This window comes from Protopterus annectens, chromosome 8.part0 (assembly GCF_019279795.1).
Source record: "Protopterus annectens isolate FY-2018-M chromosome 8.part0, PAN1.0, whole genome shotgun sequence".
Lineage (NCBI taxonomy): Eukaryota > Metazoa > Chordata > Ceratodontiformes > Protopteridae > Protopterus > Protopterus annectens.
This window is the reverse complement of record NC_056741.1, coordinates 348,518,989-348,591,077: the sequence shown is the minus strand read 5'-3', so window position 1 is coordinate 348,591,077 and position 72,089 is coordinate 348,518,989.

Genomic DNA, 72,089 nt, shown 5'->3' with positions numbered 1-72,089 from the left:
TCTCAGCACTCATACATATAATTTATGTCAGCTCCACTATCTCAAGTGTTATTTATTTATTTATTTTTTACATTTGTTGACCGGGATAGTTCGACTGTATGCATGTCCATTTTCAACAGAGGCCCGGGGAGAAAAGCTCCAGACATACATACAAAGACTATTACATATAAATGTAAAAAACATTTGTAAAGCTTAACATATAAGATGTAAGTTACATATTAGATGAAAAACATTTGTCAGGCTCAAAGCAGTATATGATAAAAACATTTATAGATTCATACTCCATCAATTTAACAATATAATACATTGTTATTAGGTAATAGACATAAAGTTGGGATGTAGTCAAAGTAGAGGAAGACGACCTGTTTTAGCACATGAGCATTTGGTATTAGTTATTCCGGATTAGTGCATAGGCAAAGCCAGTGCAGTTTGAAGTACTGTATTAGATTTTTCCTGAATTGCATTGGGGAGAGTTCAGAAATAAGGTCAACAGTAACAGAGTTCCAGGTTTTGCCCACGGAGTTGACAAACAGTGATTCTCCAGCTAAATTATTAGCTTTGAAAATTTGAACTAAGAGTTTGTCAGATGAGCGTAGTACCCTAAGGTTACTATAGGGAGTGATAAGGTTAATGAGTGCGAGTGTATTTTCAGGATGATAGAAAATCTTGTTATCTACTATAAGTTGGCTGACCAGAAGTAGATTAGGTAATTCAAGCCACCCTAGAGAGTTTAGGTTGAGACAGTGGTGGGTTCTGAAAGCTATGCCAGTGGCAAATCTGTCAATGTTATTATCACAACTGGGTCTATATTATATTGTTGACAGCTCACAATGTCGACTGAATCGTTCAACACCAAAATGACGAACTACTAAAATAGTGAACGGTCATATAATTGATTTCTTTCCAACGGAAAGAAACTGTTTGGCCAAACACCAATGGCACACATAGATAAATGTGCCCCCCACACCCCCCTAACTAAATATTTTAACTCCGAGATCGCACTACACTCAGGGAAAGGGCAGGTGTCAGAGAACGGCCATTCACTATTTTTGTAGTTCGACATTTTGATGTCTAACAATTCAGAGTCGACATTGTGAGCTGTTGACAATATGATACAGACCCTAGCAACTAGGTAGTTTGTTAAGGTTAGTCTTACTCAAGTTTGTAAATAAATGGGAAGTATAAAGGAGGGTGGAGAGAAGATGTATTCGGGCAATGACAGTTCTAGCTAATGGAGTTAGGTAGGGCTTAATCCTATAGAGTGATCCAAGTTTTTTATTGACAGTTTTGATAGTTTGACTAATGTGTGCATTGAACTTGAGGTTATTGTCAACTATTACTCCTAAGAGTTTGGAAGAGGGGTCTGGAGAAATGATGGTCCCATTATTAGATCTTATAGTAAAGGCTGGTAAGGGGTGTCTGCTGTTGGGGGAGTAAAGTAATAGTTTAATTTTGTTCGGATTTAATAAGACCCGGCTGTAAGGAGCCAGTCTTCTACTGTGTTAAAAGTGGCTTGGGAAACTATCTGAAGGTCACTGGGTGAGGTGGCTGAGCATATTAAAGTTGAATCATCTGCATATTGGACATGGATTGCATCTGGGATAACCTTGTGCAAGTCATTAATAAAGATAGAAAATAGGAGAGGTCCTAATATAGATCCCTGGGGAACTCCCAGGGTGATGAGTAGTAGGGTAGATAATTTGTCCGTCCATAAGACAGCTTGGTGTCTACCATTCAGATATGATTGGAATCACTTGAGAGACTGGTTGTCAAGGGAGATGATTTTTAGTGTTAGTATGAGGAGTTGATGGTTAACCATGTCGAAGTCCTTTGAAAGATCCAGAAAGAGGGCAGAGGAGAGTTTGTTATTGTTCCGGTTTTGATTAATGACATTAGTAAAGGAGAGGAGGGCTGAGGTAGTGCTATGGAATGGTCTAAAACCATGATGAGTGTTAGGAGATTATTCTTGATAAGGTAGCTCATGAGTTGTTTATGGATACATTTTCCCATTATTTTTGCTAGGGGTGACAGGATAGCTATGGGTCTATACTTATATAATTCAGTGGAGGTGGCCCTTTATGGAGAGGGATTACATGGGATGTCTTCCAGATGGAAGGGATGGTAGCCTCAGATATAGTTTTGTTAATCAGGATCGTGACTGGTAAGCTATTACGTCTGCTGCTTTTTGAAGGTACTCAGCAGGGAGGAGATCTGCGGATAGGGTGGTTGGTTTTAATTTCTTGAGTAGAGTAGTGATAAGTGAGGTAGGAACTGGTTGGAAGTTAAAGGAGATTTGGGAACAAGGTAAGGCATCAGTAGGGTTTGGGCAACTGGGAGATAGTTGGCTAGTTAGCCATTGGATGGTTTATGTAAAGAAGCTATTAAAGGTGTTGGCTACTAATTCTGGAGATTTTTGTTTCATGGCTCAGGGGGAAGGAGTGGAGGACTGACCTGGATGTAGGAGTTTGTTTACACCTGCCCAAATTTTTTGAGGATGGTTTTAGTGCTTCTGTTGTAGATGACAGTAGTAGTTTTTTTATCTATTATTATGGATTTTTTTGCATTATTCCTTAGCTGTCTATATCTAAGTTGGTCTGCGGGAGCTTTTGTGGTATGTCATGTTATTCAGGCTTTGTTTCTAAGTGACATTTTTTGTCTGGTTTCTTTAAAGAGCCATGGGCCGACTTTTGTTTTCATTCTAATCAAGTGTGCTGGTGCATGTATGTCAAGGATGGATAAGAATTTGGTATTAAAGTAGGTTACAGCCTCTTCCAGTGGAAGATGCTTTAGAACTGACCAATTGCATGCATTGAGTTCATTTTAAAACTAGCAAGGTTGAATTTCTTGCTGTCCCTTATTATTTTGTAAGTGGGTTGGTTAGGGACATCAGCTTTGTGCCTAATTATATAGGTAAGAAAGTGATCACTTATGTCATCAGGCAGGGCCCCAGCCTTATACATGTAGTGATCACTATTAATGAGAATCCAATCTAGGGTGCTTGTTTTATTGTTGAGTTTCCTGATTCTAGTGGGGGAGGATATGACCTGCTTAAATCCGTAAAGGTTTACATGAAGAGTAGGAGAATCTGCAGAGCAAGAGTACCAATCTATGTTAAAATCACAGAGAACAATATTTTCTTGGGGGTAGTTATCTGACAGCCAGCAAAGAAAATCTTCAAGGGAGCTTGTGTTATTGCCTGGAGGAATATAAACACAGACTATATTTATGCATTTGTCCTTATTAATTTGTAGCTTAGTAATAAGGATTTCAGCATTATCTACTCGAGTTGTATGTGGAGTGACGGATTTCATTTCCAGTGTACATTTATATAGGACAGCTACCCCATCACATTTCCTAGTGGTGCGGTCAAGCCTTAGTATGTTGTAACCTGGAGGGATTATGTCATTTTCTCTTGTTGAGGGTTTTAGCCAGGTTTCAGTAAGACATAGTATATCTGGGGAGAGAGTTTCCAAGAGGGCATGAAGGTGATGGATCTTGTTATTTAGACTTCTAATGTTTAGGTGACTAATCAGGAGAGAGTTAGTGGGCTTGTTTATCGTTAGTAGGTTAGTGGAAAAAGTGGTATTGGTTGTAATACTGTTGCAAGGAGATGGACTAGGGTTGGGTGGATGTCTCCATCCATGGTTAAGTTGCACTGTAGTCTAATTATGAGTTTTAGATATTTAAGTATTAGACAATGGTATCTTTTAGTTTAGGGGATGGCATGACTGGGTCTAACAGGATAAAGTTATTTAGTATGTAAGGGTTAGGTGTGTAGGAATGTATTAAATAATCTAAGTTATTGGATACTGTCATGATAGTAGTTTGGTATCCTTGTACCTGCCCTGGCTGCTGTGTGTCTCTGGCCCCAGAAGATTGGCTCTATTTTCTTTTCCTCCTATTCTGCATGAAAGGACTTGCCTGGTCATTAAGGACCCTTTAATTTTCTGCCTTCAGCCATCTCAACGACTGGCCAACAAATTCTGCTGTTATGGCATATAATTCCCTGTTTTAAACAGATCAAGAAAAAACTCTTTTCCACCTATCCTGCACGAAATGACCTGCCTGGTCATTAAGGACCCTTTATTTTCTACCTTCAGCCATCCCAATGACTGGCCAACAAATTCTGCTGTTGTGGTGTATAATTCCCTGTTTTAAACAGATCAAGAAACTCTTTTCCTCCTATTCTGCACGAAAGGACCTGCCTGGTCATTAAGGACCCTTTAATTTTCTACCTTCAGCCATCCCAATGACTGGCCAACAAATTCTGCTGTTGTGGCGTATAATTCCCTGTTTTAAACAGATCAAGAAAGTACGTTCCCCCCTGGTCCTAAACATTAAAGTTGATCTGTTATATTCATACTGCACCTGTTATTAATCTTAGGCTGATCTTTTCTAAGTACAATGTACCTAGCTTAGAATGAATTTTAGCCACTGAGTCAGGAAACCAGCAGCCAGACTCTTCTCTGTCCTAGCACCATCTGCTTTTCCCCCTCCCTGACTCCTCTTTCTGAGCCACCTCTAACTGCTATCTCTACTACAGACACTGTATTCTACTCTCTGCCCACTAGGTGGCACTCTAATCCAGCCTTGTGCGAAAGCTCTTCCTCTACTTTACCTAGTTTCATTTTCTAGATTTCCTTATCAGTCTCATTTTCTACTTTCCTTATCAGTTTTTTGCCCCTTGACTAGTTGCTAATCTTCCTGTGTTATCTCACTGCCCCTAGCATCTCTTTTCCCTCCTCCTAGCTGTTTTTCTATTTCTTTTATTGTTCCCACTCCATTATCCTATTTTAACTTTTAACTGCTTCACCACATTCTACTTACCTGTGACCACTTTCTCTGCCTCAGGAATCTCCTCCTCTCTGATTGTCTCTGGAAAATCTTTCATATAGCTGCTCTAACCCACTCAGTTCGCCCTGCAGGCTCACTCCGCTCCCCTACCCTACCCCCCAATTCCCACCCACCCCCAGTGGTCCTAGCTATATACTTCTATTGCCACAACCCCTCCCATTATCACCCTATCACATACTACTTCCACTTAACAACCACACCCCGTACCTCAACAATTTCTTAAGCTACTTTACCTTTTAAGGTCAACTCCCTAACCTTTCCACACCTTACCCTATATTGCTATAGTTTACAGCTTCACTCTTACAACTACCTTTTATTTAGTTTATTGTTCACTTCTTTCCTCAAGCTACCTCATCTCATATAACACTTTCTCCTTCTCCCACCTTTATTCCTACACACCTCTATCCTTCTCTCAACATACTCTAACTCCTTTTCTACACATCCTAATGGACCCAACTTACAAATCTTTATTCACAAACCTACTACTCTTAACTACAACTCTTGCTTCTCTTACAATTCCATACACACTAACCTTCTTTGAACATTCTTCTCTTCCTGAGTAACACCACCCCTACCAACAAACTCTACATGTTTCTCACATAAACTCCTTTAAACATAGTAACATAACGGCCACCTCTATCTATATACTTCCAAAGTACCATAGATCTAACCATGTTACTTATTTCCTTGTCAAAAAAACTCTAACCAATTACTACAAAATCCTTAAGTTTGTACAATATCCTCTACAACACCCCCTATTAGATTGTGGTATTCATCCAAACCCTTGCCCCAATACTAATATTCCCAATAACCCGCACAATCTAACATCTCCTACTATCACTACCCCTAATAGACCATCTAACTCCCTCCTGATAGCTCTCTTTAACATCTGCAGCATTAACAATAAAATTACCCACCTACATGCACTCTTAGAGGTGCACTCATTTGACATTCTCTGCATTACAGAAACATGGCTAAAACCCTCAACTCTAGACCAGGAGATTACCCCTCCTGGATATAATATCCTAAGATATGACCGCAAAATCAAAAAGGGTGGAGGTGTAGCCATTTTGTATAAATCTGAACTCCAAGTTTCACCCTTCAATGTGCTCCTACCCTCACATACCAATGCAGAAACCCTTACTGCCAAGCTACAAATCAACAACTCCAAATCTATCTATCTAATTTGCACATATCTCCATCCTGGAAATAATATTAATACATTTGAAAACATGCTTAGTTACCTGTCTACCCACCTACCTCAGGAAACCATTGTGTTAGGAGACTTTAATATAGACTGGGCAACCTGTAGTTCCCCTAATCCTACCAATCACATAAATCTTCACAGTTTCTCACAGATAATAACCACTCCTACTAGAATCCATAAGCCAAGCAACAAGGAAATCACCCTAGACTGGATCCTTCACAACAGCCATCTTGATACTTATAAACCAGGAACCCTTCCCGACGATATCAGTGACCATATGCTAACCTATATCATTAAACAAAAAATTCACAGCCCTAATACTAATAATTTTAAATCCTCCTGCTCCAAAAAATTCTTTAATCCAGAGAGCTTCCAAAACAAACTGAAAGCATGTGACTGGTCACCTATGTATCATCTTCAACTTGATGAAGCAATGACCTACTTTAATACTAGATTCCTTCAAATCCTAGATTACCATGCCCCCATTCACTCTTCCCGAATAAGAACCAAAATTGCCCCCTGGCTTACAAAACATACTAGGCAAAAGATCTTTCTCAGAAATAAAATTTGGGCCAAATGGAGAGCCTCCAAAAGTCCATCAGATCACCTTTACTTTAAACAGTTAAGAAATGCCACCAAGAAAGACATTCTGAGAGACAAAAAAAGACTATTACCTTCACCTCCAACAAACCCACCAACAAAAACCACAAAAATTCTGGTCAGGCATTAACAAACTTCTTCAGTCAGGGCACTCTAAAATTCCTGCCCCTTCAGGATTCAACCATAATAACTCTAACCAGATTCCTGATGCCTTTAATAACTATTTTACAGAAGCCATTCTAACCCTAGCTAATACTTTACCACCTATTACCACTCCACCATTAAATACAAATAATACTCCAACTCCAACCTTTCATATACAACCTGTACCCACATCCCTCATCTGCAACCTCCTTCAAAAACTTAAACCATGCACCCCTTCTGCTGACTGTCTTCCAGCACAATACCTGCAAATTGCAGCTGAAGCCATTGCCTATTCCATCTCCATCCTTATAAATAGAACAATTTTAGAAAGCAAAATCCCTTCCATATGGAAAGTATCCCACATCATCCCTCTACACAAAGGTGGGTCATCTACCGAGCTCTCCAACTTTCGGCCTATCGCCTTACTCTCTCCAATAGCTAAAATAATGGAAAAAGGCATACACAAACAACTACTTGACCACCTTCTCCATAACAATTTACTTGCCGACTGCCAGCATGGTTTTAGGCCATTCCATAGCACAACAACTGCCCTGCTATCCTTTTCTGACTCCATAAACAAAAATCGTAACAATAATACTTTCTCCTCTGCACTATTCATTGACCTTTCAAAAGCCTTTGATATGGTGAACCATAACATGCTTATTGACACAATAAAAGCCCAATCACTTGACACACAAGCACTACAATGGTTTAAATCCTATCTTGAAAACAGACAGCAAGCAGTACTTTGGGATAATAATCTTTCTACTTCCTTCCCTGTAAACATTGGAGTACCACAAAGCTCTGTATTAGGGCCACTTCTCTTTTCATTATTTATTAATGATCTACATACCAAAATTCCTCAAGCCACCTGCATACAATATGCCGATGACTCAACTATAATTTGTTCAGCCAAGTCCATAACCTCTCTCCAGTCCCTCACTCAAACAGTATTTAACAGTGTTGAAAATTGGTTCATGCAACACTGTCTCCTTCTGAACCCCAAAAAAACAAAATTATTGCTCTTTGCTCCTACTCATGTCACCTCAACTACACTTCACAGTAACTTCGAACAATGGAACTAACATATCCCCTGACACTACAACCCGTCTACTGGGAGTAACAATTGATAACAACCTTAGCTATGATGACCATATTAATTCTACAATAAAGTCTATCAGCAAAAAACTAGGCACCCTTTACAGAATCAAACCCTTCCTTACCTCTTCAGCCAGAATCACTATTGCCCAGAGCCATCTACCAATTTTGACCCTAAGTTGCAGCAGTTAACCAAGTTTTTTGCACAAGAGGGAGTTAGGGTAATGAAGCCTGACAAGGGAGGGGGGTGGTCTTAATGTATAATTGCACTTACGACACTTGCCTCCATAACATGCTACAGGACCCTGAGCAATATGAATTGGTTTCTAAGAATGAGCTTAATTTAGCTTATTCCAAAATCAATTTTATGCTATCAGACCATCTATTACAGGGAGCTATTAATGAAAGGTTATACAACTATTTGCATGTTATCAAACCTAGGATCCCAATAATTTTTGGGATACCTAAAATTCATAAAGGTTTAGATCCCTTGAAATTTAGACCTATTGTTTCAGGGGCAGGTAGCATCACAGAACCAATGGGTAAGTTCATTTATCACATTACAAAGAAATTTTCTTCCTCACTACAATATATATGCAAGGATTCTTGGGACTTTCTTAAAGGCCTTGAACAAAGGCTATTCAATCCTGACTTACTCATGATAACTATTGATATTGTAGAACTATTCCCCAGTATCACTCATTCCATTGGATTAGAGTGGTTTAACGACATTTTGGCCTCTGAATCAGGCCTTAGTTCTAACATTATTAGTTTAATTGTAGAACTTATGGAAGTTTTCCTTGAAAACAACTTCCTTTATTTCAATGGTGAATTAGTCAAACAGAAAAAGGGCATGGCGATGGACGCTGCCTACGCCTCATTATACGCCAATATAGTTTTATACTACTGGGAGAAAAATGTTATATTTTCCACACACTGGACACAACACATAGTTCACTATCAACGTTATCTTGATGATATTTGTTTATTATGGAATGGAACTTTGGCTGGTTTTCTGGAGTTTATGAGTTACATAAATTCCACTACATATTTTTTATCCTTTACCCACAATGTTAGCAAAGATAAGCTCAACTATCTGGATGTATGAATACTGAAGGACTATTGTAATCATACTTTCCAGTCCAAATTATATAGGAAAGCCACTTTTTCTAATTCATTTTTACATTTAATAGCGGCCATCCCTTCCAGCAGAAGAAGGGTTTAGTGAAGGGTCATTTATTCGTGCATCCAAGATGTGCAGTACCGACCAACATTTTTTAGAAGAAATAGATTTTCTAAAAAAACTTTTTTATGAAAGGGGTTACCCAACCCATTTAGTTAATAACCTGGCTCAGGAAGTGATTGATAATAGACCATCCAAATATTTTCCGTTGCTAGGTATTGGTCTTCAAAGGGTCGAACAGACTGAACAAATTGAACAATTCAACCCGCACAATAGTTTTATTCACACATTTTCAGAAGACACACAACAAGTGGAGCACATAGTGTCTAAATATTGGCCAGTACTGACATTACATGATGATTTTAAGGATATAGTGCAGGGACACCCTAATTTTGTGAAAAGAAGGGATGTTAATTTAAAAGGCTTATTTGAAAGAAGACAGTTTTTAGACTCGGAGCATTGTCTATCAAAACTTGGCACCTACAAATGTGGGGCATGTAAGCAGTGTACCTTTGTTATAAATGATAGCTCCTTTTATCTTCCATCCCGGAAATTCAGATTTGATGCTGACCATTATTATAACTGTGGGGCAAAAGGGGTTGTATATATAGGATTATGCACACAATGTCTCAGTTTTTATATAGGAAAAACCTAGAGAACACTTAGGAAAAGAATTTACGAGCACCAATACGATATTTTTAAAAAGAAAGACAAAAATGCTTTTTTCAAACACTTAGCTTTTTGTCCCAATATGCAACTTAAGTTCATGGTTCTCGAGCAGGTAACACAGGATGCTAGGGGAGGTGACTGGGAAACACGCCTTGAATACAGAGAGCTTTTATGGCAACTTAGACTTAATGCTGCAAGACCCCCGGGTCTTAATGAAAATATTAGTATATCCAGCATGCTTAAACTAAGAAAAGCTAGGTTATGAATTTTATAATCAGAATTTATAATTGTTTTGTATTATATTTATACGTTCGTATTTTTATTCACATATATTTTTTGTAAATTTATTATCCCAGTGGTTTTTAGTAATATTTAAAAGTTTTTTAATGATTCTAAGATTTATTACAAGCACTATTTATGCTCAGATAGGAGATTTATGCATCAAGTGAGGGCATTTTAATTTAATTTAATTCAACGGAATGTTTAACACATCAATTAGAAATCATGTGATCAATTACACAAGTATTTAAACATTTCAGTTGCATTATGTTTTATCTTGAGAAAGCCAGGTATTTACCTGGCGAAAGTGCTTGATTTATTTTACTTTGTTGCTTAATAAAGCTGTTCTCTAGTTCATCCAATTTGGCCTCCTTCGTTCGTGGAGTTTATTTTACTTGGATTGCCCAGAGCCACCTGATCTCGACCATGTTCTATGCTTCTGCGATATATACCAATCTATCTAGAAACAACCTCACCAAACTTTCCACCAGTTACAATAACATAGCCAGATTTGGCACCCCCTTTAGAACTCACCACTGTCACAACCTCAAAAAACTGGGATGGTTAGAACTGCAGAACCTACTACTTTGTCAACAACTTGTTATCACCCAAAAGATCCTATATCACCCTAATAATACCCCAATCCTTACTAATTTGATTTCCCCCTACAAAAATCTTGCAACACTATGCTCAGCTGACTAGATTCTAGTCTCCACTATTAAATCTAACAACAAACCTGGGGACTCACTTTTCACCAACACAGTAGGAAAAAGCTGGAACCAACTTTGTAGTGAACTTTCCTCTTTTGCTTCCACTCATATTTTTAAAAAGAATCTTAAAGAATATCTTAAAACTCACTGGCTTTGTCCCTGCTCTAACCCTGACTGATATCTCATTCCCCTTCCTGCTCTCTCTACACTTCTCTACGCCACTGTTCTATGTCACATACCTGTAATATTGATGACCTTCATACTACTAACAAAAAAAAAAAAAAAAAAAATTGATAATTTTTTTATAATTCAATTTTTTTTCTCTTTTTTGATTGCTCTCTCTCAAATGATTGCTCTCTGTATTTGATCTTAGCTTTAACCTACTAAAGGACTCTGTATAAGTTATCTGAACCTCAACGTAACAATGTGCTGTAATTCATTTGACTATTACTGTATATTGTAATCTTTGTCACTGCTAATGCTTGGAGCTTTTCTCCCCGGGCCTCTACTGAAAATGGACATATATCCAGTTAGACTAGCCTGGTCAACAAATGTAAAATAAAATAAATAAAATAATAAATAAGTTTGGGCTCGAGGATGATCCACAAAACCTAGGTAGCTTTGATGTTCATAGGCAGTGAGAATATAAGGGATAATTAACAGTGGGATTAGGGTGTAGATAATTCTTAATTTGAGTTTTAACATTAATAGTGACTGTGCCGTTGTATAGTTATTAACTTATGCACAGGTTGTGGAGAAGGAAAGTAAAGAGGGCTAGAAGAGGGGTGGTCTGTTTTATGAGTTTTGGCTGGTTAAAGAGGGAGGGTGTGGCTTCTGTCTTATAAATTTAACACATCTAGGAGTGGGTGGAATTTGGGGGCAGAGTGGGGTGCGAGTCTGAGTGCAGCGAGGGGGAGTGGAGTGGGGCTAAAACCAGATCACGAGTTTCACAAGGTCTGTGAGAGCTAGGTGAGTAGAAAAAGATAAAGTTCTTAGGTCCGCTTTTCTTTATTTTTTATCCTGTACTTTATCTAGTCCTTCTATATTCTGTTACCTTTATGACTTAGAATGTACAGTTTGGTAGCCCTATAAAGGAAATGCTAGGCATTTGTGAGCTGATTTGTTGGCTAAGTTAGATGCTTTTGGGTCCAGCAGAGGTGAAATTAAAGCTAAAAAGCAAGTACTTACTCTAAAGTTAGATAAGAGGAAAATGCCAAATTCAAGGTGATAGTAGGGTTCAGGGCCTTTTAACAGGGGATCTGATTGGTGCTTTAGACCCAGACAATGGCAGAACAGTAACTTAACTAATAATGATGGACCTATTAACCTTGTCCAGTTTCTTTCAGGAGGATGCAGAAATAGTAGTCAGCTAATATCTCCGCTTGGAGGTATCCATCTATCTGCCTATGCCATTCAGGATGCAAGCAGTTAGAGGGGATTAGTACCTGAGTAATGGACACAAGCATTAGTGCATGTGCTAACTAGGGGATACATCCATTTACAGAATGCAAAGTTTTAAAAGTGCATAATTGTATAGTCATCCCCAGAGCATTACAAATCACAAAACTGGCACATTTGTTTAAAGAAGTCCTTGAGTTAAAACAGCAGCTAAATCATAGGTCGTACAGCAACAATCAAGCAAAGCCATGAGTTACTATATTTTAAGTCAACAAACAGTTTCCTAGATACTCTACTATGCTACACAACAGTTACTTGGTTTAGTGGTAAAGCAGCAGTTGCATCAGTATTATCCTGACCAGATAGTGTGAACTGATAACATTTAGTCTACAGTGATTACCAAATAACAGTGTCAGAATGCTAGAAGTTCTGTATTCAACAAGCTAATTAGTAATATAGTCACAGTAACACAAATAAGAACAGAACGCTGTAAGTTCTGTATTCAGCAAGCTTATTACAGTATTATAGTCATGATGGGAATTGGACCAACAGTAAAAATGTATGGAATATCTTGCACTTGAAGCCAGGACCATGTGTATGGCAGTCCTACACTTACTAAACCAATGGTGCAGTGCGAATACAAAATGAACTAAGAAACAAAATAAAAAAACGCACCAACATAGGCTTTAAAAACGGACTCTATTCTCATAAAATTAACACAATAGACATTGAGCTCTTTCGTTTCTCACTCAGGAGACTTTTTCAGAATAAGAAACATAAGTTAGATTAAGTATTTAAATAGCAGCATATACAATTCAATTGGTGATGCCTGAACTAATAATCATAAAGAAAAATCTTACATGCTAAAAGTATACCCTACTTAGTATGCCATATAGGATAAAATAAGCTCTGTGCATAAAAATACAATATAAATTCATGCTTCTTAAATGATTCACTTTCAAAACACAATACAAAATAAACTCACAATCATGTATAAAAAATACATGTTCAACTAAGATGCAAGTGTTCATAATTTCATGGACTTTTCTTTCAAAGCTGGAACTATAAACAAAAAATCATTAATTCCTGGTGGAAAATTGGAAGCTAATCTTAATTGCCATTGTATTTCTTTCTTACACAGAAGATTCTTCCAATTTCCCCCTCTCAAATTTATGTCCACTGTTTTTAAAATATCAAATCTAAAACTCACAAAACTTTGACAAACAAGAGAATGCCTATACAATGCATTTGTATCCTTTTTATTCTTAATTTCATACAAGTGTTCATAGATTCTATTTTTTAATGCCCTTTCTGTTTTTCCAATATAGAATGAACAGCAAGTATTACATTTTGCAAGGTATACCACCCTATAGGTGAAACAATTCCCTTTCTTAAATTTTATTCTTGTTTCCATCTTATTTGCTAAGGATATGTGGGGTGACTTAATAATGTACATGCATTGAGAACATCTACCACAAGGTTTGGTACCCTTTTCGGTTTCTTTACCCTTATCTACTTTATTTTCCTTAAGCTTTTTAACATTGTCCCAACTTTGTTAATAAATACTTCTCACCTAATACAGTTAATGCATCATTATTTACCCTAAATATACTCCAGTCCTTTTTTAAAATATTTTTTACTTCACAAGAAATAGGACTATGCTGTACAATACAAGCATGCTCATAATTTTTTGATTCACCAAGGAAAGTTGATTGCCCATCACCTAAACAACCACCACCTGGGGTTTGTACTTTTCTCCCCATTTTTGAAAATATCCTCTATTATTGCTTCAACCATATGTTTTGGGTATCCCCTTTCTAAAAACATATCTCTTAGTTTAAAAAACTAATTTCTTACATCATCAAACTCGGATGTCACACATGCAGTCCTGATCGTCTGTCCTTTATCCAAACTGTTTTCTGTGCTAATGGATGATTGCTTGAAAAGTGAAGGTAAGAATTACAAAAAGTATTTTTATGATATATAGTAGATTTAAAAACTGTTGGAGTATGAGAAATAGCAGTGTCTAAATAGTGAATGCCACTAGTATTCTACTCATAAGTAAATTTCAGAAAGGAGTGGTATTGCTCAAATATTCTGTAAACGAAGGGATGGCATCCATCTTCCCCTGCCATAAAATAAATATATCATCCAAGAATCTACTATATAACTGTATATTGCTCCAAAATTCCTTATAGAAGACGTGTTTTAATTCCTAACCTAAAAGCATTATGTTTGCATATGCCGGAGCACATGCTGCCCCCATGGCAACTCCTCTAAAATTAATGCCATCATTTCACATATTAAATTCACCTGCTCATGATGTAATGTAGAACATGAAAAGAGAATTTATTTGAACAACTCCAAACCTTCCTGTTTGGGAATAATTGAAAATAGGTCCTTAACATCAATGGTGAAAAATATTAAATCTACAGACCCATATTTCTTGTTTAAGCTGCCTTAAAAACTTCCAAGAGTCCTTGACTAAATGTATAGCTCTTTCTACATGTTTGGTCGTTTTTTCAACAAATATTACCAAATTATGGGTTTTGGAACCACTTATTGCCTCAATTGGCCTGAAAGGTGGTTCAATAATACTTTTATGTATTTGGGGAATACCAAACATAATAGGTACTATTGGATGAGTATTGATGATAAACTCAAAGGTATCATGGTTAATACATTGGTCTAAAACATATTCTTCTAGATAACTCTCAATATACTTATAAGCAATATTGATTTGAATTTTGGAGACTTGGACGTAATTGTCCTCAGTAAACAGAATGTTTTGCATGACACTGGATTAATCCTCTGAATTGAATAAAACTATACCCCTCCTTTGTCAGGGGTCTAATATGTAGTCCTTGTCTTTCCTTAATTGGCCCATAAGCTCCCATTCTTTGCTACTCAGATTAGTATAGAATTTTCTATTTTGAGCCCATAGTTTATAAATATCCTCTTTTACTGCCTTTTCAAAAATGTTAACTAGGGGATGCAAGGGCGAGTTAAACACATTTCTTTTCTTTAATATTCCTTGGTTTTGTGTTCCTCTAGATGTAGATCCTTCACTGTTCTGAGAAAATAATATTTTAAAATTAAGCTTTCTAGTATGCACTTGAACATCTGATAACCTATCAGCTACATCAGGAATTTTTGAGGGAAAATTAGTCAAAGACAGAAAAGGAGAAAAAGAAAAAAAGGGGCAAGTAGCTGAAATGAAGAAAATCGATGTATGACATACACAGAAGAAAATAATCACTGACATCAGGTATGTCTACATAGATCTGGATTTTAACTCTCATTCCAATGCATCTTGGGCACACAGAAAGGGTGCCTTATTCCTCTTTGCTACAGAAACAGAATTGCAGTGAAGAAGTGAAATCAATTTGAACACAACCAACTACAGTGATATCAAACCATAAAAGTGTTATTTGTAAAAAAAAAACTGTTTAGTGTGGTGGGTTAATGCAGTGTACTATAATTGAAAGGGGCCCATGTTTCAACACTTACAATGTGTTTATTAACAAAACCTGCTGGAGAGACAGGTTTGTCTTCCAGAGGCTGCTCCGTCTCTGGAATAGACTTCCCATACATGTCAAACAGAGTACTTCGCTGACCCTCTTCAAGTGTAACCTTGATGAGTGGATGGGAAACCACTAATTTTTCTCAGGGGTTCCACATGTGTCCCTCATTGACAGGGGTGACAGGTGCTGACTGAGGGTTGTTTTTTGGGGATAAACTCTTAGCTAGGCTTGTAAGGGCCCCAGAGCCATTAGCCTAGTAACCTCCTATGATACTATGTATATTTATTATTTTTGGATGTAGGTCACCTAGTGATCACACAACCTGTCATGATTACTGCTTGAAAATATACAGCTCTGTATTACATTTCTGTGTTTGTTGCCCATTCATTTATCTGACCAGTAATCTAAGACATGCAGTGTGTAAGCCATTATATATCATTGGCCTTAAAATGTGTGGGGATATTAAGTGAAAATAATATCATTTGCAGTTGCCAACAAATGAAGGGCAGGTTGGATGTTAAGGAACACAACCTGTGAATTGTGTGCAGCTTACTTACATTTCTAGTCTTATATCTACCACTTTGTAGATCTATCCTGACACACCCAGTGGAAGTAAGTCAGCCTGCAGTGTTATTGTGTTTACCTTCTCCCAACCACTAATCATTCACAGTTGCAATCCATTAAAACCAAACACTGAGGGAGTGCCTGCACTATGTTTACGTCTCCTGCACAGATCCAAGTATTTGGGATTCAGCAGTTCTAATGAGTTCACACCTCATTTGCATCTTCACCATGCTAACAGCCTTGAATCTACACCATATAAAAAGGCAACCATGTAGCTAGGCAAACTGAATGCACGGAGACTTGTTTATGTTTGGAAGACTACACATAAGCTATTTCTACAGGATATATCTGTACAGAGGGGTACTGAACTTCAGAAGGCTTTTACACTTTTGTCTGTATGCATTACTTAGAAGTGTACTGATGGCATGGGCATGTTTGTCAAGCCATTTCAGAGGAGTATATGATTGCCAATACATGAAAATGTGATACATATGTATAAATGTTTCAGGGACAGTTCCTTTGATAGCACTTTTAGCATTACAAAGATGGTTTGCTAGCAAGATGTGTTATTTTCCTGTTCAATTGGGAGGGGGTTGGAGCAAAGGTGAGTTAATGTTATGGCACAAACAATCAAACAATGGTCCACTGTTCTTTTGGTGGAAGCAAAGGTAAGTTACTGCTATGTCACAAACAAGGATAGACTGTTCTTTTTGTGGGGGGGGAACAAAGGTGAGTTACTGTTATGGCACAAACAAGGATGTGTTGCTGTTGTTACTCTCCTTGTTTTGCATCCTGCCTGTTGTTCGTATTTCATATCTGTAGACTGTTGTATGTTTCTCCAGGGGTAATACTGAGTGGCTACCTTTTCTGTTTTATCTGGAAACAATTATTTTGTAGTTATGTGATACATATGTGTATTATCCTTCTGTTGTCTTTTAGGACACCTAAGAATATGCCATCCAGGTGTGTCAGTCCTCAGAGACCCTTCTTCACTGATGCTGAGACCCAGGTTGTAGTGGATACCTTTAGGCAAGTGGTGCTTTTCTGCTGGAAAAGGGATGGGGAGACATGGTACTTAGGATGCAAATTTGGCAACAGGTAGTTGATGATCTGAATGTGGTGGGTGGGCATGGCAGGACATATGAGCAGGTGCACCAAAGGGCCACTGACATGATTACATCTGCACAGAGGAGAGCAGCTGCAATGGGCCATGGCCAGATGGTTACCATGTAGAGCCTGCTAGGGAACCACCACTAGCACCCAATGAAGAGTTCCCGCCCAGTATCAGGGATCCAGACAGGTCCAAGGAGAGGGCAGTACTAGCATGTGCTGGATGTCGGAGCAACAGTTTCAGAGACATCAAGCACGTCACAGGAGGAGCTTCCAGGTAGGCTTTGATATCTCAACAGTTGAATACTATTGTATAGTAAAACAACTGAAATCAATAAATTACTTCTGTGTCACATGTCTTTTTTGTGGTGGGGTGGATTGAAGATTGCTACACTTATTAGCTTAGGTTGGAGTTTTCAGCCACGTTCTTGTTGAAAGTATATTTAATGGACATATAAAGGGGTAAAATTATTACCCCCTGTGTTACTGTTAATTGTGATGATGTTGCCCTTACCTCTTCCTTAACGTCTTCCAGAACTATCTGGATGGCAGAGGAGTATCTCATCTGCAGATGGTAAGCAAAACATTTTTATGTCAATACTGTTGAGCAATTTAAAGAAATATTTCAGTGTGTGCTGTTGATGTCAGGTCTGTTGTGTGTATTGCTGTACTGTCTGTAATAGTGGCAGCACTATTACTTTGTTAGCATATATTGGACTACAGTAGTGTAGGTATTCATTTTTTTCCTACTTTTGTTGCTTTTTAGCACAGGTGATCCTAACAGTGGGAGTGTGGGCCCTATGTCACCTGATGTCAGTGTACCAGCAGACTATGATGATGATGATGGTGGCCAAACTGAGGCACAGTCTGAGGGTGCAGAGGTGAAATCTGACACTGAGGCTGAATATACAGCCGTCTGCTGCAATTCCATCGGGAACAGCCAGTAGGCCTACACCTACCCATTCCAGTGAGCCCTCAGATATTGGACAGGTGGATAATGAAGCCATTGATCAGGGAAGTGTGGCTACTGTGGCTTCAGTGCCTATTGACTCTGGCCATCACCAAACTATGGGTGAGGTGTTACTCAGGAGGGTTGATAGGGGTGCTCGGAGGGGGCCTGCCATCCCTCCCCCACCTGGTGCAGGTGTCTTTTCCAGTGCCACTCAATATTAGGGCCATCATGGAGGTACAGGCATGTTCCCATAGGTGCTCAGACAAATGCTCAGGGTTGTAGACATGGCACAGTCTGATATGCGTGACTGCCTCCACCATGTTGCCGATTCAATGGATCGGATAAATGACATGTTGGAATAAGGGTTGTTTGTGATGGACCAAGGGGTGTCTGTCATGGAACTAGTGTTGTCTTTAACTGAACATCTGCTGGGGGGGGGCGACATCTTTGTGAGCATAGTTCAGCCACATCATCTGCTGTCAGCCAATGTGGCCATGACTGATCATGTTCCCATAGTGACAGTACTTCAAGTGCTCCATCAGTGAATGCTCTGTTCAAACCCAGACATGGCAGGCCATGGGGTCATGGTAATGGGCATCCCCATGATGGGAGCTCATCCAGCAGACATCACTCACATTCAGGTAGCAGCACTGCATCTGACCATGGGTGTACGTGCCAGTGCAACTCCGGGCAGAGTCACTTCTTGTGGTTGGGGATGACAACAATGAACTGCCACCTCAACCATGCATAGCTCACACCTGTACAACATACGAAGACACAGAGCCAGCACAGAGCTTGACTGGGTTCATGGAGACACTCACACACCAATTTCACCTGGAGGACTCCTACAGACACACACACACACACACACACACACACACACACACACACACACACACACACACACACACACACAAAACAGTTACTTATTTTGTCTCACTGGCCATTTGTTGGTTTATCCAAATGTCTACCTGCTTCTCTTTCTTACACACATCCACTGACCTTTTCTGTCACCCTAGGTTTCCTGGCCCCACACACAACACCCTGTGCAAGTGATGATAACTGTGCCATATCCCTGTTTTCTGTCTTTTGGATTTAGGGATACATAAACTTTGCATCTGATACTCCTTGTGCATAGCTGACTTAGTGATTAGTATATCTGCATTTGTGGTGTTGGACTAGTAATTGTAGCTTTGACGTATATTGGCCTTGGAAAATTAGATAGTTGATAACTTCAGAATTTCCCTACTTTATAGTGAATGATCTTGTGAGGGCTTTGAAGTCAGAAACTGCAATGTGTATCATTACTTTCTAACTTCTCTCCTTAATGATTTTCCAGTAAAATATGTATGGTGCTAAACTGAGGGCATGCAGTGATCATCAGTACTTTTGAGAGGTATGACTGTGTGTGAATCTTTGATGTCTGAGGCCTACTACTTAGTAATGGACATATTTAAGTCAAGTAAGTCTCTGCTGCCACATGTTCAGGTAATTTATGTACAAATCTCCCACCTTTTACTTGCTTACTGGATCAAGTAAAGAAATACAAGGATATATCACACATTCATATTATCATACCTCGCCACATGTTAGTGCAAGAAATCTGGACAAAGGCTGACAAAATTATGGGACAAAGGTCCAAAAATAGAGACAGATTTTAAATATTGCTCTTACAAACTTAGAAAGTTACTAGAGTAATGGGGTTTTTATTAATATACATTTTCTGAATGATTTGAAGTCTGAAACTCAAATGTATGTCATTATCTGGTGACTTCAGTCCTCAGATTATCCCAGAAATTTGCCAGAAAACCAGAAATTTTATGAGGAACACACCAAAAATACGAGGAAAAAATCTGGACATTCTACGAAAATCTGTACAGTTGAGAGGTATGTTAAACAATACACTCCCGGTACGGGACTTACCTTGTAAATGCAACAGTTGCCATAGTTTTAGTTCAAAGCAGACTCTGTATGATGTAAGCAGTACACAGCCAATACATGGGGAGGTAAAGGCTGTGTGAGTTGCCTGGCATCAATGTTACTATATGTCTGTGAGTAGGAGGAAAGTTTTAGGCCTCTGGGTGGTGAGTGAGTGTGCTATGTGTTGTCTCTTAGCCAAATCAAGGACATATTGAGCATGCCTACATCTCCCTAATCCCACAGCAGCTGGTGGTTTCCCTCTGGCTCCTCATCTGCCTGTGTCTGCGGTGACCTTTGCATTGGTGGTGGGATGTGTGCTCCTTCCCCTTGGTGATCCTGCTGAAGCTGTTTCCTCAGGATGATGTTGTGTAGCATGGCACATACTGTGAATAGTTATGTACATGTCCATGGATTGTACTGCAGGGCTTCCCCAGATGCATCTAGGCACCGGAACTGTGACATCAGCAGCCCGAACACATGCTTGATAACATTTCTCGTTTGAGTGTGCACCTTATTATGGCATTCTTCCGTGGGTGTGTATATATTTCTGATGGGTGTTATCAGCCATGGTTCCAGTAAATAGTCTGCATCCCCCAGTAAATGACCCTGTGGGATATCTCCCCTAGAAAACATCTGGTACAGTTGGGAGGAGTGCCAGATATGTGAGTTGTGGTAAATGCCAGGGTTGCCAGCACACATGTTCAAGATGATTCTCCTGGCATTACACACAACTTGGCAGCTGATAGAGTGGTAGCCCTTTCTGTTAATGTAAAGCTTACCCTGTTCCCTGGGAGGTATCTTCATCTCTATATGTGTGCAATCTGTGGTACCCAGTACTTCAGGGTAGTGTGCTACACGGTTGAACTCCTGCATAATTCTGTCCCTTTTCTCAGAACTATGGAGAAAATATAATAGTGGTCACTGGCTTGCTGGAGCATAGCATTCAGTAATTGGTGGAGGATCCTGGATGCTGATGCCTGTGACACCCTCAGCATGTCCCCTGTTGGTCTCTGAAAGGTACCTGTAGCTTAGATTCTAAGGGCTACGCATACCTTTGTCTCCACTGGGATGGGTTTCCCTCGGTTAGCTCTGTCTCTGAGTTGAGGATAGCAGAGGTTGCAGAGTCCTGTAGTGTATCCCTGTTCACCCTGTAGCACGCTACAATTTCCACATCATGTAGGTTGTGAAAAGTTAAATGGGGCCTGAAAACTCTTCTCTTTCTCAGCCTAGGCCTATTAGCAGTAGTAACAGTATTGGCCTCAGCCTGTAGCACATACAAATGAATTAAAGCAGCAGCAGCCCCTAACATTTTGTCTGTGTAGACCTTCTGTGTCTGTACTCCAAAAGTTTTGAAATCCACAGGATAAACCAGCAAGGAGTCTACATGGATGCTTTATAGCTTGTTGAACAGCTCCACCATGTTAGATTGGTTGATTATCATGCAATTTAGCTGCTTATGCTGTAATTAGCATGCCACATGCTTTGGTGTTTACCTTGTTTGCACAGGGGGAGCGTTCCTCCACCTGGCACTTACTGAATTTAAATTTTGTTGCTACTGTGTGTGCTCTATGGACCATCTAGGGTTTATTGAATCCCCCCCAATATGTCTTATGGTTCCTTCCATAATAAATGTCTGATTGGCTGAGTCACAGATACGTCTGAAAACATTTGGTAAAGGTGATTGGTTCTTTCTTCAAGTCTTGCATTTGGTACTTGTAATTTTCAAGGAATGTAATAATAGTGTTGTAGCTAAACACAATTTGAAAACTTAATTGCTGATGAGATCAGTCTTATAAGCTAGCATGACATGCTTAATAGTCCAGTGGTACTGGATTGTTCCATTTTTATTATTTTGATCAGTTGTTTTCAACAAATTTTGTTCTAGTTCATGTAAGCAGCTGTATGTATTTATGAGTTATGCAAATTCCCTGTTGCTGAAACTGTTGAGAGCAATCAAGTTCTGTGAGCATAAAGTATTATTCATTTGCTAAATAAAATATGCAGTTAACTCACCACTAGTTTTATGAACTAGTTGTCTTGACCTTTAGGTGCAGATGTACACAATATGTAGTAAAACAAAAGTCTTGTTTCCCAAAAGTATTTGTTTAGATTTAAGTACTTGCATAGAAAACAACTATGTTTCATGGCAGTACTTTTCATTTGCTGTACATTTTGTTATGGTAGAATACTGTTTCAGATGTAGACATGGATGCTTCTATGTTTTAGAAAACTGAGAGCCACATTGTATTATAAGTAAGGAGCAAACCTTTTGTTGTCGCAACACTCCATTTTTTTTTCATTTTATTTAATTTTGATCCCCGTATCACTCTGACCCTATCCAGCTGGGCCAGAGTGATCAGCTTTTCTTCAGACTCAGGGTGTTTGTAGAGGGGAAGTACTTAAGCAGAGACCTCTAACCAACAGTTGGTGAGGTGTGAAAACAAGGCTTTCTCTGATGCAGAAGCATCCATGGAATTTACTGTGATTTTTGTTATATGTACATAGCCCCTCCCTACTGGCCAGAAGGTGCAGTGCTTACAATGTGCCCTAGTGTGAGCTCGTGCATCTGTATACCAGCAGTTTATAGCTGGTCTGCCTTGCACTCCTTGGTGAAGTTGTATCCCAGAAGTGTCAAATGCTGTGGCTTAACTACTGGGCCTTTCATTATATGGTGCTCTTACAGTGGGAGTCTTTCATGCCCCTCCATCCAGATGGGCAAGCTAGCACTAGCTGCTTACTTCCATCTCTTCCTAACCAGCTTATCCAGTACCTCGACTGCATCTGGGATGAAGTAAGGGCCAAAACCTATACACCAGCATTTTAAAGCATCAGTTATATATAATAAACAAGCATTGACTAAAATGTTTTCATTCTTATAAGACCTTTGCACATAGTTAGGAGTAAGGGACTTCATGTGGGGCATCTTGGACCAGAACAAGTATCACTGAGAAGAGAAAGAGAAAGGCAAACACTTACAACCTACCTCAACCTACAGAAAATCTCCTCCAGCAGGAACAGTTGGCTACATTACTTGCTCTCATGTGACTAGTCAATCCAGGCAAGTCTATAGAAGGCCTCCTTGTTCTCTGTCTGCACAGGGCTGTTTTGAGGTTGGAGACCACTGCACAAGTTAGTGAGATGTCAATGTGACTTTTGAAAAATTTCTAGTGCATAATTAGTTTTTCCCTATGATCTCTAAAGTCCCCAGGTGCACCTTCTGAGCTGCAGTGCAGTTCACTCAATGGTGAGGGAAGGCTACACCCTCCTCAATGGGCCACTACTCATTGGAGAGCTGCACGTTTCACTCATGTCTGAACTCCATCTAGTATTATTACTGAGAATGATGTCCCTTTGGAACCTAGTCTTCTTTTCTGTCTCTGTTGGAGGAGCAAAGTAAGCATAGTGTTTCAGTCTTTACTGAATGATTTAAATGGAAATGAATTATATCAATGATATTTCTCCTCTACAATGGGTTCTGCAGTGCCCATGTTGATATTTGAACCGGATCATAACAGTTCAGGTGGATACTCTGATCCTGAGATAATAAACTTGCAATTTTTAGTGCATATTGCTTAGAAAAATTATAATGCATATTTGTTTAAACTGAAAACCTTTCAGTTATTTATTTATTTTAAATTTGTTTACTGGGAATGTCTGACTGGGATAAGACCCATTTTCCGCTGAGGTCCGGGAAGAAAAGATCCACATACAGAGATTATAAAAAACTTATACAAGAAATTATACAAAAAATATGCAAGACATACAGTACACCAGAAATTGCATTCTATGCTGTTATAGCTATTTGTATTATACAATCATCTGATATAATTCTTTATTGTAGTGTAGACACTGTAGTTATGCATCCTCTGACCATGACAATGTTTTAGTATGTCACAAGAAGCGATCTACTGACACTTCTCTTAAAGCAGATTCAGACATGGATATGTCTGTAGAGAGACTTTACCTGGAACCTATATTTATGAGGCAAACTGCCAATTAACGTTTTTGTCTTAAATTACACACTGATTATGAAGGATGGGATGATTATTGCTACTTACATTGCATGACATTGCTGTGTCTTTCCATTCTAGTTTTAAGTTTCTGTGTTGTCCTGTTAGGCTCAAGTAAAGCATGGAAATATTAAATTGTTAATACACTTATCTGACAGAGTAAGGAATAAATTTCAATTGTCCGGTGTCATGTTGACTAAAAGCAGTATTAATGTACACAAAATGAATGAGAAATATTTTCCTAGACTGTTGAGTGCCAGGGAAATTAGAAAGCTTTCATCTGAAAAGCAAAACAGTATGAAACCTGTTCTTACTATTATGGACAGTAATAATGCTGTAGAAAAGCAGAAATCATTATGCAGCAGATGGCTGGGTCATTTTTTCAGTGAAATATTTGGTGGAATCAGAGCTATAAGGTCTTATCTAGCAACACTTCCTAGTTTGTAGAATGTCCCTGATTTTACCAGATATTGGTCTCTGTTCCTCATAAAATTTTGCAGTTTTTTGAAAAAAATTATTGAGGGTTGCAGTCAATGGCAAATGTATGAATTTCAGACTTCATATACTATAAAAAATGTTAAAAACCTGCAAGTCTATCAACTTTCTTATAGTATAAAAACAATATGTAAAATCTTTGATTCTATGTTTTTATCTCCCTCTCTATTCCTTTTGGCTTTGGCCTTGATTATTGCTACTAGTTTTACAGGACAGAAATAGCTAGATTGTGTGGTTTCTCTGCACCTAAGCTCTAAAACCAGCATTTTTACATTGAGGGTTTTCTGATTAAACTGCTGTGGAAAGCTAGATGTAAAACTAATATTTCACATTTGGTTCACTCATCAGTATATGCATCAACTAGATTCTGGTAGGATGAGACAGTCTGAACGTATTTTTTTCCTCTGTAGCTCCCTTCATCTTTACAGCTAAGGAAAACAGAAATTTTATTTAAAAATGCAAGTAAAATGAAGTTAGACAGTTACATCTAAGTAAGTGTGACATCCAATTTTGCCTTTGCGATATAAATTTCTTCCGTTATTCAGAGGAAATGAAAATAAATTAGCTGTTGTTTTTCTTTTAGAAGAAATTATAGATTTATTTTATTCATTTATTTGATCTTTTGGTTGTCTTCAACCTAGAAAGAAAACAATAACATTTCCTTTAAAGTATCATTGTAGACTGACCAAGAAAATTTCATTGTGTATTATAAATGCTTTTGACCAAGTATCAAGAAAGTCTGCTGCTAACAAAGTGTAGAGGACTGCTTTTAACAGAATGAAAAAGACTGATATTACAGCATGTTCATTTTGATTAACTGAGCAAAACATAACAAATAATCAGAATCTAAACCCATCCACTGCTAAAAGAATAAAAACTAGTATCATTTTGCACTTATGCTGATTATTTTTACTGCATTTCATAAGAATCCTGTATTGTTATATTTTAAACACTTTAGTAGAGTTTCAAAGCTGAACTATTTTCACTGCTGCTGTAGTACTTAATTACACTGTGTCTGCTAGTTTTATAGGACTGTAGCATTGTGTGGTTTCCCTGCATCTGACCTCTAAAACCAGCATTTTTAGACTAAGAGAGTTTTATGATTGTTCTCTTGTTGAAGAAGTGGGCAGTAGTAAACCTATATGAGTTGGAGGTCATTGGCTGAAAGTTTATTGTTTCCCTGATTTCTCTGTAGACCTTACTGTAGTAAAACTTGTTTTTCTTATTCTGTATAAGCCCAGTGTTTATGTGGGTTTATGCCCAATTCCTCAGAGCTGATCTTGGTCTGGCTATTTCACCTGAGAGTTACAGAGAATCTGCTGCATCCAAAGCCATCCACTGCTAAAAGAATGAAAATAAGTATAATTTTGTACTTTTGATAATTATTTTTACTGTATTTCATAAGAATCCTATATTATGTTTTACATTTCTTGCAATTTAGTATAGTTTCGAAGGTGAACTGTTTACACTGCTGCTATAGTACTTAATTACATTGTGTCTGCTAGTTTTCAGAACTGTATTTTCTAAATTTTGTGGTTTCCTGCACTTCAGCTCTAAAACCAGCATTTTTACATTAAGAGGGCTTTCTGACTGCACTCTTGTGGTAGACTTGTGCTGTAGCAAACCTATCTGAGTTGTGGGCTGCTGGCTAAAAGCTTATTGTGTGTTTTTATGATTGGTCTGTAGGCCTTGCTGTCGTAAAACTTCTTTTTCTGATTTTATGTAAGCCCATTGTTTGCACTAGGCTGACTTCCATGCAGCAGAGATTAGCAGTATCCTGTATACATGCAGATGTTGATATTTCCCTTAGAATAACTATCTGTACAACCTTTCCCAGTCCCCCTGCTGATCTAGGAGCATCTGATTTGCATGCAGAGCAGCATCACCTTGTTGGACAGCTGCAGTTCACACTGAGTATAGCACCCATTCTTCATCTGAGTGCTTTTACCCCAGTCAATCCTGTTAAATCTGTATAAAAAGAGAAATAGCTTCAATTAAAACCAGGTGCACAAAACCAGAACTATATATAACCAAAAATACACTGAGGTACCACACAATAGCGTCTTTATTACACAAAAAATAAGAACAGTGGTGAGCACTTTCACAAAACTAATTGCTTCATCAGACAAGAAAATAAATAAAACACTCCATTGCTTATATACAGATTAGTTTTGCGAAAGCGCTCACCACTGTTCTTATTTTTTGTGTAATAAAGACGCTATTATGTGGTACCTTGGCGTATTTTTGGTTATATATAATCCTGTTAAATCTACCCACTCTTCTCCCTGGTTGAACCCATAATAATAATAAACCTGAAACTATGGATGGGCACTGTCCTGCTGTATCTGTGACCAGCCTGTTGGACATGGGCATCCTGAGGCACTGTAGCAATTGTCTCATGTATACTGACAACCACTTAATCCTGAAACAAACGGTATGTGAGAGATGTAGTTACACTATTAAAATTGAGACACGACTCTCACATACTGACAAATGAAATGACAAAAAGGTTGTCAGCGCACACACACATCATTTCTCTCACATATGCAGAGGATCTTACAAGTAACTTACCAAAGCCTCAGTGGCCTCCCATATGCTGCCCTCAGAAACCACATGAAAACAGAATTAAGTCCACATCAACCACTACACTTAAACATACACATCACAGTGTCTCTACAAGCAAGTCCCTAAGGCAAAACACCACACAGTCAAACACCTTGGTTATAGGAGACTTCATTATGAAACACATGGACACCCACCTCACCAGATAAAGAGAGGGTTATGGTCAGTTGCCTGTCAGGGATCAGAATTCACTAGATTATAGGATATCAGGTCACTCAACCACAAGTACCAGTGTGACTCAATCATAGTCTGTGTGGGTGGGAATGACCTGAGATGTACCTCCCTGGACTATATGAAGAGAGACATGATGGACCTCTCTGAATGCATGTCGCAGGAGAGTATGAGCCTCACATTGAGCAGCATTCTACCCTCACCAAGAATGATACCACAATACAAACAGAAAATAATTGACTTGGCTACTGATGTAATTTAAGGGGATCCAGTATTTGTCAGCCTGGGATGACATGATCGACATACCACACTGCTTTGCCAGAGATGGTCTGCACCTGTCACCACTATGCTTTCAAATATCGGCCAAGGTATTAATCACCCCCATAGTGCCTCTTTTAGGCAGTGCCAAACCAACAGACCTATCAATGTAGCAAATTCCTCTAATGCCAAGCTGAAGGTTCTACTGCTGATTACTAGGAGTTTTAACAAGAAATTGCACTCCCTGGAAGCTCTACTCACCCTGAAGCATGATGCCATCTGTGCAGTTACAGAGACATGGTTCGAGGCTGCAGAAAATATCCTGACAGTACAAGGCTACAATGCCTATCACACATTCAGACCAACCTCTGAAAAGGAAAAAATGAAAAGAGGAGGTGTTTCCATTTATGTAAAAGCAATCACACCTAAGCATTGATCAAGCTGGATGACTTGCTTGAGCTACTCTATGTCCAGCTGACCATAGGCAAAATCCCCCACCATATCATTGCTAGCTACAGATCTCCAACCATAAACCATGAAATCCATTCCACATACATGAAGTTACTAAAATCGCTTACTATTCAGCCCAACACACTACTCATGGGTGATTTTAACTTCCCCTTCATAAACTGGGAAAAATACATGACCACTAACATGCAGGTTCAGAGATCCCTGGACTTTGTCAATGCAAATGCTGTGTAACAGATGGTCTACACTCCCACTAGGGTCTTAAATATCCTTGACATAGTACTTGCAAACATGGGGGAGCATTGCACCTTCCTCTCCCCAGTGTAATTACCTCATTGGGAAGATCAGATCATAAACTGGTCACCTTTGAAATAAATATAAGCCATCCTACAAGATAAAAAAAACTTTTATATTAAGCTTCAACATTCATCCCGTCACCAACCAAAAAAATTTTGGTCCGCTATTAACATGCTACTATCCCCTGGCAAAGTCACCACACCAAATCCTCTAGGCTCCAACCCTGACCTCCCACTACAAACTGCTAATGCCTTCAATACCTTCTTTACCTCAGCCATATTAAAGCTAGCTAACCACAAAGCCCTGATACCTCCAAACTACTAACCCTAGCCCCCCCCCTCCATTTCACCTAAAACCTATACCAACCTCTTATATATCATCCTTACTTCAAAAACTAAAGCCCACAACCCCCTCAGCTGACAAATTACCAGCCGAATACCTATAACTAGGTGCTAAAGCAGTAGCGTACCCTATCTCTATACTGATTAACAGGACCTTAAAAGAAAGTACTATTCCATCACTCTGGAAAATCTCTTATATTATCCCTCTATTCAAAGGAGGTGACTCTACTGAGTATTCCAACTTCCGCCCCATAGCACTACTATCTCCTCTTGCAAAAATAATGGAGAAATGCATCCACAAACAGCTACTTAACCACCTACTAAGCCACAACCTCCTGGCTGATTGCCAACATGGGTTTCGACCATTCCATAGTACTAGCACTGCCTTACTATCCTTTATTGACTCTATTAACAAAAACCGCAATAATAACATTCCTTCTTCAGCTTTCTTCGTAGACCTGTCTAAAGCCTTTGACATGGTTAATCACCAACTTCTCCTCCATCGTTTAAAGTCCCTCTCTCTAGACAGTCTTGCCTTAAGCTGGTTCATATCCTACCTGGATAACCGTAAACAGGCAGTTCTCTGGGATAACCATCTCTCTGATCTCCTTCCCACCTCTATAGGGGTCCCTCAAGGCTCTATCTTAGGTCCACTACTATTCTCCATTTTTATAAATAACCTACATCTAGCCACTCCTCAATCAACTTGTATTCAATATGCAGATGACACTACCATTATTTGCTCAGCCTCAACAAAGACTGAGCTCCACACTCGCACACAAAATACCTTCACAATGATAGAGCAATGGTTCTCTAATCATTGTCTCCTCCTTAACCCCAAGAAAACCAAACTCCTACTCTTTGCACCCACTCACATGTCCCCCTCCATTAACTTCACACTTACATCCAGTAATGGTACCCGCATCTCCCCTGACCAAACCACTAAACTCTTAGGAATTACTATTGACAATCAACTAAAATTTGACACTCATATCAACTCTACAATAAAAACTACTAACAGAAAGCTTGGTTCTCTCTATAGAATCAAATCTTTCCTAACTCCCGAACTAAGAACTACCATAGCTAGAACCCACTTAATCTCTACACTACTATATGCTTCCCCCATTTTCACTAATGTTTCTAAGTATAATCTCAACAAACTAACATCATCATATAACAACATTGCCAGATTTGCTACAGCTTCTCCTTATAGGACTCATCATTGTCTTCATCTTAAAAAACTAAACTGGCTAGAATTACCCTACCTAATACAATTCTACCAACTTACTATTGCCCACAAAGCCCTTTATCACCCTAACAACACTCCTATGCTCTCCTCCCTCATACAACCCTACAAAAATCTGAAAAACCTATGCTCTGCTAACAAAATACTGATTCTAACTTCCCTATCAAATAACTCAGCAGGTCACTCCATATTCTCCAACTCAGTTGGCAAAATATGGAACCAACTTCCACAAGACCTCACTTCCCTGACTTCACTCCCACTATTTAAAGCTAAACTAAAACTCTTCCTCTCCAACCACTGGCTATGCTCTTGCAACAACCCTGGCTAATCATCCTTCCTTCCTACCATCTGTTCCATTCATCCCCTTAGTTCATTTTCTCAATTCTTGCTCTCTGGAATATCCTCTTCATTAGTGTCTCTGTGACATCTTCTTTAAATTGACATATATCTAAATTTTTTATCAATTCCTTTCAAACATGCAATAGCGTATACTAGCTCTTTACTTGAATTTTTTTTTGTTCCTGCTAAGCCTCATATTCTTAGCCTCATATTGTACTCTAATGCATTTACAACTTGCAGTTGGTCAATCCATGTATTCATTGAAATGTATATTTTTTGTATTTCTGCATTTTTACATATTTTTATCTTGTTTTAGTAGTTGTAGTGGAGCTTTTCTCCCCGGGCCGCCACTGAAAATGGACATGTATCCAGTTGGACTAGCCCGGTTAACAAATGTAAAATAAAAAAAAAATAAATAAAAATAAATAAATAATGGTAGAACCCCCATCATAGCCTAAAACCCTAACAAATGTTTCCAAGGCAAATTATCTTCTATTAAGTGATAGCATAGGTAATTTTAAAGCTTCCCCTAACCTCAAAAACATGGAGGTCTGTGCATACGTATACATGCATGCCCTGTACAACCACTTCAACAACTGCATAGGAATGGCAGTACCTGACCAAATTAAACCCAGCTCTAGCCAGAAAAAACAAGTCACCCTGGCATAAATAGGTTATACAACAGAAGGAAGAAATTCCTGTCTAGAAGTAAGTGGGAGGTTGCTCAACAGAGAAAAAAAAGCCCTCATTAATCTCTACATACAAATCATGGAATTAGTCAAGTCTTCAAAAGCTAAATACAAGACTAAACTGGCCTCCCAAGCAAAGTATAGCCACAAAGAATTTTTTAGTTATGTGCTGAGTAGATGGCACTATCTGTACTCAGCCAGAAGAAATAACAAACCTGCTGGCCAATAAATTCAGCTCAGATTTCACCCTCTCATCACCACCTGTTACTCCCCATGAACCCCCCCCCCCACCACTCCTTTGCTGTTATCACAAAAGAGCAGGTCATCACTGTACTTGCTAAAGCTAGAAACACAGCATCAATGGGCCCTGATGGAATCCCAGGATGCCTATTAAATAGCTTGAAAAATGACCTAGCAGACCCACTCAGATTTCTGTTTAACCACAGTCTCCAGTAGAGTGGAGAACAACAGTCATCCCTCTGCACAAAGGGGGGCCATGAATGGACCCAGGAAACTACAGACCCATAAGTCTGACTAGCCTCATATGCAAGGCTATGGAAAGGATAATCATGGACCCGATTAACAAAAACATAGGAAAATATCCAGACTCTAGACCCAACCTGATTCAGCTTTGCCAAGGGCAGGTTCTGCCTGCTTAATCTGGTAGACTTCTTTAAGAAGGTCACTGTGGCCATAGATGAGGATAAGACAGTGCATATCTCCTATCTTGACTTGGCCAAGGCATTTGACATAATACCCCACTCGGGTATTATAGAAAAACTCACATAATCGGGCATAAACCTCTACGTTACCAGTTGGATAGCCAAATGGCTCACAGATAGGACACATGTTATTAGAGTAGGGGAATCCACATAAAGCATGGGGCCAGTCACAAGTGGAGTACCACAGGGCTCAGTGCTGGATCCCCTCCTGTTTGGGATATACTTCTCAGATGTCAGGGCAAATGAAGATGGCCTTTGGCTGTCCATGTTTGCTGATGACTGCAAGTTGGGGGCAATCATTGACTCCCCAAGCGATGTTGATATCCTACAGAAAGGACTGATGCAGACTAATGATTGCTGTCAGAGCCATGGTCTCAAACTAGATGTAAAGAAGTGCATAATAGTACCCTTTAGGAAATCAAATACCCCTGCAAATTACAACATTGATAGCACCGCCCTAAGAGTGGACCCAGTGGTGAGAGACCTGGGTACTCAGATAGTAATCTGTAATTTGACCTGCATGTATCCACAGTGGTAAGGAAATCCTTCTATGTGGCTCAGCTCATAAGTAAGGGCATGGCATCCAGATCTAAGGATGTTAGAGTACCACTGTATTCGTCCCTCATCAAACCAATAATTGAGTATGATGCGCTCTTTGGCATGTACCTCGCCAGGCACCTGCGACAGTTGGAGTGCCCTCAGAGGTTTCTCACCAGAAAGATACATGGTATAACCAATATACCATATGCAGACTGATTAAAAGTCCTATCACTGTATTCAGTTTCCTATTAATTTCTGAGGGGTGATCTATCCCTGTCGAGGCAAGGCAAGACACCCAGTGGTGAAAACCTTGGCACTAGACAATTGTCATTATTAAAATTACACAATGACCCCATGTGCAAAAATAGGAAAAAGAGGTTGTGGATGGATGGATGGATGGATGGAAGGAAGCAAGGAAGGAAGGAAGGATCTATGCCTGACCTACAAAGCAGCCTCTGACCCAGCCCTGATGGAAATGTTGCATATTTGCAAAACTAACTACACAAGGTTTACCCACTCCAAGGATCTAAACATGATCAGTGACATAAATAGATCATGCTGGGGAGACAGATATGTCATCCCTCCTCTGGAATAGGTTTCCTGTTCATGTGAAGCAGAGTCCTTCCTGAACAACTTCTCGTGCAATATGGACCAATGGATGGGAAATTGCAAAGGGGTGGCACCCATGTCTCTTATGGACAGAGGCAGTCTGTAGAAATTGTCAAAACCCTGCTTGCTGACCCTTGTTATCTTTCCCCTATGGATAGAAAATTGGGTAAAATTTGGGGTAAAACTGGCTAGGCTTGTAAGGGTTCTTGAGCCATTAGCCTAGTAATCTCCTATGAACCTATGAACAGTGTGGTGTCCCAGCAAACAGATATGATGCATGCAGCATCAGTATCAGTCAATGATGGTCAGTGTATGGTCTGGCCATACTTTTTATCAGATATTCCCACATACACCACACAGAGGGGAGGAGGATGTGAATCAAAGTCATCATCATATACACAGGTAACTAGAGCTATCATGACACATGGCTGTTGTTATGCACGTTGAGTGTGGGAGCATATCACAAGAGGTATACCTGAGGTCCTAAAGTGCTAAGTACTCTGGGTCATACAGTATGTCCTCAAGCATGGCTGGGCCAAGACCCACCTGGAGGCTGCTGCCAGTGGTGGATGCATGTCATAGCCATATATGAAGTAGGGTAGCAAAATGTCATATACCTTTAGATACAAGTGAGTACTGTGTACTCTGCAACATTCCCCTAGATGGCCATGCTGCATCTGTACCCTGTCTTTACACTGGATGACATTGTCAGCTAGAGCAGTCATAGTAACAATGGTAATCCACTAGATGGAGGTTGACATGGAAACAGTATGTGCAGTCATAGACCTCAAAAAAACATATCAGTATTGCATCCCTGAACTCTGTGTCCTCATACAGCTGTTGGCCAAGTGCGGTGACATCTTCATGAAGGCCATGCAATAAGGCCTGCATCTCCATGGCCTACTGGATCACAGGAGATTGTGCATGGATGGTGGTGTGGCACATCTGCTGATTCATCTTGCTGCTATATATCATCTTCTACTCAACGTGGAAAATCTTTTCACCTTGCTTCATTCTCACTAGATATGCAATCAAGGTTACTACACAAATGCCAAAAAGGGGGTTACATATCTAGTACCTTAGGGGTAACAGCATTAACTATTTCTTGTATGTGCTGTTTCATCAGAACTGTATTTTAGTGCAGATTAGAAAAAATATATAATCTGTTTCTAATAATAAAATTGCATATTTAATGTAAATAAAACAAAGCAAAAAACATAGATACCGCAGTAGACACAGCAGTAGACAAGGTAGGTGTGATTTCTCTGAAAAGTGGTTATGGTGCATTGGATGCTGTTTCAAGAGCTGCCATTCAGGGATAGTTTTAAGAAGGTGCGCTTGACTTAGAACAGTCTTAGACTATGTGATTTAGACTTCAGATTGCTCCTGTAATTGAACAATTTATTTTTGATTAGCACACTAGCTGCCTTGAGAAAAAAGGTGAAATGTGGTCCCTCTTCAGTGATATGTTTATACCTCCTACCCCTCAGCGTAATAAATACTTCACAACATTTTATATGAAAGAAACTGCTTCACAGCACTTTCATCAGTTAAAGCTGCCCAAAGGGGAGAAGTCCATGTAGAATTCAAGTGCATCAGAAAAGCTCAAATGTAGCCCAAAATTTTCAAAATGGTCACTTCCTAAAAAAAATTTCCCTGCGGGACAAGTTGTAGAGTCACTTTTTTATGCTGGCAACACAATAACTACACACAAAAAGACAAAACAGAAAACAAACAAAAAAAAAAAGTAGACTCTGAACAATTCAGCAAGGTTATATGGAATGTCAGCCAATAATCTGATGCCTTTCCACCAGAATATGAAATATTGACTGCCATAGAATGAGTGCAAGAAACCAGATGTAAATAACCCAGTTGCTAGATTATGAATATACATTGTCTTCATAGTAGAACCCTTAGGGGAAGGGGTGCTTTGTAAAGTAATGTGTAGGGCTGGGGTTAGAATCAGTGGTAGGCTTTGGGTTAAAGTTACCACACATGAGTAACTACTAAGGCAGGAGGGGTTTACAGAGTTGTCGTATAAAAGAGTATAGCAAGGGTGACTTTTTTAAATACCTTCTTTGTAGGCTGGCTGTGGTATAGATGCATATTTCTGAGTTTCTGGGATTGTGTATGTAGCAACAGTTGAGAGAGTATGCATGGATAATAAGACTTTGGGCTGATAGTCACCCAGGACTAAACACAGCAGTTAGTATTAAGCCAGTATTGGTTAAGAAAAAAATGAAATTAAAGAGATGAAGGTATTGTTTGCATGTTTGTATGTTTTATTGAAGTTTTTACAAGCTACGAGCATTTCTTGGTTTGATCTTGCGCTGTGGATTGTGTATGCAGCATTCAGGAGAAATGTAAAAGTGTAGTGCAGACAGTTGCAGTGGTGGATCCAGGAATTTGCAAAACTGGGGGCGCAGTCTGGTCAGTTAACTACCAGGGTGGAAGTGGGAAAGTGGGACACTAGGCACCACCACAGTGCATTGGTCAGTGGTGAACCATCTCACTTAAGACCACCTTACCTACATACAGGCAGCACTACAGCGTTCTCTGGTTCCCACAAGGGAGTGGAAACTGACAGTAGTCACCCCTACCTCTTCATGGTTTAGGGCAAGGCTAACCTGCCCAAGCCACTAAAACTCAAATCGCTCGGACAGTAGTTCAGCTTGCCCCTTCACTACTGCTATTACATATCCAATCCAACCATAGAACAGTACGGTGCTTAACTACACTGCCGCATCCCTGTCATGTGCATACATTCTACAGGCATTGCTATGCTAAACTTACACACTTACACTCCCCAAAATCAGGGAGAGACTTAATATTAGAAAAGGCTATAAAGTACTTAGCATGCTTTTCTTGAATATGAAGTCAGAAACTACATTGAGACTGCGACCCCTAAAATTCTGCCAAAAAAGCCACAGAATCTGAGCAGGCGAAACTAAGACACAAGTCTAGCATGTTTAGAGATGGCTGAGCTACATACATCAGCTGTTCAGAGCAAGAAGTCTTGACAAAGTCATAAATAAAAGTAGGACAATTTAAGTCCTAAAAATACGGACACTTGCTCTTACAAACTTAGAAATTTGATAAAACTAGTTTTGCATTAGCATAAGGACATGAAGTCCGAGACTCAATGTCTTTTTTTTTAACTTCAGTCTTTAATGATTTACTACTAATTTGCTCGAAATCCATAATTTTATGAAGAACGGACCAAAAAATATGAGGCCAAAGATTGAACATCCTGCAAAAATCTGTCCCATTAAGAGGTATGCTGAGCTACTTGCACTCTATTCTTTTAAGAGATTCAACTAGCAACCGCTCTAGGCATCAAACCACATTTAAGCTTTTGTGCATGTAGCAACCAGTAGACAACATGAGGAATTCGTATTAAAGAAATACGCGCTACACAACTCAGTGCATCCATGATGGGGGGAGACAAAGCAGCAAGGAGATTGTCGGTTACAATTTTGCAACAACACTAATGGAGTTACCTAAATGAGGCTGCGTAGCCACATAGACACAATTCTTAAATCAGCTAACAGCAACACCCCCGACAAAGCAAGGCATAACCTTATATTTAAAGGCACTAGTGTAACCACGTATACTCTGCATACAAGGTATCTAATAAGCACGTTAGAAACACTGGGGCTTTATCAAGCCCTATCACGTCTATAACCATCTAGGATTAACGCCTCCAACATGTACATATCTTGCTTACAAGAGGATTACAAATCTAATAGCAATACCTGTAGTTGACTGAGCAGATGAAAGTATTATGCTTTTTTTTTTGGGGGGGGGGGCAGCTTGAGTGAAATTACAGTTTAAATGCCAGGTAGGTGGTGAGACAGCAGTTAGCACATAGAAGAGGAAATAAAGTACAACAACTACACCCCCACTTATAAGGTATGGCTTTTTCCACCAGATACCACAATTAAATACTTAGGAGAAACGCATTTTAGACATTTTATGCTTACCCCTACAAAATCTGTCCATACAACAGAAAGCAGTCAACATGTTTATTTCAAAGAGAAAAGGACCACATATGCTAGTCAGTAGATTAGCACAAAACACAGGTGGCAACTTAATAATTCCATACCATAACAACGACAACAACAAAATTTCAGGCATGGTGACTTTTAATGCCACCTAGCAGTTCTGACAGCTTGATTTGTTATAGCGTATGTTTGTAAACAGGGAGTGGCACTGCTTAGATTTTAACGTTTCTCAAACACCTACCACAGACTGTAGAACAACCCAACAGCCTTAATCTTCACTGAAAACTGGATGAAATGCTTGCTTCTTTAGTTGTCAGCAGTAAGTGAAATGCCATTATACTAAGTAAACAACAGAGGGAGTAACTTTTCATCTGTTATTAACAGATTCATTCCACCCCAAAACATTTCCCATACCCGCTTGGTGGGCTTTGTACTAGTTTAAAGGGTGGATTTTATTGAGCAGCACTTCTGTATTTATCAGGACCCCTGACATACAGTTTTAGAAACGTTTCACTGTTACAAGCTTTACAGTTCATATGATGTCTGTTTCAAGGACAGTGTCCAGCAATAGTTCAAAGTCCTGATGACTAAAATTTGACTTAACCTGTTTCATGAAACAGCTAAAATGCTTGTTTTGAACCTGGCATTTTGATTAAAAAAGTTGCCATCTATGAGTGATGTAGTAAATATGCAATTTAACAAGGGGTTGCTTCTTCTTGATGTAATTAAGTACAAGTGACAGATAAGCAAATTGAAACGTTTATTATTTACCTTAAAACAGAAGGTTTTAGTTCTTTGCCTAATGTCAGCAGCCAAGGACGATGAACAAAAAATAATGCCATTCCCACAGTTACCAGAAGATGGTGAAGATTAACAGATACCTGTATCTATCCATATGTATGTGTGTGTATGTATTATACACACGTATGCCTACATATGATTATATGGTGTCAAAGGTCAAAAGAACTATATTACCTCAAAGCAAAATCACTCCAGTAAATAAACTTTCTCCAGCTAGTAATATTAATATTTTAAAATTGAACGTCTTTCGACAACAGCTTACAATGATTAACTGTCACAGCTCTCACCAACACGCCAAAATTACAAGGGAAGATGCAGTTGGAGGAAGACCGTTATAAATGTTATTAAAATAACAAATCGTCTGACTACAATCTCCAGTGACATCTCCACATCTCCAATGCATGTGGTGTGTTGGTGACAGGAGTCTTCTGGAAAGCTGCACCTGATTTTCCAACAAAAAAAAAAAAAAAAAAAACAAAGTTGAAAAAGGGGCCGGCACGCGCCCCTGTGCCCATGCCTAAATCTGCCACTGAGTTGCAGCACTAACTGTAAGGGGAAAGTGAGTCTGAATAATATCTGAAAAAACTGCCAGGGGGGAATTTGATGGTGTGTCAAATTAAGAAGGTATTGTCTAAATCAAGGATGTATTTAAGGAAGAAGGTATCTAAAAAACAATAAAGCATATCGTTATTGAAATATTATGTCTTGGAGAACAAATTCATAAACCTCTGAAAGGGTCATTACAGAGTTTAGAGTTTATGTCCTAGACCTAGACAATGAAAATCATAAACTCTGGTCACCAAACTAAGCTTCAAGCTGTCTTGAAATGTTTTTTATTTAATGTTTTCAGTAACCTTAGTGGAAATGGTAGATGTATTGAGGGTGATGACTAACATTAATAAACTACTGTTTCTTGTCGCCAGATTATGTCTTCTTAATGTAACCCCAATCATAGATGCTAGACTTTCATTGTTAAAGCACTTATAAGGTATTTTTAAACTGTCTTTTGTTGGCTCTTCACCACTGATTACTGGCATTCGCAGTTTCCTCTGTCATTCACCAGGTCTGTAATATCTGCCTTAGCCTCCCGAGACCCTAAGCAGTCAACACCTGGGGCCAGTGAGGAAATCGAGCATGCTGGTGCTTCATTATATGGTTGCTAGCAGTAGTTTGTTATGCCCTAACATTCCCTTCCAGCACATGCAGTCATTTTAATGTCTGGGGACAGACATGCAAAGGGGGTGGTGGAAAAACCCTAATATTGATATTTATGAACACCCTTTGTCCATTATGTGAACACTTATCACATACTCTGACTCTGCTTTTATGGTTTGGAAGTCAGTTAGCAATCCAGGTGACAATGCTAGAATTCAACTCTGTTAATTTTTGAAGTGTCAAAGGGCTTTGCCATATAGTCTAAAATATCAGTCAGTATAAAAATTCAGTAAGTTGTGAGTCATGAATATCCCTGTGCACAGCAATCCACAATGATTAACATCTAACAGTTGTTTGAATGATAGTGAAAAAAGGCTGAAAAGAATCCTCTGAAAACATTTACAATAATACTAACAAAGCTGGTAGACCAGTAACTTTTTGTTCGGGTTACCATTTATAGCCACAGCTACAATTATGGCCATTTCTCACTGTTCTAGAACATACTCTGTTTTCAAACATTTCTGAAACAAGCTTTTCATTTTATTTTATAAATCTGTTAACCAAGTAAACCCTCTGGACACAAGACTCACTTTTCGGGGGTAACCATGGAGTACTATTTGGTCAAGTGACTTTCTTAGAATTAAGCACTAGACACATTGAATTGTAAGGAATCAAACCTTGTACCATTGACTACAGGAAGCCACTCATTGACAGCTCCTACTTCTCTGTGCTAAGTACCAGACAATGTGACATAGCAGTGGCTGATTTTGCAGAAAAAATAAAACATTAAAATCATCAGGTCTTGCTGCTGTATCTGGCCCAATGGTGTTCAGTGGACTAGTAGCCATGCTTTTAGTGATTATAGGACAGCTATTGTCCCTTTCATTGTTAAGTTCAAGGGAGTGAATTATTATTCCCTCTTGTTTCAAAAAAGTATGATAAAATATTTTGGTTTATATTCCATTATGACGTTGTTATTCAATGAGATAGACATACCAGGAGAGTCACATCAAAATGATTCAGATGTTTGTTGAATATCGTTTTTTATCAAGTGCATTATTAGTAGGTTTTCTCATATAATTTGACATTTTATTATTCAGGGCTTGCTTAGCCATAGTGCACCTTTCCAAATTATGGCTAGTTGAATTTTTAATTGTCAGTATTCTTCCCTAGTCATTGCACATTTAAGAGATTTATTTCACTGTGGTGGTTGTTTATTGTCATCTGACATGGCTTTACTATTAGAAACATGTTGTTCAATGACGGCATTCAGCTTTGTATAAAATGCAATCCAAAATTCCTTAATATTGGAGCTGGTCATAACAGAGTACATGGAAGTCAAAAAGTGACATAGAGAAAGGTTTACAAATATTAAAAAGTGCAGTAGTTTTATAGTGGGTTCAATTTGTATGCCTGTTACAGGCAGCACAGAGTGTAAACTCTTCCATTCTGTGCAATAGTATTTTGTTTACAGATAGGCTTAGTAAGGTGAATGTTTAGAACTGTGTAAGAAGCAACTATTTAATATCTAGGCAATCCTGGAGAGGAATAATAATATAGCCATTAACAGAGGAGGGATTTTAGGGTCTACTACAGGTACTCACATGATACTTGCTTGACAAAGTAATTTCTTGAAACTACTACTAGTCTGATCTACCAGTGCTATTATTCACTCCCAGCATCTGACCCTATAAAATGTATTCATAGATTCACAGACTATTACTAGGCTAATGACTGGGGGGGGGGGGGGGGGGGGCTTCTAAACCTAGCCCAGTTTTCACAAAAGAATAATGATGTCCTGCATGCATATAGGACATTGAGGACCAGGCATTTAAAAACTACCCCATGTCCATAAGAGACATGGGTGCCAGGCCCAGTGTAAATTTCCTATTCCCCATCCATTTGTCTACGTTGTACTTAAACTGGGTTATAGACAAACTCAGGTTCACAGCCTGTTCCATAGGAGGGGCAGTCTCTGGGACACATATCTGTCTCTCCAGCATGTTCTGTTTAAGTCACAGACTTGTATTTCTTGTACTCTTTGACTAACAATTATGTAGGAGATTCATAAGTGTGGGGTTTGTGGATGCCTTGTAAGCCAGGCCTAGATCATCCCTCAACAATCGATAGGAAACTGAATAGAGGGAAAGGGATTTAAGTTGAGCAGTATAAAAAAGCTTCCTCACCGCTGTGGCCACATGGTAGTCGAAGGTAAGGCTACTGTCTATGTGCATACCCAGATCCCTGACCACTGGGTCGACCCTTAGGGGTGTATTATCAACATGGAAATTAACTGGGATGGTTGATTTCTTGAAGGGTACTATTATACATTTCTTAGCATTACGTTTATGACCATGGCTTTGGCACCATTTTTAAGTCAAAGATAGACTTTCTTGAAGAATGCTAGTGTCTGAAGAGGAGTTGATGATAATCCCCAGCTTGCAATCATCTGCAAACTTAGTCAGCCATAAACCCTCAGCATTTGCTTCCATTTCGGAGAAATAGATGCCAAAAAGAAATGGGCCAGGTACTGAGCCCTGGGGGACTCCACTAGTAACTGGCCTCTTGGTGGAGGTAGCCTCACCTATTTTGACTTCCTGGGTATTATCAGTGAGCAAACTGGCTATCCAGTGGGTAATAAAAGAGTTTGTACTTAAATTAGTGAGCTTGTCTATAATGTCTGAGTTTGGTATTGTATCAATAAGCCTTGGCTAGGTCGAGGTAAGCTGCGTGCACAGTCTTACCTTCATTTAATGCTTTGGTGATCCTGTCAAAAAGTCAGATTTAATAGGCATGACCTTCCTTTAACAAAGATGAACTGTGATGGGTCCAGCATTTCTGGGTTACCTGCATCCTCATTTATCATGTCCATGATGATTCTTTCCATGACCTTACATGTGAGGCTGGTAAGACTTATGGGTCTGTAGTTGCCCAGATCAGTGGTTAGACCTTCTTTGTGCAGGGGAATGACTGTAGCCATCTTCCATTCCTTGGGAACAAAACCTGAATGAAGGCTCCAGTTGAAAAGTGATTCAAGTGGACCATTTATGCTATTTATTAAGCATCCCGGGTTATCGGGGGCCATTGATGCAGTGTTTCTGGGCTTGGAAAGGGCATTAATGGTCTGTTCTCTAGTAATAGTTGGGGGTTTGTGTTATGTGGTATCTCCTTTGGACTACTGAGGGGGAGGTGGGGGGAGAAATTCGAGCTGAACCTGTCAGCCAAAAAGCTGGCAATGACCCCCGGTTTAGTGTGGGTGATGCCATTACAATACGTTCTGTGCATTGTTGCGTATTTCCTCTGAGGTTATGGACATAGGTGCAGAAAGCTTTGTGGGTGTCCTTTGCCTGAGAAGCTATTTTTTCTTCAAATGTAGCCTTTGAAGTATTAATTAACCCTCTTAGCTGCCTGTTTAGATTAGTCAGGGGACTTTTAGTATGTATGGCTTTGTTACTCCTATGCTTGACCAAGATTTTTTTTCTTTTGTTGTATAACCGATTGATATTGTGACTTTGCCAGGGTGGCTTGACTTTTGAGTTTGTCTTATTCTTAATACAAATAGGTACAGCTCTCTCTATACAACTATCAGTAAGGCTGTACAGAGATTTTGAAAATAGCTCAGTCTGTCCTGTGGTGTTTACTGGGTTTGGGGGTGCTTGAAACTTAGCCAAGGTGTTGCTTAGAAGAGAGAGGTTGGCCTTGGAATAGTTCCTAAAGATTTTTGGTTTCCCTGGATCCCCAAATTAAATTTTTATTTTGAGTAATACTGTCTTATGGTCTGATCTGACGAGTGAAGCTATTACATTAGGTGAGGAACACTGCCCCCCCCCCCCATGTTTGTGAGTACAAGGCCAAGGATGTTTGTACCTCTGGTAGGAGAATGGACTAAATGTTCCAGGATGTTGGTATTAAGAAAGTTTAGGAATCACTAGGCTTGTACATTAGAAGTGGTGTAGAGGGGGTAATTGAGATCCCCCTGAATATCATATTGGGTTGAACGGTGAGGGACTCTAATACAATGAGATAGCTAGTAAGGGTTTCCTGGGACATGGAGGGAGACCTATATGTTGCAAGGATATGGTATGGTGAGTTGCACATATATGACTTCCAGTGGGTCATACACTTTAACTAGCCTGGATTTTAGATTAGTCTTAATATAGACTGACACTCCTTCACCTTTAGTTCCCTCATGTGTAGTAGCTGGTCTAATGGTGTGAAAGGCATTATAAACTTGCATTGACTTTAAACCATGTCTCCATTACTACACAGATGTCTGCACTCTCCAGGGAGAGGAAGGCTTGCAGGGAGTGGAGTTTCTTGTTAAGACTTCTAGCATTGAGCACTACCACCTTCAGATATTCCTTCATAGGTTCAGTTAAGTCGGTAGGTTTATCAGTTTGGCATTTCTTGAAAAAGGTACTTTGGGGGTGGAAAAGTCTTTGCCTATATCTGAAAGCCTAGAGGGGTTAAGTGCAGACTATCCTTGCCAAAGCAGAGTGGTCCATCAACCATGTCCTCCCAGGCTGTCAAATGTTGTACCCCCCGGACTGACACCAGAAGCTAACCCCTACCAAACCTGAACTCTAACCCCAAAACTCCTTTCCAGTTCCCACCCTGAGTTTTCTCTCCCTTACTCTTAGCCTCCACTCCCCTCCCTAGCTCTAAAGTCTCAGATTGCTCCCTAAGCTTAAAACTCTAACCCCCCCAAACCTAGATTCCCTGATTGCTCCCTAACCTTAAAATTTCCCTTCTTCTTCATAAACCTGAAACTCCCTTCCTGCTCCCCTCTCAGCTGCTTGCCTAAACTCATATTCAAGTCTGAATGTGAGCAGCAGCCCTTACGATCTACAAAGAACTTCAGTCCCTGTCTTCAAGACAGTGTCTTTTGAGTATTTGGCACTCTAGTGTCGGTAGTATTTCTGGGATTTTAATGAGGATTTGAAGTTGTGAGGGTTAGGGTTCTGTCAGAGAAAAAGGAGGAATACTATTCCAAAGTTTAGAGACATAATTTGAGTAAAGAAAGTCACCACAAGAGTTATGAGATTTTTGTGTGGAGGTGAGTGATTTGTTTCTGATGAGAGCATATCATTCTAAGAGTCAGTTTATGAATATGCTGTGTTTTTTGTGACCTGAGTCTGTAAGGAATAGTTTAGCTCAATCTCTGTAAGAGGTCTAGCTTCTGGTGTGCTTTCTTTATTGCTTGTTAAATGTATAGGTTGAACTTTAATTTTCATCTATGATTACTCCTGTTAGTTTTTTCATTTCTATTTTGGTGTTACCTGAGGATATAGCAGTGAAATCAGGTTTGTTGTCTATATTTAATTTGGGAATAAACAGCATATTTTCATAGGTATATACTAGGCTAATGACCACCAGGATCTTTATAAGCCTAGCCGTACAATCCAACCCAATTGTATCCCTGTATATCATGGGCATTTAATAAGAGGGTGTATGTTAGTTAGGAAGTTTCTAGACGTTATAGTGTGGGGCATTAATGTCTGCCTCTGTCTATCAGAGACATGGGGGCCAGACCTTGGGTTAATGTCCGATTTCCCATACACCAATCAAGGTTACATTTATGTTACACTTAAATAGGGTTAGGGATGGACCCTGCTTCACATGGATGGGGAGCCAGTTCCAGAGTATGGGGATCCACTGAGACATGGATCTGTTTAACCAACATGTCTTATTTATGACACAAATAAAATTCTTGGATCTAGTGGTTCTGATGCCATTTGTTTTGCAGATGTGCAAAAGGTCCATCAAAACTGGATCTGAAGACAGAGTATAAAGACAGGATTTTATGGTGATTCATATAGAACAATGTTTTATACACTGGATTATCTTGGTAAGGAACCATTGTGGGCATCCCAACTGTTGCATATGTCTGGTCAAGTACATGCAGAAGAGGGCATTATTCTCAATGATGGGTCTGATAAGAGCCAAATAAAGTGACACTATGACTTCCTTGGATATGGATGCCATGCCCTTACTTATAAGTTGGATGACATAAAAAGATTTTTCTTATTACCTTGACCACATGTTGGTCAAAGACCAGATTATTGTCTACATATGTTCCCAGATCCATGACTACTCAGCCAACTCCTAGGGGGTGTGATTTTGATGGAGTAATTAGCCTGGGTGGCAGTTTTCCCAAAAGGCACTATAATGCATTTCTTGCCATTGAGTTTTAGTCCATGACTTTAGCGTCAGTCATTTGTCTGTGTTAGACCCTCTTGTAAGATGTTTGTATCCTAGGAGGAATCTATGATAGCTCCCAATCTGCAGTCATCGGTAAACTTCATAAGCTAAAGGCCTTTGACATTAACCTTTATCTCTGAAAAATAGATGCCTAATAGTAGCAGTCTCATCATAGGGCCCTGAGGTACCCATGCTTGTGACTGGTCTCCTAATGAGGATGGTATCACCAGTCCTGACTCTCTGGGTTATGTCTGTGAGCCAGCTGGCAATCTAGTGAATTATGCATGGGTTTATGCCCAGTTCAATGAATTTATCAATTATATCCAAGTGGGGTATTGTATCAAATGCCTTAGCCTGGTCCAGGCAGGTGGTATGCACTGTTTTCCCCTCATCCATTGCCTTGGTGACCCTCTCAAAGACGTCCACCAGGCTTAGTAGGCACGTGACAAAGCCAAACTAGGTTGGGTTCAATGTTGTCTAAAGGTTACCTGTGTCTTTGTTGATCATTTCCTTGATAATTTGTTCCATGGCTTTGCATGTTAGGCTGGTCAGACTAATAGGGCTGTAGTTTCCGAGGTCAGTTTATGGTCCACCTTTGTGAAGTGGGATAACGACTGCAGTTTACTATTCCCATAAACAGTCTGTTCTGAGGCTATAGTTGAAAAGTGACTCAAGTGGTCCTGAAAGACTGTGTTTCAAACTATTTAGGATGCATCCAGGAATATTGTCAGGGCCCACTATGGTTGTTTTTTTTGTCCTTAACATGTGCTGTCAGGACCTGCTCCCTGTCAATAGTTGGGGGGTTATGCTAGCAGGTATTTCACAGGGGAAGGCAGAGGTGGGGGTGAAGTTTGAGCTAAATTTGTCAGCCAGCATATTTTCTACATCGCTGTGCTCAGTGAAGGTGGCACCATTGACTAGTGTTCAGCATACTGGTGTATGCTGCTTTAGAGGTTTCAGATATAGTTGTAGAAGGCCTTGTGGTTGTTTTTAGCCTGTGATGCTATCTTGACCTCATAATTGGCCTTGTTGGACTTAATTAGTCCTCTTAGTTTCTTATTTAGTTTAATTAGAGAGTTCCTATCATTATGGGAGTTACTCTTCCTGATCATAGCCATGATTTTCTCCTTTTGTTATACAACCTATTAAGTTAAAGATTCTACCAGCGTGGTTTGTTTTAGAGTTTGTTTTTTGAGCTTACCTCCAGTAGTACAGCAGCCTCTATACAGCCATTTACATGTGAACAATTCTGCATAGGTTGCTGTGAACTCAAGGTTGGGAGGAGCATTGAATTTTGACAAACTATCACTTAATACAATATACTTTGCTTTGGCAAACTTCCTAACTGTTACAGGCTTTGCTGGGGTTACTTAGTTGTTATTTATTTTGAAGGAGACAGCTTTGTGGTCCGACTTTACCAGTGAGGATGTGACATGGGAGGGGGGGGTGCATCTCTCTCCCATATTGGTGAGCATCAGGTCTGGTATGTTTGAACCTCTGGTGAGTGTGCAGACTGTCTGGTCAAGGGTATTTGTTAATAAAGTCCAGAAATCATTGTACGTGTGAGAATAATGGGGTGTTTCCCAGTCTATAGAGGGATAGTTAAAGTCTCCCCATGAACAGGGCATTTGATTTAATGTTGAGTGTCTCTAGTAAGTCTAGGTATGAGCTATGAGATTCTAGGGACATAGAGGGTGACCTATACCTTGCTAGGATTTGGTATGGGACTTTGTCTGTGGTGATTTGCACATGAACAAATTCTAGGGCATCATCCTGTTTAACCAATGTAGTTATGCTTGTTGTAATACAGATTGAGACTCCTCCACCTTTAGTCCCTGTTTGTGCAGCTGTGGTATAAATGTGTGGAAGGAACTGAAGACTTGCAGTGCTGGAGTACTTTCTGTGGATTTAAACAATATCTTGGTAATGGCATAGATGTATATATTCTCCAGAGTGAGGAGAGTTTGCAGGGTGTGAAGTTCCTTGTTTAGGCTCCAAACATTAAACAGTAACACCTTTAGGTTTCTTTGGGTTTTACTTGCTATGTCAGTAGGTTTGTCAGTTTGGAATTGCCTAAAAAAGCTCCAAGGGGGTGGATAAAATTTTACCCAATATTTGGAAGCCTAGGTGAAGCAGATAATGACCATCCTTTGCAAAGCAAACTAGTTTGTTAACCATGTCCTCTCATGCTGGAAAATGTTGAATCCCCCTGGGAAGACACCCAAATCTAAGCTAATTATTGAAGTCAATCATCTTTTTTTCATACTGTGACACCATCCTTGGTAAAGGTAAAACGTTGCTCAGTACAAGGCACATATCTGCCTGAGACACATATTCAGAGAGATCAACAATATCTCTCTTCATTTAGTCCAGGAAAGCACATCTAAGATCATTAATGCTGACACGGACTATCATAGAATCATACTGTTACCTGTGGTATAGTGAGCTGAGTGTATGTATACCTTGGTGGATCCTGGCTCTAGATAAGCAACTAACTGTTATATTCTCCTTCTTCAGTCTGGAGAGTGGGGCAACTATGTATCGTTCAATGGAGTTCCCTATGAGAAATGGGTATTGTATGTGCCAAGATTACCCTTGACGCATGTGTAGTAACGTGTCAACATGCATAATGTTGATCAGTTTGTGTCAACATTATGCACATAGAGGTAAATGCTACTTGACCAAATTAATTATGCATATATTACTATGCATATATTACTATGCATATATTACTATACAGGACACTAAGGATAATCACAAGGCTTTCTTTAGTTATGTTAGGAACCTGGGTGGGAATTCCCAGATATGCTCAGAATTAGTCCAAAATGACAAAATACACTGAACCCACAGACATTGCCAACATCCTAGCTGACAGGTTCAGCGAAACTCCCCACCAAAAGGGCAAATATCTATCCCAGCAGAGTGCTGCCCCCCCTGACATCTCAGATGCTCAGTTAAGAGCCGCCCTCTCCAAAGCAAAAAACAGCATCAATGGGACCAGACGGTGTCCCGGGCTGTGTCCTACATGAACTCCAAGAAGAGCTAAACCCAAACATAAAACTACTGTTCAATCTCAGCCTTACTACAGGATATGTACCCAAAGAGTGGCGTACAGCAACAGTGGTCCCTCTCCACAAAGGTGGTGCCTCAACGGATCCTGGAAACTATCGCCCCATAAGCCTGACTAGCTTGGTCTGCAAAGCTATGGAAAGGATCATCATGGACCTCATAAATAAAGATATTGGGGACCTACAGACACTGGATCCTACCCAGTTTGACTTTGGTAAGGGCAGATCCTGCCTCTTAAACCTGGTCGATTTATTTGAAACAGTCACCAAGGTCATTGACGAGGGGAAGGTGGTCCACACAGCCTACCTGGACCTCGCAAAAGTCTTCGATACAATACCCCACTCTGGAATTATAGACAAGCTCACCAGCTTAAATATAAACCCCTATGCCACTAGATGGGTTGCAAACTGGCTCAAGGACAGAGCCCACATGGTTAGAATTGCTGGAGCCATGTCAGACTCCAAACCAGTTACAAGTGGTGTCCCACAAGGCTCAGTCCTGGGACCTCTTTTACAAGCCAACACGGAAGGACTGTGGCTGACCAAGTTCACAGAAGACTGCAAACTAGGTGCCATAATTGACTCTCCAGCCAACACAAGCCTCCTACAAAAGGGCCTCATAGAAACAGACAACTGGTGCCAGAGCCATGGCCTCAAGCCAAACGCCAAAATGTGTATAGTCATCCCCTTTGGCAAAAACAAAGTGCCCACAAATTGCCACATAGGTGGTAATCCATTAAGTACGGAAGAAGTAATTAGGGATCTGGGTATCCAAGTTGATAACAATCTCTCATTTGAAAACCACGTGGCCAAAGTGGTTAGAAAAACATTTTATATAGCCCACCTAATCATGAAGGGATTCACATCTAGATCAGGGGAGGTCATCGTGCCTCTTTACTCATCCCTCATCAGGCCCATAATTGAGTACAATGCCCCTTTTGGGATGTACCTTGCCAGACACCTGCAGCAACTGGAAAGACCCCAAAAGTACCTCACCAAGAGGATCAAAGGGCTTAAACAGATGCCATATGCTGCCCGGTTAAAGAAACTCCAGCTCTACTCAGTGGCATACCGCCTGCTCAGAGGCAATCTGTGCCTGACGTATAAAGCCATGTCCAACCCGGAATTAATGGACATGCTGCACCTCAGAAAATCCAAATCCCATCGAGCCACGCTCGAGACTTGAACCTCAACACTGAAATAAATGGACATGCTGGAGGGATAGATTCATAACCCAGAGGCTCCCTCACTCTGGAATAAAATCCCAGTCCAGGTTAGGCAGAGTCCCTCATTGACTCTCTTCAAGAGGAATCTTGATGACTGGATGGGAGATCGTAGGTTTACCCCGGGTATCACTTCTGTGTCACTGTTAGACAGAGGCACAGTATACTAACTCGAAAAAGGGCATAGCAAAATTCATTTAAAATGGGAAAGCCAAACACACTCTGGCTAGGCTTATAAATGCCCTAGGGCAGATAGCCTAGTATGAACCTATGAACCTATATAACTATATATCTATATCTATATCTATATATATACATATATATATATATATATATATATATATATATATATATATATATATATGTGTGTGTGTGTGTGTGTGTATGTATGTATGTATGTATATATATATATATATATATATATATATATATATATATATATATATATATATATACACACACACACACACACACCCACATATATATATATATATATATATATATATATATATATATATATATATATATATAGGTTTACATTGAAAATTTCAAATGCCGTTTTGCCAACTTTGAATGTTGAAATGCAGTTTTCAAAGTTGCATAATGGTGATTCAAAATTTGCTAATGTGCATTTGCTGTTGTGAAATTGACATATTGATTGGAGATTGCACTACGGCGGAGATCAGGAACTTTGCCCTTTTCCTCACTGTACTGTGATCTCGGAGCTGTAATATATAAGTAGCAGGGTGTGTGTGTGTGTGGGGGGTGCATTGGGGCTTGCCCCCCCTGCAAAATGTTACATGGAATTTACTGGGAGGGAAGGTATGCTGGATAATGTCGACTTTGTCAAATATGCACAGGTTGACGTTACCAGTTTCGATTTTGTGCCTTTTCGATGCTGTTATTTTCTGCATTTTCATTCGACAATGTGATCACTCAATGGAAGTGGTTTCAAGATTATGACAGTAAAATATATATATATATAAAACATGGGTGTGTACCAGGTTAATGACCACTGGGACCTTTTTAAGCCTAGCCATACATCTCTAATCTCTGACAAGTTCTGGTACCCAAGTCTTGGGAAATGAAGCATTTATAAGCAAGGGCCTAGGAGATAAACAATTTATAGGCTGCTTTTTTCCAAAAAGTATCAGTACTCTGGATATGAATCCACCATTATTTCTGCTCTCAACTCAATGCATTTATAGCTTGTGCCATAGATGCATAGATATGTATATGTATATATATATATATATATATATATATATATATATATATATATATATACACACACACATATAAAGAGAGAGTGAAAGAGAGAACTATTTAAGCTCATCAAAATGTACAAATATTGACAAAAAAAAAAAAAAAAAAAAGCTAATGCAAACATTAACATGTCAGCACAGGTGCCTAAGGAATACCCTCGCTGCAAGCAAACCAAATAAAAAAATGTAAAAACAATGTTCTTCCCCTGCACCATAGCATAACCCCTGCTAACTGTATAGACTTTGAGACTGAACAATTCCCGGGAGGTTATATCCCAACCCTGAGGATCATCAGTTATGTACAACTGTTGACCATCTGTTTTTTCGACCAAAATGTTGACATCAGATAGTTTCAGTCATTTTATATATATATATATATATATGTGTGTGTGTGTGTGTGTGTGTGTGTGTGTGTGTGTGTGTGTGTGTGTGTGTGTGTTTGTTTGTGTGTATGAGAGAGATTGTGTATTTATGGTCGTCTGGGTGGAATGGTTGATGAGCTGGGTTTGACAGGGATAATGTTATATTTATAAAGTGTATATTATTTACATGCAGTGTTTTTACTAGTTCTTGATGGGAGCAGGTTCAATTGTGTTATCTTGCCAGGATTGATAAGGTTGTTTATGGATGTCCAGAAGTTTTTATGTTTTACCTGAGTTTGGCTTAGGTTTCATAATTTCTTTTCTTGTCAGAGTTGATGTAAGATTTTGTGATATTGCTCTGTTGCCAATAGATTTGATAGTTGTGTGTGGTCTTTTACTTGCAAGATTTTCCATGCTTTATCCCGTTCCCTCAGTAGTTGTTTTGTATCTATAGTCAGTCAGAGGGCAGGATTTAGGTTTATTCTCTTTCTTCTTAGTGGTATTTGTTATTAGATACCCTTGAATTGAAATTGACTCATGGTGACTCTGTGGGTAGGTTCCATAAGTTTTCATGGCATATAATGGAAGTAGATTGCCAGGCCATTCTTCCAAGCAGATATTGCTGCTGCCCAGTTGTGCCCCGACCAGGTTTTGAACTTAAACTACCAACTGGTAATCCTGCACTTTAACCTCTGTGCTATTAGGCTGGGGTTTTGTGGTGTTAGTTGGCTTAAAATGTTTAAGAAGATATTAATGAGCTAGTAACAGCATCATCCAAGTAAAGATACTTTAACACATTCCAGTTGCAGCATTTTAGTTTGGCTATGAGAATGTCCTGGTGAAGATTTGACAGATATTTAAATGCATTATGTTATAATATTTTTGAACTTTTATTAGAAGATATGATGGCATATGTGGGGTTAATTTTCACTTGGTGTATTGGGTAGGATGCCTATTTGGTGATTTTGTTGGGGTCAGTAATTAGTATCCAGTCTAGTGTGGAGTCTTTACCTGCTGTTTTGTTCTATGCGGTAGGGGTATTGATGAGTTATCTAAAACCACTTAGATATATAGGTGCAGTGGGGTATGGCTTCTATTACAATAATTTAAGTGACTTGACAGTGTTTTACAGGAGGTAGTTATAAAGAAATTGCAGTTCCTTCATTAAATAAGCACCTAGTACAGTATACCTTACTACAAACACACAGATATAGAAAAAGATCACTCTTTAACTACTGTTAGAATAACTGAAGTATAAGGACAATATTAGCTTTCATACTGGACTCAAACCCAAGATCTCTAACACATTATGATGGTATCACTGCCACTAGACCAACAAGAGTCTTTGGAAAGATAGGTGTTGAATTTTCCTTTAAGAGATTTATCCTTTCAGCTAGGAAAATCCTGCATCAGAAGCATAGCTAGAGTGGGGGTGAAAGTGGCAACTGCCCCAGTTGGAAAGTGTTAGGGAGTATGGTTGGATGATCCCGATTGCTCTTTAATGCATATAGTAGCTTTTAAAAGCCAGTATTGAATTTGTTGTCAAACCTGAGCACTGTAGTGCTCCCTATGTGGTCTAATTTGTAACAGTTGCTTGCTACAATGAAGCAAGCAGTTTCCTACAGATTAAAACATTTCTTTTTTTTTAATAAACCTAAGTGCTGTAGTGTTCCATGCAGAGTAGAAACTGTAGTAACTGCTTGCTATATTGTAAAAAGCAGTTTGCTCAAGTTTAAAAGTAAACCTGAGCACTGTACCACTCCATTCAGAATCTAAACTGTAGCAACTGCTTGTCATAGCAAGCAGTTTGCTACAGTTTAAAATAAAAAAAAGTTTTTTTTTTTTAACAAACAAAAATAATTGGGGCAGAGTGCAGAAATTGGACCTGATTGGCTCCTGGGGCAGGAGGGAGTGAGCATTTTTGAGGTAGTAGGAGGAGCAGATTAGAGATAGTGGATTGAGAATTGGATTTTTTTTTTTGTTTGTTTTTTGCTCTTGAAAAGAGCTGAGGTAGTGGGGAGCAACACCATGGAACTGGCATAATACATTAGTTGAACCAGCTGTGCCTTTGTCTGGTATGGTGATTACGGTCAAATTACAAATGCACACAAATACGAGAAAATCCTCTACTTGGGCATTGTTACAGTCATAGAACTGAAATACCAACATTACCTCTCAAATCAAGTCCAAGAGCTTCATCACATTGTGCTGGTGTCACTGCCATTAGATACACAAGAGCCAATAAACTCTATGACCTAAGTGAGACTTGCTGGGGAAGAATAAGAAACACTTTTAAAAGGAACACACTTTGGCCTTCCATATGTAGCTCCCACTGTATTTAATGTAGAAGTAATAGACTGTAGTTTTCCATTACACCACAAGGTGGAGCTCCTTTTCAGGAATATAAAAGACAATTTCTAAAGTGAAAGAGGATTCTGGAAGACTAGCTGAAGGAGGGAAGACTGAAACACATAGCTGAAGGGAAAAAGGGACTTGCAGCATGACTGGATTTTCTTTTCTAGTGTTTTGGGACAGGGAAGTGAAGTAGCAGATTGTGTCTGTATCTTGCTGAAATCCTGGATATGGTATTATGTGGAATCAGGAGAGAAGTCTGAAACCAGTAATTCCATGCCTGCTATGATTCAGCAAGGAAAGGAGTTCCCTTGGGCCTAGTACCGAGAAGCCATAGATGATTACCAGAGTTCTGGTAGGTGATATTCTACTTTTCTCATCAGAGGAACCACGGCGCCTGGTCGCTAGGATATTCTTGATGGAGTGGTGAGAGGCTCTTTCCATCATTTTATATTTTTATAAGATTGTGGTTTCCACCCCCCCCCATGCTTTGTGGATTACAAATAACTGGGATCCATATGAGCTCCAACTTGGGTCCCATCATGCCAACAGCAAGACTGTAAGTAGTCACTGGCCAATGAACAAGGTATAATAGAGTGTTTTATAGTTGGTCTGTTTAGAATTGATCAAGGTGGTAGAGGGTGTTAGCACTGCTGAATGACATTGCATTCTCTCATATTTGTATTGTGGCACTTTAAATCTGTATTGTTCAATGATAATTTATTTTGCCATGTTAGTAATGCTGCCTTAAAGAATCTTTACTGCTCAATGACATTGCATTTTCTCATATCTGTATTGTTGTATTATGACTTTTTTATTGCTTAATGACATTGCATTTTCCCGTGTTTGTATTGCTGCATTATAAAGCTTTACTGCTCATTGATATTTCCTTTTTTGTGCATGTTTGAATGTCATGACCTTCTTTTGTTGAGTTCTGGGGAAGGGGGTGAATGTATGTTTTCATTGCATGCATATTCTCACCTTACCTTATTGCTAACTGGTGCACTGTTTAAATAATTTGTTTATGGTTGTGCTATTGCCTTTTTAAACTAGATGCGTCACCAAGAATAAAATCTGTCCCTCTTGCCACCTTGGTGTGTTGGGCCTAATAGGGGTGTCACCAGAGTCAGATAGGAAGGAACCCATATCTCTTCAGGTAGATCTGCGGGTGCGCTACATTTGGGGGCTCGTCTGGGACTTTTTGTACTGCCTTGGACTCCACCCTATTCCCCTGTACATGTGGAAAGCAAATCCAGCAGAAACATGAACCCAGAAATAGCCTCTAGGTGATGCAAACAGCACAATGCTCAGTCAGAGCATTGCTTATTTCTGGTATTGCCAGGGGTCACATGGACTGATATGCAAATATATCAAGTCACAGTATCCTTGCCAGTTGTGGGGTGTGGATTTTTGTTGGACAGCACTGTGGACCCTACTGAACATACCTCCCAACCATCCCGAATTACTCATTTTTTACCATGTTTTGGGGTCCAAATAATGGGGTGCTATGATTCCCAAGTGGCACCCCTTCATTTCTGATTTTTTTTTCTTTTTTTAATTGTTTTTCCCTTTTGAGCTGATGATGTCAGCTCTGTCGGGGCTATCAGCCTGTCGGAATTGAGCTCAAGGGCTCACATTTCCGGCTACCAAGGGTTGTTGCTGTTTAAATTATCTGCGAGTGGGATTTCTGGCTGTGGCTTGGCTTCTGTGAGTGGGAACTCATCTGTTATCTTCGTTCTGGCTGAATGATCTAGGGAAGGTTTGCAAACGACAAGAAGTTGTCCTGGGTACTGCTCTGTCTGACAAAGTAGGAAACATCAAACATCATGTTTTATTCTGGCTGCGAGCAGGATGAAAGGAGTGTGTGTGTGTGTGTGTGTGTGTGTGTGTGTGTGTGTGTGTGTGTGTGTGTGTGTGTGTGTGTGTGCATCTACAGCAGCATGTATAGATTTAGCAGAATTATTTGGCACCCACCTGTCGTACGCTGTCGTATTGGTTTCTTAGCTAACATGTTGTGTCTTTCGGTCTTTGATTTATTTGTTGCATTGACTTCTGTTTTAGATTCATTAGCCTTTAGTGTTATGATGGAGTACTGTACTTACAAGTAATAGTTTTAATAAGTTAACATGCTTGTGTTGTACAATGGCTGTCAGTGTTCTGCTAGTTTATTGGATTACTGAATTTTTGACTTTGTATGTTGACTTTTATTTTTATTATGTCATTTTACCTTTGTTAAGCGAGTATGTATTTGCATTGGTCAGTTAGCGATTTTCATGAATGAGAGAATGACCCGGGCTTTTGAAGCAATGCAAGTTAAGCAAATTCGGTACTGTTACCAAGCGTGGGATAATTAGTATTGCTCCAATGTACTAACTTGTAGTATACACAGTATACCATTGCCGAAGGAATTTGCTTATATATGGCTGTATTTTGATACCTAAACCAAACGCGCATATGTATACATCAAACAAGTTATATTGTACTGTACAACTCGTACTTTTTTGAGCAATTATTGTTTTGTAACACAGCTCTCAGTCTTCCGTCTCCAACATGAGAAACACCAGCTCTCTTAATGTGGAACTAATGGGAAAAATGTGGAACACGTAATACAGCTTACTGACAACTTCAACTAGGAAAGTCAAGGGAACTGTTAAAATATGCCGGTTTTACTTAGATCTTTTAATGAAGTATTATCTTTCTTTGCTATTTGGCTATTATTTAAAAAATTCCTAATATTGAATTTGTGACAGACCTTTTCAACGTGGTGCTTCGAGGAACATGAACTTAAGACCCCAAATGAGGTAGATTCCTCGTAGTGAGGTACTCTTGAGAAGTATGTTTGTAATATTATAATGCTGATTTTTTGGGGGGTATAAACTGGCTAAACAGAGATAAATACTAGGTTAGATTTGTGTTGGAAGTGCCCCTACTGTCAAACCTTCTGTTCTGTTAACAAGTTGATATATTTATTTACTGTTTGTTGACTGGAGGAGTAGGCTGGTGTTCTTCTGACCCTTTTCAGCCAGGGCCCTACCTTGATAGAACACATATGAACAATGCAATGGAGAGCAGTATTAACAATAGGAGATAACATTGTTTAGCACTGCAAGCATTAGAAGATAGTAGACCATTTCTCAATACAAACACAATGGAAGATTAAAAACATAAGTTATTGTGTACCCGGTACCCCAAATCTTATTTCCTATGTATTTTGAATTCTGATTGGTTTTCTTGAGGTCAGTAAGGAATAAAAACATTTCAATGCATTTACATCCTTCTCTCCAAACACATAATTCTTCATCACCATTCTCATTGTAAAAGTGCTTCCTCTTGGATTTTAATTCCTTTGTTGTATTTAACTTATTCAAACTATTAGTGATGCGTCATATTTGGAATGAAACTTGAACACTGTTTTAATTGAAAATGTTAAAATAGAGCAGAACAATAGATATAACATGTCTATGTTCAAAGATAAACAGAAAACATGCAAAAAGCAAATGAGACAAATTACAAGCAGTATCAACATATAGTTTAGCACCACAGGCAACAGTTTAACTGAGAATAAAAAAATATCCCTCTGTCACTGAAAGACCTTAAAACTACCCTGCTGAACTCTGGTCAGCCATTATTTGTCATTTAATCAACCATTAAATTATCGGATGCTGGGGAAATGGTAATTAAAACAAGTATAAGAATTTAGCAGTTAATCATGAATAGAATCAAACTTAACTCGGGACACTATTGCTACAGGTTAGTAAGTCACAAAATGCAGTGTTATGGTATGTAGGGAGGCGGAGTATGGTCTTCCTAGGTAAGATGAAAGTCATCTAACCAGAAATTGTGTAACACTGTAGAATATGTCTAGCTAGCAGCCCTGTAATCCCTCCTGCACACAAGTGTCTACTGCTGATAACATGCTCCCACTCTGAACGCAAACATGGTTGACCATTTGAGTAAGTTAATGTTTATACCTTAATGCAGAAATGTATTAACATAACTGCAAGATATTAAATGCCTCATGATCATATTTTGTGTGTTCTATAGTTTGCGTTTAAAAATTAGTATCCCACAATTCCATCAGAGTGGGTGGGGTTATGCAATTATGTATGCAAATGTTATGTTAATCAGCGTACTGATTTGTACCTATTTTCCTGGGCCTTTGTCCAGATTTTTAATGTTTCCAGGTTGAGAGGTATGCTACCGAACAGAGCACATTGGCCTTATTAGAATGGAAAATCCTTTAGTGTATGAGCACATACCTTTGAGTGTAAAAATTTCAGGTGAGAGTGAAGTCCGTGTGGTAATCCCTGAGAAGTGCACTACCTCAGCAACAGAGAAAATACCCGTGGAAGCTATCCAAGTAGGTCAGAACCTTGCACCATAAGCTGTAGCTTTGCTGCCCATAAATACTATAGGGCCTGACGTTTTGAATGCTTTGGGAAGTATTGTAGAAGAATGCTTAAAACTTACACAGCCATCCACTGGGTTTGGCTACTGCAAATTGCGTTTCTTTTCTGGCAAACAACCCACACCTCAGGGAGAGGAAGATTTTGATTCCTGGATGGATCAGGCTTCACAAGCCCTAGAGGAGAGGGATATCCCAGAATCTCAGAAGAAGCAGCAGATAGCTGAACGTCTAAAGGGATTAGCTGTGGATACCATACGCAACTTAAGGATGGATAAGCAAGATTGCATGGCCAAGGACTATTTAGGAGTACTGCAGGATGTGTTTGGAAGGACCGAGAGGGCTGCTGACCTACTGTATCAGTTTGAACATACATACCAAGAAGTTGGTGAGAAACTATCTGATTACATTAAGCGATTAGATAAAATGCTCCACCAGATCATACTAAAGAAGGGGGTGGATCCAAAAGTAGCTGACCAAGTACAGATCGGACAAATTTTACAGGGAGCTCAAGCTATGGATCCTGTTGTGTGGAAAATGAGGATGACAAATAGGGAAGAGACTCTAACTTGTTCTCAGTTGGTTAAAGAGGTGAGGGAAGAGGAAGTCCTGTTGGAAGCCAAATCTCAGTGTTTAACAGCAATTAAAACAGTGAGTGAACACCAGCAGGAGCCTATAGCCATGCTCACTACTCAAACAGGAGTTGTGGCCCAGAGTGTCCGCAATGTGGAAGTGCCACAGTTGCAGATGCAGGTGTTTTCCCTGATCGACACCGTAGCTCAAGTCACCAAGACAGTTGCAGAATTGCAGACAGCCATGGTAACTTTAGCTGAAGGGAGGAATACATTAGCTAGAACCTCCACAAAAGGACTCAGGGAAGAAAAGAATCAGCCAATGCTCAGAGTTCCTACTGGATTTTGTTTTCGCTGTGGAGATGCAGGGCATATAAAACAACAGTGTCCTAATGCATAGAACTTGAAAAGAGTGAACAAACTATTATTGGCTAGTGCAATGCAGGGAAACTTCAAAGGTCCTCAGTGAAGGAGCCAGCTGAGTGCCCAGTTACAAAGAGCTCCATAAAATCTAACATCAAGAGACAGCATCCTGGATCTCCTTTCATCACTAACCCTTGTAATAGGGGAGAGAGATTACCTACTATGCACACTTCTAGCTCATCTGAGGTGAACAACCGAATTGGAAAGCCATCTCAGCCAACATCTCAGCATCTCAGACCACCAAGCATTACTAAGCAAGAGTCTTATCCGTTAAAATGGCAAGGTCAACCGGTGGGACCTCAACCACATGCTGACTGCCGTACAGCTGAATAACTCCGGAAACAAAAACTACACGATGGCCTACTGGGACCATCCCCTGTTGTGTCACTAAAAGTAGAAGGAGTGTATAGTAAAGCACTGTTGGATACTGGTGCACACATCACCATTCTGTACAGAGACTTCTAACAAAAATAGTTAAAGCATTCGTCACTTGAAAAGTTAGAAGATTTGGAGATCTGGGGGCTAAGTGACATGAAGTTCCCTTATGATGGTTATGTCTCACTCAAGTTAGAATTTTCCACTTCAGTTGTTGGGTCAAGAGAAGTTTTTGAAACACTTGCTATTGTATGCCCTAGGCCAAAAGGAAAGGATTCAGCATCTATTTTAGTGGGGATAAATGCTGACCTCATCAGAAGAATGCTAATGCCTCATTTGACTCAGGAACACCCAATACTACATCCTCTCCTGAAACCAGTTTTCTGTGCCCTTCAAAGGGAGAAGGATAGTAAGAAAGATGAAACTGGTCATGTGTGGACCCTGTCTGGAAAAGGGCATATAATTCATCCTGGTCAGGTCACTTGCTTGAGAGCCAAAGTGAGGCTGTGTGGACAAACAGTTTCCTCTCATCTCATGATGGAAATTGATCCAGAAAGTGACTTGCCACTGGGGCTGGAACTAGTCCCAGAAGTTTGGCTTGCGGACAAGTTAAAGAATCCTTATGACACTTTGCCTGTGGGGTTGAAAAATAAAGGAAGTACTCTCATTGTCCTGTGTTCACAAGTGTGTTTGGGAAATGTTTATGCTGCCACTCCCTTACCTGCTTCTGCATTGACAAGGAATGAGAGCAGAGCCTATGAGTTGAAGCTGGAAGGTATTGAGATAGGAGGTAGTCTCTTGCCCCCTGTGTGGCTAACCAGAGTTAAAGAGCTACTAAGGAAAAAGAAAAATTGTTTTTCTACTAGTGAACTAGATGTGGGCTGTGCAAAAAGTGCAGAGCACTGAATAAGAGTAAAAGAGGACCGGTCCCTTCAGGGAACGTTCCAGAAGAGTAGCCCCGGGAGACCTGGAGGACTTAAGAAAACATTTGTAAGAACTAAAAGCCACAGGGATAATTTGAGAGTCAAGAAGTCCATATACCTCTCCCATTGTCATTGTCAGGAAAAAGAATGGGTCAATTCGCATGTGTGTTGACTATCATACTCTGAATCAGCAAACCATTCCAGACTAGTACAAAATTCCCCAGATTGAAGATGCCCTTCATTGCCTGGTGAGCATTAAGTGGTTCAGTGTGCTAGACTTAAGGAGTGGATACTATCAAATCCCTATGCACCCAGAAGATAAAGAGAAGACTGCTTTCATCACCCCTTTGGGATTTTTTGAGTTTGATCACTTACCTCAAAGTTTATCAAATGCACTAGCAACTTTCCAGAGAATCATGGAAAGAACAGTTGGAGACATGCATCTCCTGGAAGTCTTAGTATACCTGGTTGTCTTTGGGAGGACCCTAGAGGAACACGAAGAAAGACTGATGAAGGTTCATAGGTTCATAGGTTCATACTAGGCTATCTGCCCTAGGGCATTTATTTTAAATTAATTTTGCTGTATTGCCTTTCAAGGTTAGTATACTGTGCCTCTGTCTAACAGTGACAGAAGAGAGTCAATGACTCTACTGCCCCTGGACTGGGATTTTTTTTATTCCAGAGTGAAGGGAGCCTTCTGTGAATGAATCGTCCCTCCAGCATGTCCTATTTTTTCAGTGCTGAGGTTCAAGTCTCTTGATCAGCGTCTTCGATGGGATTGGATTTTTGAGGTGCAGCATGTCCATTAATTCCTCTTGGTGAGAAAGTGGATGACTATAGCCACAATCCTTCCATGTGGACAGGACTGAGAAGGAAGGCCTGAAGTTGTCATTTGACAAATGCAAGTTCTTCCAACCTTCAGTGACCTATGTGGGACATGTAGTGTCTGCAAATGGAATATCCACAGATCCCAGCAAAGTTGAATTGGTGACATCTTAGCCCAGACCCAAAACTATCACAGAGCTGCGATCTTTCCTGGAGTTCTGCAGTTACTATAGAAGGTTTGTGGAAGGATTTTCAAAGATAGCAAGACCCCTCAACCATTTGCTCTGAAATGATGAGAAAGCAGATGAAACAGATGAAGATATCCTTGTGAAAAAGCCTAAAGGACTGAGAGGTTCTAAAGAACTTATCAAGAGTTGTTGCGCTCCTGAGTGCGAAGAGTCATTTGAACAGCTTAGGTATTGCCTCACACATGCCCCTGTGCTGGCATATGTTGACTCTACAAAGCCATACACTTTACATGTGGATGCTAGCAGAGATGGCTTGGGAGGAGTCCTTTACCAGGAGTATGACAAGAAGCTGAGACCTGTGGCTTTTATCAGTTGGCGTTTATTCCCCACACAAAGAAACTACCCTGCACACAAGTTGGAATTCCTTGCTTTAAAGTAGGTAGTAGTGGACAAGCTGCATGACTAACTCTATGGGGCTGAATTTGAAGTGCAGACTGACAACAATCCTCTGACATACATCCAGACCACTGCAAAGCTAGATGCTACTGGCCACAGATGGATGGCAGCTCTATGCAACTATAATTTCAGTTTGAAATACAGCTCAGGACATGAAAATGGAGATGCTGATGGTCTGTCCAGAAGACCTCAGGGAGATTTACACCCCGATGATGAATGGGTGGAAATTCCAGCGACAGGGGTGAGAGCTGTGTTAGATTGCAACCTGCTATTAACACACTGAATGTTGGGCCCAGAAGTTGAGTCTGTCTGCAGCAAGCATACCCCAAGCTTACTGTAATCTGGTCACTTTGCAAGCTTCATCGCTACCATCTTTGAGTAACAGTGACCTGAGGAGAGATCAAAGAGAAGACCTCTTAGGTCAGCTGGTAGTAGCTGCTTTAGAGAAGAAACAAGTTAATATGCTTCACATGGATATTCATCCTCTGGCAAGACTTTTCGCCAAAGAATGGGACAGACTCCAGACTCCAGATACAGAATGGACTAGTGTATAGGAGATCTCCTAGTGCACTCGGCAGTGACAAATGGCAATTGTTGCTTCCTCAGAAGTATAGAGAAGTAGTACTCCAGTCATTGCATGATGAACATGGTCATCTTGGTTATGACAGAACTATGGGTCTGGTACAAGACAGGTTCTACTGGCCATGCATGAAGCAAGATGTTGAGGATTATTGTTGTACATGTCTTCATTGCATTCAGAGAAAGACTCTGCTGACCAGAGCTGCCTCATTGGGTCATATGGAAAGTAGTGGACCTATGGAACTGGTCTGTATAGATTTTCTGTCCATTGAACCAGATGAAGGTGGGATCAGTAATGTGCTGGTGGTAACAGATCATTATACCAGATACGCTCAAGCATTTCCCACTCACCATCAGAAAGCTATTACATTGGCAAAACTACTAGTTGAGAAGTTATTTGTACACTATGGCCTGCCAAAAAGGATACACTCTGATCAAGGATGTGATTTTGAGAGCAAGCTTGTCCATGAACTACTTATTCTGTTGGGAGTCCAAAAAAGCCGCACCACTCCTTATCATCCTCAAGGGGATCCTCAGCCTGAGCGTTTCAACAGAACTTTACTAGACATGTTGGGGACACTATCTGCTGAGAAGAACAGTCAATGGAGTAGACATGTAGCCACAGTGGTGCATGCTTACAACAGTACTAAAAATGATGCTACAGGATTCTTACCTTACTTCCTAATGTTTGGAAGAGAAGCTTGTCTTCCTGTTGATGTCACCTTTGGAGTCACAGCTGATGATACACCAGTGCGATCTCACGGCAGTTATGTGGAGAGACTCAAGAAGAACCTCAGACAGGCTTATGAGCTTGCTGAAAAATCAACAGGACAAAGACATCAGCAAAACAAGGCTCAGTATGACAAAAAAGTAAAGATGCATGACTTGCAGCCAGTGGACAGAGTTCTTTTGAGAAATTTGGGACTTCAAGGAAAGCATAAACTAGCTGACTGCTGGGGATCTGAGATTTACATAATTTGTTCTCAGCTACCTAATATCCATGTCTACCATGTTTGCCCTGAGGGGAAAGAAGGACCCATAAAAACCTGGCACTGAAACAACTTAATGCCTTCGGCAAAATCACTGAGACTCATGAATCCAGAACAGCTCAGCGGAAGCCCAATTCAAGGCAATTCAGAAGACTAAGGTGGAGAGGAACTATCCTCTCCAATATTCAAGAGCCTATGCTTCCTCCTGCTGAAGGAGATGAGGACAGTGATGATGACTGGGGTTTCAGTGGGCTTTTTTATGAGGATGTTCAAGACCCCATGGGCTGTAATCTCAATGTAAATGCACCGGAATTCGTTCCTTGTCATTTCAAGCAGCCCAGGCCTAACAATAGACTAAGTAATGTTTCTTTACCTCTTGCAGAACCTGATACTGATGGAGGCCCTGCTATGCAAACTTCAGAAAATAGTGCTGAGGATAGTTATACCGTTGTGGAAAATGAAAGTGAAGTTATACAAGAGGAGATCTTAGAAGTAGACAATATGCCTACTGAAGAACTAGACATTGAATGTGATGTGAGTGACAAACCTTCCGAGCAAAATTCCTTAGCTGTCTCTTCTGAACCAAAACTGCAGAGACTGATTTGGCCCCCACAGAGACTTACCTATAACAGTTTGGGACATAGTACAGAAGAACCTGTGAGCACAGTTTATCAGAGGGTCTGCGCTCATAATCCCTATGCCTCCTACTCCAGTGGTGACACCCCATCCCAAGTTAAGCATAAGGCTGATTACCCTTGGTGGATTGTACCTTTTGAATGCAAAAATATTGTTCAGTTGATGGTGCATTAGTGTTTGTAAATAGTTTCTGCTAATCTACCTTTGACTTGGGGGGACCCAAGATTTTCAAGTTGGGGGAGAGTGTAGCTCCCACTGTATTTCATGTAGAAGTAATAGACTATAGTTTTCCATTACACCATAAGGTGGAGCGCCTTTTCAGGAATATAAAAGACAATTTCGAAAGTGAAAGAGGATTCTGGAAGACTAGCTGAAGGAGGGAAGATGGAAACACATAGCCGAAGGGAAAAAGGGCCTTGCAGCATGACTGGATTTACTTTTCTAGTGTTTTGGGACAGGGAAGTGAAGTAGCAGATTGTGTCTGTCTCTTGCTGAAATCTTGGGTATGGTATTTTGTGGAATCAGGAGAGAAGTCTGAAACCAGTAGTTCCACACCTGCTATGATTCAGCAAGGAAAGGAGGTCCCTTCGCCTAGTACCAAGAAGCCATAGATGATTACCAGAGTTCTGGTAGGTGATTTTCTACTTTTCTTATCAGAGGAACCATGGTGCCGGGTCACTAGGATATTCTCGATGGAGTGGTGAGAAGCTCTGGCCATCATTTTATATTTTTATAAGATTGTGGTCCCCCCCTTCAATGCTTTTTGGATTACAAATAACTGGGATCCATATGAGCTCCAACTTGGGCCCCGTCATGCCAGCAGCAAGACTGTAAGTAGTCACTGGCCAGTGAACAAGGTATAATAGAGTGTTTCATAGTTGGTCTGTTTAGAATTGATCAAGGGGGTAGAGGGTGTTAATACTGCTGAATGACATTGCATTCTCTCATATTTGTATTGTGGCACTATAAATCTTTATTGTTCAATGATAATGCATTTTGCCATATTAGTACTTCTGCCTTAAAGAATCTTTACTGCTCAATGACATTGCATTTTCTCATTTGTGTATTGTTGTATTATGACTCTTATATTGCTTAATGACATTGCATTTTTCCCGTGTTTGTATTGCTGCGTTATAAAGCTTTACTGCTCATTGATATTGCCTTCTTTGTGCATGTTTGAATGTCAAGACATTCTTCTATTGAGTTCTGGGGAAGAGGGTGAATGTATGTTTTCATTGCATGCATATTCTCACCTTGCCTTATTGCTAACTGGTGCACTATTAAAATAATTTGTTTATGGTTGTGCTATTGCCTTTTTAAACTAGATGTGTCACCTGGAATAAAATCTGTCCCTCTTGCCACCTTAGTGTGTTGGGCCTAGTAGGGGTGTCACCAGAGTCAGGTAGGAAGGAACCCATATCTCTTCAGCTACACCTGTGGGTGCGTTACACATAGTTAAGGACAATCTTTTCAGCTCATTGTTTATTGTATCAGGAAGTTGCAATCTGTTGCTACTCAGGCCTACTGAGGGGTATGTCACAGAACATATCAAACATTTTTTCCTGCCTAAATTTCAGAATTTCACTGATATTGTTCGAGTTATTTTCCAAAGCTGTTGACTTTGCATACTGTAATAAAAAAAAATATTCTTTATGGGTAACATGTATATACTGAAGTGGCATTGCTGATATCCCTCATACTATTAGTTCTCGTGCATTACAAGGCTCTCCTAGATTTTTTGATTCTTGGGATCATGTTGATTAGACCACTTAGTATAGTGTCATTAGTATTGTCTGTAATTAACAACTGCATTTCCCTGGGGCCAACAGAGATGTTAATGGTGAATTTTTCTGGTGATGATTACATTATCATTTCCACCACTGATGCCATCACTGGATTCTGTGTTATTCACAACGGAACAACTTTGGGTGGTTGAGTTTAGTACACTGCTGTCTCGCCCCACCCTAGTACGAACCTAGCAGTCTTCTATTTTTCCTTCACTAGCTTGTTGAGGAGAGAGACTGTCATTAACATGCATACTGTCTTAGGTTTATTGGTAAGTACTAATCATCAGTCTGGATTCCATTACAAGCCTTGCCAAAACCCCATATTCAAAAGTTCCCTTTATCCTCAAGGAAGGCAACACAAACCAATTTAGGGGAATATGAGGCTGAAAATCCAGTTATCTATGTTTAACTTGAAGTAGGCAAGTGTGATACTCTTCTTGACACGCAGGGAAATTTTCCGAGGTGGGGTGTATGCTGCTATGGGTCTACTTCTTTTGACCTAACTCCCATTTGCCTGACACCCATTTGCCTGAGACCAAATCACTGAAATTTCATTTGCCTGACACTTCATTTGCCCGACACTTCATTTCACTGACAAGTATTATTAGCAAGAAAATGGAATATGCCCCCTTCCCCACTGTAGTGCGACCCTGGAGTTAGAATATATAGTTAGGGGTGGGGCACAGCCAGGGGTGTGTGTGGGGCCCCCCACTTACTTTTCTTTACTAAGCAATATTACATCAAAAGTTAACAATATCATATGAAATGAAGTGGGGCCACGCCCCACAAACCCTGTTGTGGGGCTGTCCCCCACCCCCCCTAACTATATATTCTAATTCCAGGGTCGCACTACAGTGGGGAAGGGGGCATATTCCATTTTCTTGCTAATAATACTTGTCAGTGAAATGAAGTGTCGGGCAAATGAAGTGTCAGGCAAATGAAATTTCAGTCAAATGGGGTCAGGCAAATGAGTGTCAGGCAAATGAAAGTTAGGTCAAAAGAAGTAGACCTGCTGATATATATATCTATCATGTCAACATGTCTTATTTATCTGTTGATGAATGGGAATTTGTGGAGCCATTTGTTCTATGAAGGAACAGGAGTTCATAGATAGTCAGGCTTTTAGTGGCATGAAAGCCTAGACACAGATAACCATGGAGGAATCTATAAGAGACTGAGTATTGATGGAATGCTGCCAGTCTGTCCTGATAACTAATAATGTTCTTCATACTGATCACTGCTGTAGTAGTCTTAACTATATGGGTTATATCCTGCCAAGGATATAACATCCAGCCAGGTTCCAAAGCTTCAGGGCACCTTCCACATGCCCAAACTGTTAAGTGGCTTGAAATGAGCTGACCAAAAGACAGGTTTGTGAGCTATGCCCTTCAGAGCTTTACTGCCACCAGAGTATGCCCTTCTGGGGCTTTTGAGGATCGAAGGTCGGCTTGTGCTTTCCTTAGCTTGGCAGATAATTTCCTTTTGGGGAAAAAAACATTTCTTATTTTTTACTGATGTTTTATTAATTGACTCTTCAGGAAAGTCATTTTAAAGCTAGGAGGGTTGTGTTTTAATGGACTGTCTTGAGATTGTAACATACTTTAAATGGAGCAATCATTGTTTCTGTTAGTTAAAAGGCAGTGTTATCTAACTGATAAACTATTTTCTGTGGAAAATATGTTTATTTTAAGGTTGTGGGGCTGCCATAGTATTTGAAAGTGCTTTTCACTGTCTTTTTCCTGTCAAGAAAATAAACTTCTGTGGACTAGTAGTTTTACTGGCATTGTTGCATGATTTTTGCAGGCTAGAGGCACCATTTTCAGCTTGACCATGGAACAAATTGTCACTCCCATGGTTGGTACTTCTTCTAGCTGCAAAAACAAAAAGTTAAGCAAACAGCCTTTGCCACCACTGCTGGCTAACAATTTGCCTCAGCAGCTGGTGGGTGACTCTGCTGTGACCATTTACTGTACCTCAGACCACACATCTTTTACCCTGGATCCCTCTGGTGTACATCCTCTGTGGCTGTTGGTGCCCCCTCAGTGGACATGTGAGATCCACTCTAGTCAGTCCTGCGAGAGGAACAGGGAAGTTTTCCCTGTTGTGTCAGAATGCTGTGTACATCCCTGGGAAGCAGCGGCTGCCAGTAGTAACACTGTTAGCCCTGTTTTTCCTGTCAAAAAGAAACAGAAAACCAAGCATGTATCTGCTCATCCTCAATTTTCTTTGGAAAGGGGTATTTTATGAGGACTGCCTCAGGTTTTGATTCAGGATATTGATTCTTTTTGCAGGGTAGTTTCCAGTAGAAGAAAGTGGAATGCTGTCTTTCCTGATGTGATTCAAGATTCTGAATCTGAACATGAAAATGCAGGGACAGATGCAGGGTTTTGTTGTCAGATTTCTGATTCAGACTTAGAGGACAGCTTTCTTTCTGATTCTTCCTGTGGGGTTCTCTTTCTCTGAGACTGTTTCTAGAATGTCCTAGTGTTTTCAGTGGGAGAACACTGAGGTTTCACAGTCCTTCAAAAAGTAATATCCCTGGGATTCATTAACACCTACACTAAGTGTACACTGTACTGAGTGAACAGAAAACACAAACATAACTCACACCTTCTTCTTCCTAATTTTAGTTTTCCTACTGATTTCCTTGCAGCTTTAAATACTGAGGAAGATTCATAAAGGTTACCATAAAGTGTGGACTACATGCACACTTAGTATAATCTTTCTGAGTGATTAGAAAGCACACAAAATGTAGCAGGGTTGTTCTGATAGTCAGCCATCTGTCCCTAAAAATGCATATAGGATGTATAAAGTTCCTCAGTCTTTTACATTTTTTATATACTGTTTCAAAACCTGACCGAGCAGCTATAGCCTTAATTGACTCCTCTGTTACTAACCACTTAGTTAATTACAATCCTACTCTTTCTAATAAGGATGGGAAAATTATTGATAGGTATGGGAAAAAAGTGTATACATCTGCAACTTTGAATTTCAGAACCTTTATAATGCAGGCTCATATGTTAGAGTTTAATCTGACATATTGTGAAAGCATGAGGAATGTTTATCTACTGTTTCTTCTTGTGAAGAAAAATCTGCTTTAAATAACTTAGTTTATTCCATTGCACAGGTCATTTACTTATCATTTGCAGGGTGTATGACTCTTTTAATACTTCTTCCAGGGCTATGGCCACTGGTACAGTTTTATGGGGGGGTTGTTTGGCTGCATTATCAGACCTTTCCAGATGATGTTAAAAATGAGATTTTAAATTCTCCCTTGAATAGAAATTTAGTGTTTGCCTCATCTGCTGCAGAGGTAATCAAAAAGTGTGATGAAAGGGGCAAGCTAATCCAGGGAATGTCTAAGATTCTTCAGCCTTCCTTTTCTAAATTGTCCAAGGAATTTTTTTTCTCATCATCCAATTTTAGCAACCAACAGAATAAACAGTCTCAGCAGAATTCAGGTAAACAGATGTTCAAGAAAAAGTGGCAAGAAGGTTCCAAAGAGAAGTCTCAAACCTCCCAAAACCAAGGATCATAAGATCATAGAATCATATGTGTTTTCTAGGCTATCAACCCAGAGGTCATTTCAAGCCTAGCCATTTCATCCCAATGTAATACCATAGATACGCTAGACAATACCCAGGATAGCAATTAGTAATGATTGCCCATGTCCAGGAGGGTTATGGGCACTATCCCCAGTAAGAATTTACAGTGCCCCAGCCACTCGTCCAGTTCCTTTTGAACAGTGCTATTGAGGTGATCTGTTTTACATGAATTGGTAGCCTATTCTAAAGATGTGGCATTCACTGGGAGACAAATCTATCCCTCTAGCATGTTCTAATTAAGTTGCAGACCATATTTAGGACCGTGGAACAGGTAGCTCTAATTTTGTTTGATGTACTGATGAAGTTCATTAGTTTTGGGCCTGAGATATCTCTATAAGCCAAGCATAAGTCTCCCCTAAGAAGTCTACTATATGATACAGAGTATAGTGACATGGACTTTAGTTGGTTTGTGTAAGGCACATGCTGAAGTCCCTTGATCTTCTTTGTTAGAAACCTCTAGGGTCTCTCCAATTGCTGCAGGTGCTTTGTATAGTATATGCCAAATGGGGCATTATGGTCAATTATGGGTCTGATTAGTGCTGAGTATAGTGGGGTTATAACCTCCTTTGCTCTTGAGGTGATCCCTTTACTAATCAAGTGTGGTACATAGAAAGCCTTCCTTACTACAATAGACACATGGTGGTCAAGGTTAAGACTGCAGTCAGCTTGTGATCCCAGATCCCTTACTACTGCGTAGGTGCTTAGGGTATTGTTGTTAATTTGATAGTGTGAAGGGACATTGTTTTTGCAAAAGGATACTCCAACAAGTCTGAATGACTATTCAACATACCTTGTGACCCTCCCTTCCACTCTGCCCTTTTTTTCTCTTCCAGAAAGTCTGATTCTTCATTTTTCTCTTTGGCAACAGATTGTTTCAGACAAATGGGTTATGAAAATCATTCGTCAGGGTTAGAGATGGCAATGGGAGGAAATTCCACCTTTCCAGGGTGTCATTCCTCATCCTGTAAGTAAGACTGTTTTGTTTCCTCTTGTTCTTTATCACATGCTGTCCCAAGGAGTGATAAAACCAGTTCCTCCTTTCCAAGTGGGGAAAGAGTTTTATTCAAGGATGTTCCTAGTTCCAAAGAAAGAAAATACTTGTTGACCAGTTCTGGATCTTTCTTTCCTAAACCTGTTTATGGCAATGCCCAAGTCAGAATCATGTCACTTCACAACCCGTTGACTCTTCTTCCTCTTTCAACTTTCCTAGTAACACTAGATCCAATAGATGCTTATCATCACATTCCTATTCATGTAAACTTCAGGCGTTTCTTAAAGTTTTGTGTGTCTGGATCAAATTAGCAGTTCTCTACCTTACTCTTTGGACTATCCACTGCACCAAGAGTGTTCACAAAGTGTGTAGCTCCAGTTATAGCTCATTTCAGGCTACAGGGTATCCATATTTTTCTGTATTTAGATGACTTGCTTATTTTTGCAGAGTCTTTTTGAAAATGTAAGGAATCTCTGTTTTGGGTCACAGCTGTCTTGCACAGGCTGTGATTCTAAGAGAACATTCAAAATACTTTTTTGACTCCTTTTCACAGGATTGTGTTCCTGGGATTTGAACTAGACACCTCAGTTCAAAGAGCTTTTCTTGTACAGGAAAAATAGATCTTTAAATATATTTCTAAGTTTGTACACTCAGACTTCAGTCATTGCAAGGGAATAACTCAAGATTTTGGATCTCATGGCATCTATGATTCTCATGATACCCTGGCAAGGCACATGAGAAAAACACAGTAGTATCTGAAATCTTTTTGGTCTTGGCATCAGCACCCTTAATCTTTTCAGATCCCAGTATTGTGGTTTGTTAGAAGAGAAATCACTTGGTGGAGACAACAGATATCCTTAGATCAAGGTCTCTCTCCGTCCCTCCCTGCTCCAAATCAGTCAGTCAGCTGTCAGTCAGCATAGATGCCTCAGTTTCAAGAGAAATAAATGTGTAGGGGGTGTGGGACACCAAAGACAGATTCAAAAACATAAATATCAAGGTAATGCTTGCCCTGATCAAGGCACTCAATTCTCTGAAGCATATTTGGTTCACAGGACCTCTTCAAGTGGTTACAGATACTACCACAGTAATGTGGTACATGAGCAAACAAGGGTGATTCATGTTGTACCCACTTTGCACAGTTGCCATGTTAGCTTGTGATATAGCTTCACAGCACAGTCTCATTATACAAGCATCCTACATTCTGTCACAGCAAAACTGCGTGGCAGACAAACTGAGCAGGACCAGGGCAGTCCCCCCATGAATGGAAACTAGATCAAGGGTCTTCCAAGATTTGATCCATCTGTGGAGAGTCCTCAAGATGGTCTCTTTGACTCCTTTCTGAACAATCAAATGCCAAAATTCTGTTCCAAGACTCAATGCAAGAGCCCTGGAAGACAGATGACTTTTCTTTTCTTTGGAAAATAATGTTCTTATATGTCTTTCCCCCCTTTCCACTAATATCCAGGGTACGTCTGAAGATTCAGAAGGAACCCCTCAAAATCATTGTGGTGTCTCCCTTCCATCATAGGCAGTCATGGTTCTGTCTTCTTTTGGAAATGGCCAGGGGAAATTACCACAAACTTCCTCACAGAATGGATTTACTCACACAAGAACATGGGTGTTTGATACACTCTGACATCAGTCATCTTCAGTTGACTGCCTGGATGATAGAGGAATTCCTTTTGGGCACCTGCTTTCTGAGGATGTGCAGCAGGAACTAATGGAGGCAAGAAAGCATGCTACTAGAAAATCATGTGTTAGCAAATGGAAAAGGTTTTCTAGTTGGTGCCAACAACATAACCAGCACCCATTCAGGGTTAGTTTGAATTTGGTTTTACAATGTTTGTGTGAGTTACTATCCTATGGTATTTCTTATTCCTCT